Genomic DNA, 62,637 nt, shown 5'->3' with positions numbered 1-62,637 from the left:
CGACGAATTGTATGCGACTGTCACAAATCGCAGCGTTATGTCCCAGTCGCGGTGGTCATCAGAAAGGTACATAGACAGCATGTCAGTTAATGTCCGGTTAAGGCGTTCAGTAAGCCCCTTCGTCTGTGGATGGTAGGCAGCCGTGAAAGAATGACGAACGTTGCACAATCGTAGGATCTCGTCGACTATACGCGCAAGAAAGCAACGGCCACGGTCTGTGAGCAGTTGGCGGGGAGCTCCGTGGACAAGTATAACGTCGTTGAGGAGGACAGCAGCGACATCAGTTGCACAACTGGTTGGTATTGCTCGTGTGACCGCGTAGCGTGCGGTGTAATCAGTGGCCAGTTCAGTTCAGGCGTTCAGTCGTGTCCGACTCTTCGTGACCCTATGGACCATGTCACGCCACGCTTTCCGGTCTCTCACTATCTTCTTAACATCACATAGCTTCATTTGCAATGCCTCGAGAATGCCATCTAACCATCGCGTTCGCTGCCTACCCCTTCTCCGGCGACCCTCAACCTTTCCCAACATCAAATCTTTCTCCAGCGACTCCTCTCTTCTCATCAGATGACCAAAGTAGCTGAGCTTTAACTTTAGAATTTGACCCTCCAATGAGCAGTCAGGGTTTATGGTCGACAATATCGACTGATTAGATCTTCTGGCAGTCCAAGGAACTCTTAAGAGTCTTCGCCAGCACCACAATTCAAACGCGTCAATTCTTCGGCGGTCAGCCTTTTTCACAGTCCAACTCTCGCATCCATACATCACAACTGGAAAGACCATAGCACGGGTTATACGGATCTTGGTTGGCAGACTAATGTCTCTGCTCTTTACTAGGCGGTCAAGGCTAACCATTGCTCTCTTTCCCAGAAGCAGGCGTCTCCTAATTTCATGGCTGCAGTCTCCTTCCGAGGTAATCTTGGCGCCCAAGAACAGAAAATCTGTCACAGCTTCCACTTCTTGTCCATTGATGCTCCAGGACTTGATAGGGCAAGACGCCATGATCTTCGTCTTTTTAATGTTCAGTTTAAGCCCAAACTTCTCACTCTCTTCTTGTACGCGCATCAGAAGTCTCTTGAGATCCACTTCACTTTCTGCCATTAAAGTGGTATCATCCGCATATCTAAGGTTGTTGATGCGTTTTCCAGCGATCTTCACTCCAGCTGAAGACTCGTCCAGACCGGCCTTCCTCATGATGCACTCTGCATATAGATTAAATAGGCAGGGCGACAGTATGCAGCCTTGCCTCACCCCTTTCTCAATCGGAAACCAATCAGTAAGACCATGCCCAGTTCTGACTGTGGCCTCTTGCCCTCCATAAAGGTTCCTGAGGAGACAGATGAGGTGAATTGGAACTCCCATCTCTTGGAGAGCTTGCCACAATCTGCTGTGATCTACGCAGTCAAACGCTTTCGCATAATCAATAAAGCAGAAGTAAATGGTTTTCTGGAACTCTCTTGCTTCTTCCATGATCCAGCGAAGGTTGGTAATTTGGTCTCTAGTTCCTCTGCCCTTGCGAAACCCAGCTTGCACGTCCGGAAGCTCCCGATCCACATACTGCTGCAGCCTGCCTTGCAGGATTTTTAACATCACCTTGCTAGCATGCGAAATAAGCGCGATCGTGCGGTAGTTGGAACAATCTTTGGCACTGCCTTTCTTTGGAATGGGGATGTAAACTGACCTCCTCCAATCCTGTGGCCACTGCAGGGTTGTCCAAATCTTTTGAAATAATGTATGCAGTGTGTTAACAGCGTCGTGGTTGAGGTTTTGAAGCAACTCAGCTGGAATACCATCAATTCCGCTAGCTTTGTTCTTAGCAAGGCTGGCTAAGGCCCATTCAACTTCACTCTTCAGGATGCCCGGCTCGAGATCAGTAATCACAACCGTCCTATGTTGGGGTTGCACATTCGGGTCCTTCTTGTACAGTTCTTCTGTCTATTCCTGCCACCTCTTCTTTATCTCTGAGGCTTCAGTGAGGTCCTTGCCTCGTTTGTCCTTTATCACGCCCAGCTTAGCACAGAAGCTTCCTTTGATATCTTTGATTGTCTTATACAGAGCTCTTGTGTTCCTTAATTGGCTGTTGTCCTCAACTGCTTGACACTGTATGTTCAAGAAGGCATTCTTATCTCTCCTTGCTATTTTCTGAAAATCTGCATTGAGAACCTTGCATCTTTCTCTTTCCCCCATACCTTTTGCCATCCTCCTTTCCTCAGCTATTTGCAAAGCCTCTTCAGATAACCAGTTTGCTTTTTTGCATTTCTTTTGCTTTGGAACTACCTTAGTAGCAACTTCTTGTATTATATTGTCGCGTAAACAGCGACCTTTACAGTTGCGTCCGAGGTCCAAGGCGTGGCAAAGGTTCTACGAACAGCGTCAGAGTTCAGGCTCGAGGTTAACACACTTCTTCCTCTCACACTTCTGCGCTTCTTTGTCGTCAACGCATGCTACATTAGCCCCCCCGTGCGAAAAGCATCGTCCCGATGCTATATTGAAAGAGGGACAGAGTAAAAGGGGCCGCTATCTGGCATGAAAAGGCTTCAAGTGGACCACGTGGACCACTTCAGAACGCTTGGGACGCCGGGGCTCTGGTTCCTCGTGCGGAACGACTTCATAGTCCAGTTCACTGACGCGTCGAAGAACGCGGTAGGGGCCGAAATAACGGCGCAAGAGTTTTTCGCTAAGTCCGACTTCCAGGTGGCCGGATGTGGGTTCGTCGTGGCAGGCTTGAAAAATCTCATCCCTTAAGCTTGCTGGTACAACGAGGAGGTATTGGCGACTGTTGGCTGTACAATACTTCTTGACGAGAACGCCATCACGGAGACACAGAGAAGACAAAGTACGACGGAAAGGGCTAGGGACCATGCTGCCGGCACCTTGAAGAAAGTCGATTACCTGGCGAAGTTCGGGATCATTCCGTTGGGCATCGGCAAAATTGTCTGAACTAATTGCACTCAGAAATGCGTCGTCGTCACCTGAGGCGTCCGAAGCTGGTTGTACAGGAGCACGAGACAGGCAGTCAGCGTCTAAATGCTTACGACCTGACTTGTAGGTTACAGTGATGTCGTATTCTTGAAGTTGTAGGCTCCACCTGGCGAGACGTGCAGAAGGATCTTTAAGGCTTGTCAGCCAACAAAGCGCGTGATGGTCGGTCACCACTTTGAAGGGTCTGCCGTACAGGTGTGGTCGAAACTTCGAAATAGACCACACGACGGCCAGGCATTCCTTTTCAGTGGCAGAGTAGTTTGTCTCAGCCCTAGACAAAGCCCGACTAGCGTAGGCGATCACACGTTGTTCACTGTTCCGTATCTGTACTAGGACAGCGCCCAAACCGACATTGCTTGCATCCGTGTGGAGTTCGGTGTCTGCGGTTTCATCGAAATGTGCTAGAACTGGAGGTGACTGCAGGCGACGTTGAAGCTCCTGAAATGCGTCCATTTGCTGGTCGCCCCGTGTGAACGGCATATCAGCCTTAGTAAGAAGTGTAAGGGGGGCGGCTATTTTAGAAAAGTTTTTCACGAAACGTCGATAATATGCACATAGTCCAAGAAAGCGTCGCACCTCTTTCTGGTCCCGCGGCGTCGGAAAATTGGCGATGGCAACTGTTTTATCAGGATCCGGCAGAACGCCCGCTTGGTTCACGACATGGCCCAAAAACTTCAGCTCTTCATAAGCAAAATGGCATTTTTCGGCTTTCAGAGTGAGGCCCGACGTTTGGATGGCGTCTAGTACTGCGTCTAGGCGACGGAGGTGCTCCTCGAAATTCGGGGCAAACACAATTACGTCGTCCAAGTATACAAGACATGTCGTCCACTTCAGATCTCCAAGAACGCTGTCCATGAGTCTCTGAAAGGTTGCGGGCGCGGAGCAAAGGCCGAAGGGCATGACTTGGAATTCGTATAGCCCGTCAGGTGTAATGAAAGCAGTCTTTTCGCGGTCCCTTTCATCGACCTCTATCTGCCAGTATCGAGACTTGAGATCCATGGAGGAGAAGTATCTTGTGTTGCACAGACGATCTAAGGCGTCATCTATTCTGGGCAAAGGGTAAACATCTTTTTTCGTAACGTTGTTCAGTCGGCGATAGTCTACGCAGAAACGAAGTGTGCCATCTTTTTTCTTCACAAGTACCAAAGGTGCAGCCCAGGGGCTGCGGGAAGGGCGAATGACATCGTTATCGAGCATTTCCTTCACTTGGTCTCGGATGGCAGTACGTTCTTTAGGGGAAACTCGATAAGGCGACTGGCGGAGTGGTCGAACAGTTTCGTCTGTAATGACGCGGTGCTTTGCAAGGTGGGTTCGACCGACGCGTGATGATTTGGCAAATGCATTAGAGTAGCGACGGAGGAGATGCCGTAGTTTCTCTCGATACTTTCGAGGTAAGGCCGGGTTTATATCGTACAGAGGTTCAGTGTTGTCGGAGGGTTCTGTTGCTGAAGCGCTGGTGAAATTGCATTCATAACTAGAGTCAGTTATGGCGTCGAGATATGCGACAGTTGTCCCTCTGTTCAGATGTTGATGTTCATTGCTGAAGTTCGTGAGAAGAACATCAACTTTGCCATTTTCAACAAAAACAACTGCCCTGGCAACGGCGATGCCTCTTTCAATAAGCAGTTTCTGTTTTGTCTCGACGACGCCTTCTGTATCTTGGATTGGGAGGGAACCCACGGAGACCATAATGCTTGAACGTGGGGGCACACTAACATGGTCATCAATAATGTGGAGTGCAGCGGGGAGCAGGCTGTTGGATTCGATAGCATTCTCAACTGAAAATCTCACGGACTTATTCTGCAGATCGATAATGGCGCCATTTTCGGTTAAAAAGTCCATACCGAGGATGACGTCACGGGAACACTGAGCCAATACGATGAACGTCGCCAGAAAAGTTTGCCCTTGTACAGTGATCCTCGACGTGCACACTCCCGTGGGCATAATTAAATGTCCGCCAGCTGTGCGTATTTGCGGGCCACCCCATGATGTTGTGACCTTTCTGAGAGCTTTGGCGAAGTGTGCACTTAGAATTGAATAATCAGCGCCAGTGTCGACTAGAGCAGTGACGTCTACGCCATCAACGGAGATCTGCAGGTCGGCAGTTTGTTGTGTCGGGCGGCGACAGCTTCGTGGGGTTCGGTCTCGACATCGATGCTCTGAAGGAGTGGTGGGGCGACTGTCGGCGTCGTGGTTACGTTGAGGATCAGCGGAATTTCGTAGCGGCGTCGATTCTGCTGGTGGCCGTATGTAACGAACTGTAGTTTGCAGTGAAGAACTGTCGTGGGTCTGTGGAGGATCTTGAAATTTTCGCACTGTAGCAGCCGCACCTCCAGAGGCTGCTGCATCTAGTTTCCCCTATGGGGACTTTGGAGTTGCTCCTGGCGTCCAGGAGAGCTGTAACGGCGAGGCGACGGCGATCGGAGGCGGCTTGGGCCTGTGTTGGAACGCGAAATGTATTCTGCGATTTCGCGTGGCTGCTGACCAGGCAACGGACGACGGGCATCAAAAGAAAACCCACGGAGGCCGAGTTCCCTGTAGGGGCAGCGGCGACACAGGTGTCCAGCTTCGCCGCAATGGTAGCACAACGGTTGGTGATCGGGCGTTCGCCAGATATCGGTCCTTCGGCGGCGTACGCTCGGCCGTGAAGACACATGGGCGACCGGTGCGCGAGGCTCGTAGGATGCTGTCGAAGGCGGCAGGTAGCGGCTGGTGACCGCGGCGTAGCTCAGGGTCTGGGGCAGCGGTGTAGCTACGACGGGTTCAGGCGCGGCGACGGGTGCGGGCCCGGTGACGGGTGCGTGCACGGTGACGGGTGCGGGAACACCCAGCGCCTGTTGTACTTCCTCACGGATGATATCGGAAACTGTGGCAACCTCTGGCTGTGGAGGAATCCGCAGGTATTTGGCCACCTCTTCCCGGACTATCGCCCGGATCGTATCACGCAGCGATTCTGACAAAAACTGTCCGGCTTCACCTGCACTCGCGGCGTTCATAGACACTGTAGTGCGCTGGTATTGCCGGGCGCGCATGTCAAGTGCCTTCTCGATGGTAGACGCCTCACTTATGAATTCGGCGGCAGTTGTTGGTGGACTTCGCACCAGGCCTGCAAATAACTGCTCTTTAACACCTTGCATCAAAAAGCGCACTTTTTTCTCTTCCGACATGGTTGGGTCCGCGCGTCGAAAGAGTCGCTTCATCTTTTCGGCGTAGGCCGTAACAGTTTCATTCGGATGTTGTATACGGCTATTTAAAAGCAATTGCGCTTTTTCCTTGCGAAGCGTGTTGGTAAACATACGCAAGAATTCTGCCTTGAATGTATCCCACGTTCGGAGTCCGGCTTCTTGATTTTCGAACCATGTCCTCGCAGAATCCTCCAGTGCGAAGTAGACATGGCGAAGCTTCGAGTCAGCGTTCCAGGCGTTGAAGGCAGCCACCCGGTCGAACTGCTCCAGTCAGTCTTCAGCATCCTCATGTGGCAGGCCGTGGAAATGTGGTGGATCCCGCTGGTGGTTGAGCAGGACAGGAGTTGTCAATACCGGGGGATTCATAGCGCTGAGAGAAACGCTCCTTGTTGGTCTGTGGTCAGGGAGAGGACCACACTCGGGAGGCAGACCTTGCAGTCGGCGGCTGCTCTGGTGTACTGGGGTCTCCACCTTAGGGGTGCGTCCTGGGCTTGTAGGGGGCGTCCGGCTCATGAAAATCGGACCCGGCACCTCCACCAGATGTCGCGTAAACAGCGACCTTTACAGTTGCGTCCGAGGTCCAAGGCGTGGCAAAGGTTCTACGAACAGCGTCAGAGTTCAGGCTCGAGGTTAACACACTTCTCCCTCTCACACTTCTGCGCTTCTTTGTCGTCAACGCATGCTACAATATCACGAACATCAGTCCACATCTCTTCGGGTTCTTTGTCTTCTAGATCTAATTCTTGAAATCGATTGCTCACTTCCACAGCATACTCTAATGGAATCTGATCCAGATCATACCTGAAAGGCCTTCTAGTTTTCTGCGTTTTCCTCAATCGAAGCTTAATTTTGGCAACAAGAAGCTGATGATCGGTGCCACAATCGGCCCCAGGCCTTGTTTTTACTGCTTGTATAGCGCTTCTCCATCTCTGCCGGCAAATAATATAATCGATCTGATTCCTGTACAGACCGTCCGGTGAAATCCATGTGTACAGGCGCCTCTTGTGCTGTTGAAAATGAGTATTCGCTATGGTCTGGTTGTTTTCTTGACAGAACTCTACTAGCCTCTGCCCAGCTTCATTTGGCTCACCAAGACCGAACTTGCCTGTAATTCCGGATATTTCTTCACTCTCGACCTTAGCATTCCAGTCTCCTATGAGAAAAACGACGTCTGATGATGGGGTGCGGTCTAAAAGGCATTGTAGGTCCGCATAAAATCTCTCAACGTCAGCTTCTTCAGCAGCAGTGGTCGGTGCAATCAGTGGCCACCGCAATCTATTTCTGCCCCGATGCGGACAGTGGAAAAGGCCCTAGAAGATCCAGACCCACTCGAGAAAATGGATCTATGGGGATGTCGATCGGCTGCAGGAGTCCAGCTGGTAAAACTGGTTGCTTTTTCCGGCGTTGTCAGCGGTCACAAGCAGCCACGTAGCGGCGGACAGCGCGGCTTAGGCCTGGCCAAAAGAACCGACGGCGCACACTGTCGTATGTGCGAGGGACTCCTAGATGATCTGCTGTGGAAACGTCGTGCAGCTGTTCAAGGACGGCTGTGCGTAAGTGCTGAGGGACTACTAGTTGAAGGCCGGGGCCACCAGGTCGGATATTGTGCCAGTATAGGGTGCCGTCGTGGAGCACGAACAAACGAAGGGAAGGGTCATGGCGATCGGTGCTGAGGCGATTGATAATTTCGCGAAGCTGAGGGTCCTGGCGTTGCTCCCGGCGAATGTCGGAAAAGTCAGAAATAGAGCATGCAAGCGTCATTGTCACATTCAAGTTGGCTTGGCGGGTCGATTGGATGACGGGACAGACAATCGGCGTTTCGATGCAACTGGCCAGACTTACAAACTACTGAAAAATTGTACTCCTGAAGGCGCAAGGCCCAACGTCCAAGGCGGCCAGTAGGGTCTTTGAGTGTGGAAAGCCAACACAATGCGTGGTGGTCAGTGACTACTGGGAATGGCCGCCCATACAAGTAAGGGCGGAACTTCGTAATGGCCCAAACTAGGGCTAAGCACTCACGTTCAGTGATGGAATAATTCTGTTCGGCAGCAGAGAGGAGTCGGCTGGCATAGTCGATGACGCGAGGGGAACCGAGCTGACGTAGTGCGAGAACGGCACTAATTCCATGACCACTTGAGTCGGTGCGTACTTCTGTAGGCGCTGACGGATTGAAGTGAGCCAACACTGGCGAACCGGTGAGGTGGGCAATAAGAGCGGCGAAGGCGGCCGATTATTCGTGGCCCCAGGAAAAGGAGACCCCTTTTTACAGAAGCTGCGTGAGTGGACGGGCGATTTCCGGGAATTTTGGTACAAATCGCCGGAGATATGAGCAAAGTCCGAGGAAGCTACGCACGTCACTACTAGATTTTGGTATACGAAAATCACTTACAGCGCGAATTTTGTCGGGGTCCGCTGGATGCCATGGGTGTTGACCAAGTGTACTAGGACCTTGCGTTATCGGCGACCAAAGCTACACTTCTTGGAGTTTAACTGAAGGCCAGCTCGTAGGAAGACGCCAAGAATAGCCGAAACGTAATCGAGGTGGCCCTCAAAGGTTGATGAAAATACGATGACGTCATCTACGTAGAACAGACATGTGGTCCATTTGAACCCGCGTAGTAAAGAGTCCATCATGCGTTCGAAGGTCGCAGGGGCATTACATAAGCCGAAAGGCATCACCTTGAATTGGTAAAGGCCATCTGGGGTGACAAAAGCCGTCTTTTCACGATCTCTTTCATCAACAGAGATCTGCCAATATCCAGAACGGAGGTCGATGGAAGAGACGTAGTTGGCACCGTGCAGACAGTCGAGGGCGTCATCGATCTTTGGATGAGGGTACACGTCTTTCTTGGTTATCTTATTGAGGTGTCAATAATCTACAAAAAAACCTCCAGGTGTTGTTTTTCTTTTTAACGAGTACTACCGGAGACGCCCGGGGGCTACTCGACGGCTGAGTAATGTTGCTGGCCAACATTTTCTCCACTTCTTCCTGAATGACCCGGCGTTCGGAAAGAGCAACTCTGTAAGGCCGTCTGTGAGTAGGGCGGGCATCTCCAGTATCGATGCAATGTGTGACAACGGAAGTTTGGCCCAGGGATCCGAGACCGAAATCAAAAATGTCGCTGTATGACCGCAAAAGGCCGGCAAGGGCGCTTGCATATTTGGGACGCAGGTGAGAGGCAACCATGGATGAGATACGGTCCTCCGGACTATATGACGGGACAGGTTGTGCAGGTACATCGGCGTGACGGTCGGACAGCACTGCAGAAATAGTAAAGCTGGACAAAGGAGACAGCTCGGCAAGGAAAATGCCCTCCGGGAGAACTTGCGAAGACATGCTGAAGTTGAGTATGGGAATGTAGGTGAGGTTATTCTCGACGTGTACAATGTTATGAGGTAGGACGATGTTGCGCTGTAGAGTGACGTCGGTGATGGGGTTGACAACGAAGTCGCCGTCAGAAAGGGATCCCTTCCTTACTGACGGCGACTACGTTGATATGGGCACGTATACTGCCTCCTCGGGAGGTAGGCGAGTAAATGTACTGGAGCGGAGGCGAGGCTGGGATTGGTCAGCACTAGGGTCATGAACACAATGGGGCAGGGCTAGGCGCAGAAGTCCGGAGGCACAGTCAATGAGAGCGGAATGGGCTGTTAAAAAGTCTAGGCCTAAAATCCCGTCTTGAGGACAAGTAGCAAGGACGGCGAAAAGCACAGGGATGTGATGGCCGGCGATGCTGACGCACGCAGTGCACATTCCGATGATGGTAGCAGTGTTTCCATCGGCAGCACAAACTGTAGAGGTGTTAGCGGGCGTAAGAACCTTTTTGAGGCGCTGGCGGAACGACGAACTAAGGACCGAAATATGGGCTCCAGTGTCAATAAGGGCAGAAACGGAGACTCTGTCCATAAGAATGTCAATGAGGTTACGTATGGGTGTGGGGGTCAGTTCCGAGTTGGCAGTCCGGGTCGGTAATGCAGCGTCACCCCCGGCCTCTGCACTCGCTAGTTTCCCGAGTCGGTGCCGGCGTATGATGGGGAGGAGCTGCGAGGAGGGACCGGTGAGAGGGATGGACGAGCCAGTGGGGATGGAGATCGGCTGGCGCGATGGGCAGTGGGGACGGTTACGTTGCGAGGCTGATCTGTTTGAGGAAGATAATGTCCAAGTCCATCATAGGCGGGGCGGGGCTCCTCTGGTTGGGTAGGGAAGCGTCGAGGTCCATTGTAGATTTCACGGTCGGCGTTGTAATAAGAGCGAGGGGCGAAGAAGGTACGGCTACGGCAATAACGAGATGTACGACCGGCGTGACAGCAAATGAAGCAAATTGGCCAGTCGTCTGAGGTGCGCCACTCTGCAGGATTGCGGCTAAGGTAGCGACGGGGGGAAGCCTGGCTCGCGGTAGCAGCAGCCACTACAGGAACAAGGTGCATTGGTGACTGAGGCGGCACGGTGCTGGGGGAGATTCCGACGTTGGTGAGTTCTTAGCGAACAACGGCCTGTATCATGGCCAGTATCGGACGTGAGTGGCGCAGGAGCCAAGGCCTCGAGTTCTCTCCGGATGATCCGAGTGATGTTCGCTGGATGAGAAGGCTGTTCTAAAGGCAGCAGGTCAGCGCAGGATGATGTAGCCGCCGTGTTTGGAAGGCGGTCAAAGCGATGTACGATACGGCGTTGTTTAGCCTGCTCGAATTTTCGACAGACTTGAAGTACCGAGTCGACGGTAGCGCAATCCGTACAGAAGAGGATGTTGAACGCATCATCCGCTATACCCTTGAGGATATGCTCTATCTTGTCACTTTCTGGCATGGAGCTGTTCACCTTGCGGCACAGCGAAATGATGTCTTGAATATAGGCAAGGTAAGACTCCGTGAGGGATTGGGTGCGAGTGGAAAGTTCGGTTTTTGCTGCGCGAGCCCGCCCAATCAGCTATCCGAACAAGTCCTGTAGCTTTTGTTTACAGATTTCCCAGTCATTAGCTCTTGCTCGTGATTTTGAAACCACGTCTGAGCTGTTCCCGCCAAATAGAAGATTACGTTCGCCAGCATAATGGTCGCGTCCCAGTGGCTGTTTCTGCTGCAGCGCTCGTACTCATCTAGCCAGTCGTCAACGTCAGGCTTGTCTTCGCCATTAAAGATGGGAGGGTGGCGGACCTTTGTGAGTGCCACTGGCTGAGCAGATGTTGCTGCGACGGTAGGGGCTGCCTCGGAAGTCATAGTGATCGTTGCTGACGTCGTTGTGAGCCCAGGTAGATGGCGGCCACTGCGCAAATCCAGGTTTTCTGTACTAGAACAGAGCGCACGCGGATCTTGAGTGACTTCCACCGAGATGATACGTGGAAAGGTAAGGCCAAGAGATTAGTCCAAGATGACTCCGCACACCGCACACAGGAACACAGCAACGTTAAAGGTCCACTGAAAGGGATCACAAAGAAGGGTAAACAACGCCATAACACTGATAGTTATCGAACCACCCATCATTCTTCCGCAAAAATTTTCGATCTAGCTTCTGCAACACCAGATATATCGGCGATTAAAAATGACCCTTCCAATTTTCCCTCTCAACTCGTACGCCGAAGGGAGCCATAAAAAAAAAACAAAGAATACAAGCAAGTTCAAAGCTCCGCCCAGACATACGTCACTTCGACGAACTTCCGGTTGCCGCGCGTTCGCTCGCTGGCGTACTCGCGCCAACCCGTCCTCGCTTGCACACGCCTGAGGAGTTCGCCAGTTCGCGCAGCGACGGTTAGTGTAACCGCGAACCCGTGGTTATACTATGTTTCACGGCGGACCAAACCATGGTTGCACCACTAACCGCGGTTACCGCAAACCGAGCTTGACGACCTCGGTTTGCGTCGTTAACCGAGGTTATGATGGCGTCTGTTGATGGAAGCTACTCGTCGGCGCCCGAGTGCGCGAAACGTACGAGCGAGTCTGCTTCACAAAGTTATTCATTTGCCCACTGCGTCACGTTTAAAGATCGATGTATAGATTATGGTGCCGCCCGACGTCTTCGATTACGGCCGACAGCGCAGCAACTGCGTACTGAAGCCTTGTCTTGCCTACACTATCATTTGAACGGCTTGTTGCTGAGCAGAACGCCAAAAAATACGCGGCCTTAGCTATGAAAGTACACGAGTTTGCAACGCTTGCAGCACGGGATGCCGCGAGCAGGCTGAGGTACGTTACACAATTACCACGGGGGTGGAACGTGCGAGCGCGGCGAACGTCGGCGCCGTGCGTGACCGTCCCTAGTAGTCGCTAGGCCTATTGTTTCGCTTCGAAGCCGCGGCGGTCGACGCTTTGGAACATGATCAACGCTGTCGTAAATCGTCTACTTATGAAACTGCCTTATAGTGATTCCTCTCCTGCCATAGTAAAATAATTATAGGATTAACTCTGCCGACGCATTAATCGCAGAGCTAGTACGAGCAGATAGGATCAGCCGAAATGCACCAGCGGCAGCTGGCTTGAGCAGAAACTAGCTTGTATCACGGCTATCGCTCTTACCAGCAATTTGCTGCTGGTCAGCGATCCTCACGAGGGCTTCATAATTGATATTCGGCTCAATATTCCAGACGCCAACAAATTTTAGCACTCTTTATTTCGGACATCGGTGCTAACGATCCGCCGTGTGGTTCGCGAACGGTATGCGGGAGGAGGGGCCACAGCGGCGATGTTTACGGCGGTCAAGGAGGTGCTGCCATCGTGCGGTGCTTGACCGTGCTGTCGACGCCTCGTCGGACGACACTCCGATACTCCTGAAACCACGTTATATAAATAACATATTTGTAAATGCAGCTTCGCTCTGCCGATCCCTGCGTCGCTTCGGTTGTTGCACTTAATGGGCAATGGCCACCTAACCGATAAGGGCGGCGAGCTGTAACAGCCCGCACAGAGTTCGAGCAGCGCACGAGCAGACGACTTTCGCAGCTACCGGAAGTGTGTTCGTGACGTCATGGTTGCAGTCACCGCAGCGAATGGCTGCTTCTAGCAAGCCTTGCCAGTCAACCGACCCGTGACGTCACGGGATTAGGAAATAGTTCCATGCGACACCGCCAAGCGACATTCCCTCTGCCCGCGAATTTCAAAAAACGCTGTTTTTAAAAATTAATAATAAATCGCTGGCTTTGTTCCAAGGAGTTATACTTTGCGTTAATGCTCAAAAGGATGTGTTCTACACACTGAACACGTTTATCAGTGGTTTCTTGGGGGCCGTTTCCGTGGACCTTTAAACGGGCACCAACCGGCACTGCTCGCACGTCGTTTTCACCAAAACTCACGAGCATTTTCTTCTTCCATCTTTATGCAGATAACAGTGCGTGCACCGCCTAATGTAGAAATATCATAAATTACAAGTTGTATTAAAGCACTTTCGGTGCACATCTTGCACGCTAAGATATGTTTGTAAAGTACCGTAAAGCGCTGAAACCACGCGTTAATATATTTCTCCAGCAAAATACCTCCACAGGCATTCTTTACCTTGCTTTCCTTGAAACTGAAAACAAGATAAAGAATACATCAAAGATGTGCCCTAAAGCCGCTAAACGGCGCCTAAGTGACTTTAGACAAACCATTGTTTTGATATTTCATGTGTTGACAGCATTAGCTTATTATTTGAAGGCGTCGCCATAGCTCGGAGAAATGCCGAGTTTAGTCCAACTCGAGGCATCCTGCATAGCGCCTCGGCTCGAAAAATGGGGTCCAACATCTCAAAATACAATTTTATTTGCGTTGGCGAAACGCTTAAGGGTATGATAGAGCAGATAATTAAAATTAAATACCAAATCGGCTGCGATGAAGGCAAATCGGAATAGGTGAGATTTCATACTGTGGATAGATATTAAGAGTACCCTCGAGATAACGGCAATTTATCTTTTTTAATAGAGAGGACGATTAAATTTTATGGCTCTTTACCCTGTAGGAGCATCGCTAATTTTTATTAGGGGTGTAGGAGTGATAAAAAAATAAAAGCAAAATAAACGAAACATACGGATGATAAGTGCATGATCGCTCTCAAAAAATTTCAGTTTCGAGCGTTGCGCAGAAGGCCTAAGTAAGTGTTCTAAGGTTTCGAAATTGCGACCGTTATTCGCAACTCTAATGAATGACAGGGGGCGCTGCAACGTCTAACCACACTGGGCAAGATGGCGGAAATTTGTGGGGTCCCGCCTAACTCGTCCCTTTTAAATGTATTGCTGTTTCGTGTTTGTGACGAAATTTGTAGTGTTTTGTGAAAAGTGTTCGCATTTGTCACGGTTCACGCTGCATTCTGACATGATCCAAGTGTACCAGGGACTATCAGACCGAAGTTCAGGCGCCGGCGTCGCTGAAGATCCTCAAAAAATTGTGATCAGCTGACGAACGTGTTTACGAAATCTACCGTGAAGAAAAGCGAGGTTTGTCGCCGATGCTTCTGAGAGACGAAAGCACGTCGGCACTGCAGTGTGTGTACATATTGCTACAGGCAAGGACTCTAACGATTTCGCCATTATTCAGCGTTAATGCAAAGGCGCCGTGCTCATCGTGCGAGCCTCCGGTCTTCGCGCTTGTTGCCGCTGGTTGATAGCGCTCAGCTGTAAAACCTCTTTTTTTTTTTTCAGTATACATTTTTTTTTTAGTTTTCGTGGATAATATAAAAGCTATTCGTGGCGAGAAGGGTCATCACGAATATTTAAAAAAAGTCTTTTTTTTGATTAGATTTGGCTTGTGTGCGATAGTGCGTTTAAATTAACAGCGCATTTCAAAGAACTAGTAAAAAATTATTTCATGTTTGATGGTGCCGCTTGCATTGCTCGGTGTCAATTTCCATACGCGGATGTCTTGCGTTTACGTGTTATGTCGCTACGACGTGTGTCTGTGTCGTGCAAGTATGCATTTGCTTTCTTCGAGAGTGCAAGCGTGATTAGTGATGCCTTCGAAAAGCCTGCGCTCTGCGTCGCCTCTTTCGCGTGTGTATCTATGTCTACGCTATCGGATACCATAAACTTGTTCTCTAGCGAGGTCCTCGGGAATTTTCGCTCCCGCAGCCAGTCTGTGGCCGAGAAGCTTGTTAGTATAAATAACGTATTGTGTCGTATTCACACGCTGCTCGCCCGTCTGGCTGCTCGCCCGTCTGGCTGCTCGCCCGTCTGGCTTGTGTCTACCTTTCGACGAAGTACTTTCAACCCAGTTACAGGGTTAAAAAAAAAAACGGAAAAAAGGCGCTAAGAAAATTGATGAAAAGGCAGACAGGCAAGTAAATGGCATCTCCCCCATTACTTTTTAATTGGCCACGTTTCAAGGGAGCACGGCACCGCTGTTGTAGGATGGGTGGCAAGAGAGTTCTTTATTTTTATTTTTCATTTTTTTGGCACCAGCCTCTGAGTTTGAAACTTTTCTGGTTACATGATATATATCCTTTTCTCTATAGACTGAAAAGTACCACTAGGAAGATATTTCAAAAGATAAACAAATTCTGTTTGAGGAAGAATATGCTTTGCATATTTTCGGGGCTAATAACGCGAGCATGGTACAAGAAGAGCCACTTGCCCTTTTTTTAGGGTCGTTGACCTTTTTTACTAGACTATGGAACAGCATATGATTGTTATTTTTATTGTGTTGTTTTAAACACGTTTCTTAAGATGTTACATATCTTAAGAATTGTATCATTTTGTTTCTTAAATTTCAGTTGCTAACTTCCTTGTGAATTAACTATTCTATTTGTACGTTGTTTACAGAGGCTTTCTTTACCATACTTTTATCTTTATCCAATTTCTATGAACCACAGTGCTCTTTTATTTACTGCTAGTACTTTTCATTCTTCCGATTGTGTTTTTTAACAATGCAGCTGAAAAGGCCTGCCGTCCACATCAACTTACTTCGCTGAAGCCTCCAAGGCTAAAGAGCTTCTGCAGAAAGCTGCGAGAGGACCGGCGGATGCGTGTGTGTGGAACATGCGGTACAGAGGGCGACAGGAAAACAGTCGAGTCTATGACACTGAGCATTCTCTTGAGTGCTACAAAAATATCAAAAGGATTGCTTCACTGCATTTATTGCACATACCATCTTTACCAGACAACAAGGCTTGCTTCTCAGCCTCCTAGTGTATACAAATAACACCCCTAAAGACTAGAACATCTTATAATTTCAGGAAAAGGGTGCTTGGAGGTAGCATGGTGCTGTATTGAATGACTAAGAAATAAATTTCAATGCTTTATCTACTTTGCAAACTATGCATCTGTAGTATGTGCAAACACAATTCTTTCAATATTCTCATCAGACATCCATTGCTTACCCGAATCTTAAAAGTAAACCTATCTGTAATCTAGCCAGGATTGCTTGAACACCCAAAAAATTTTTGTATTATTTTCATGCAAAGATGGCTACAGATAAGAACACTGAGTTGATATACGCGACATAGGCATCAGGTTACTTCAGTTTCCTATCTCTGGGTGCTGTGCACATGAACTGGTAAATTAAATATAATTATGGAGCACTTGAATGGTAGGTAGGTGACACAACTCACCTTAACGCCATCTAAAAGAGTCAGCTTTGTATTTTGCAGTGATGATTATTGCATCTTGTGCGCATATATCGTATGACAGTGCTGCGTTCGAAGTACCTAAAGACGCGTTTGTAAAAGTGTACTAAGCACAAATCATCACAGTTCCTTTACAAAAGCTGTCGGACATTCTTAGTCGACACTGGGAGAAGGTAAAAATATTTATTCGGGCATCGGATCTTCAGTAAAGTAGTTCACTAACTGCTAAACTGCCAAACTAGCCTCTCTAAAGCTCAATATTGTGCTTATCTGTGATTGTAAATACTTCACAATTTTATACATTAAAGCCCCACTGCACATAAAGTTTAAATCTGTAGGACATACAGTGACTATGTTTCAGTTAAACACTTTCTAGTACCTCATGTACCCCACACATTGTAGCTGATGGTTTTAAGCTTGGGTTCTTAACTTAAAAATGATTTGTAGTGACGAGCAGGCCTCATGTGTCTTTATACAAGCCCATCAGTTTGTTGCCAACCTCTTCCACATTTCATATATCGTTCAGATAATTAGCTCAATTCCTTCAATCGTTTTGCTTCTGGTTTTGTTAAGCCCAGCGAAAGTTCGCTTGATAGAAATTCTTGCACTGTATTTCATTCTCTTGAGATTTCTTTCTGCTTGGAATTTCACGAGTGTCACGTGGCTACAGTTGATGGAGATTGGTGTTCATTTGTAAAACAATACTTCGATAAGTGCAGTAATAGTTTGTCAGTTAATATGTATGTTATTGTTGTGCAGCAGGGATTCTGTAGGTCTGCCGCTCACAAACAGATGCACGCCTCTAGCACCTGCCTAAGCTACTTCTTCTATGACTTCTTCCTCCATTCCTTCCTCTTCCTGTATTCTTCTATAAATGAGGACATCACCACTTTATTTGTTGGTTATAGCTGTTAAAATATTAGGACACAGAAGTACAGTGCGAAGCTGTTAGGGAGAAAACTGGTGTATCATTCACTGATATTTAATAAATATAATTCATGTATAGTGTCTGACTGGGCGTTCTCATGAGAAAACAACACAGTTTATGCTCACGGCAAGCTGATCCCAGCAATGCTGAAGTTGTAGGAGGAAAACACTGCTGTAAAAATTAAACATTGATAGATGATACTCATGTGTCAACCCTGAGTGAAAGCATAAAGTTTGGCCTCAGCGACTGCGGAAACACTATGCTCCAGGCGAAGGCTGTGATGATTACCTTGTCTGTATGTGGTAATTAGTTTCGCGTTTCATGCAAGCTGCACTGCAGAGCAGCTAATACTGCGTACTTATGCTTTAGGGTACATGGCTGCCATATCTTATGTTCTTTCTTTACCTGATACCCATTTATAGTTCCACTTAACTCGAACAATGCCACACTTGTTGCTGTTGCCTATTTAGCTTCAGAAGGTGTAAACTGGAAAAGTGAGAAAGGTGCAGAAAGCAATACTTTTCAAGAGAACTTTATATGTCGAGCGCAGGCACGTATTCAGGTACAGCATGTCGCTACTATTTAGACATTGATGCATTAGTGCTTGTTAACACAAGCGTGCAGTTTACTGAAAACAGTTTGTGACACCTTCCTGAGTTAACTTGTTGCCTAGACTGAGCGGCTTATTTAACGTTTAGGAGGATGCAAGAGCATGTGCGGCTGGGTGTAAATGTTTGAAATGCTCCGCTGCAAAGAGAACAATAAATCTGATATCAAGTGCAGGAGGCACACGGCAATTGATGCTTGTGCCAGATGATGTGCCTTTAACCTTGTATGCAGCAGTGTGAAAATAGAGCAATGGAAAAGTGAAAAATGGAAGTCTTGGAGATCTAGTATCAAAGAAAAACAAACAAGGGTTGAGGGGCAGCCTAGTTCGGAAGCAAACATTTCAACAAGACTTCTCTTCAGCCCAGGTGAAGACATATCGTCTTGTTGAAATGTTTGCTTGCGAAATGAGGCCGAGTCAACTGCAAACTGAGTCAAGCTTGCTGCAGAGCATCTTTTTGTCCCCGCTTCCTGCATTTTTCTGCAAATATGCTGAATAAAGTTTGAATTGAATGCTAATTGCAACTTCTTCCCTGGTTTTCTTTGATTCTGTGCGTACATGTTCCCCTTATTCTAACCCGGTTATGTAGTGAGTGCTTATGCACATCTACAATACGCTCGTGCACTGCATATGTAGAAAAATATTCTCAAGAAGCTGTGGAAATAAATAAATATTAGCTGCTATGCAGAAAGCCATTACCTTTAATAGTGTGTCATCAAACACGAAAAGCTGATTATTATGTTGACTTTCTCGTACAGCTGATGGGCCTCATCCTATCAAGCTCCACTTGACAGCTGTCGTATGAGTCTCGGCCTTTAGAGCAGCCGCAAATAATTTCTTGCAATTAATCGCCAGGTGTCCAAGAAAGCACACTTTGCTCATGTGCAAGGAAGGTTGTGTAGATCAGTTCTGTACGGCCAATCTGTATTCACTCACTTATTCACGGGAGTCATTTATTTTTCACTTGACAAGTTGACCCACTCCAGTATTTTCTGCCAAGAAAACCACATGGCCAGTCACAATGTATGGATGCGAGAGTTGGACTGTGAAGAAGGCTGACCGCCGAAGAATTGACGCGTTTGAATTGTGGTGCTTGCGGAGACTCTTGAGAGTTCCTTGGACTGCCAGAAGATCAAATCAATCGATATTGTCGACCATAAACCCTGGCACGTTGGAGGGTCATATTCTAAAGTTAAAGCTCAGCTAATTTGGTCATCTGATGAGAAGAGAGGAGTCGCCGGAGAAAGTTTTGATGTTGGGAAAGGTTGAGGGTTTCCGGAGAAGGGGTAGATCGCGAACACGATGGTTAGATCGCATCCTCGAGGAGCTGCAGATGTAGTTATGTGATGTTAGGAAGATAGTGACAGACCGGAAAGCGTGGCGTGATATGGTCCATAGGGTCACGAAGAGTCGGACACGACTCAACTGAACTGCACCGACAAGGTGATGCTTAGATATATCTGTAAAATCATTCATTTGTTTTACTGATATCCTTTTCTTACTGCGAAATGTGTACTCCAATTTTACTTCAGCCTATATCACATGTTTGAAATATTCTAGAGCTAAACTTGACTGGGACAAGATGGATAAGAGGCACGTGTGTATACGTATAGGGCCATCAAGAACTTGAGTTCAAAAGACCGTGCGAGCTCATCTAAGTTTCGTTTTGAGCACTGGCATAAATAAGCTTTGATTTCAGCACATTCTTGAGGTAATTGAATGGCACCTAATTCTTTGAATAATATATTATTAATTCAGCTAATTTTGGATTTGACGTGTTATGTACAGTCGTGGTCAGAAGTCCTGAAGCGAAATGATTTTTGTCTCAGCCGCAAAATGAAGCCGTACGGTGTCATTAAAGAATGAAATGCCATGAAATGCTATCAGACCGTTTCTGGCTGTGGTAATAAATCATTTCGAGGCATTTTAAATGTCTTTAGGCCTTGATGGCGTGAGGGTTCATTTTGCGGCTGAGACTATAATCCTTAGGCTTCAGGACTTTTGATCACTTCATGCTGCTCTGATAACAGGCGAGGTGTGATACGCATTCAAGCCCTTCACCAAATGAGCGTCCTGCAAGTGAGCTTTGTCGCCAGAAAATTACAGCTTTATTTGAGAATATATCAAAAAGAAAGGTGCCGGCTTGATCAGTTAACCGCGCAGTTGTCAGAGATCTGTCGCCGACGAAACTATACCGATTCTGTGACATTATTCAAGGGTGACAAGCGGCAACGCTAAAGTGAGCGGCCGCATAGGCGAGCGTGATCACACAACGGACCCAATTTCCGTAACACGTGCTGTACAAGATCGGGGGCAGTCACGCGCTGCGCAGATCTCGAGACGCCTGCCTGACGCGGCGAAGAATTAAGCCGATCGTTGTAGAGTGCTCCCTTACGCGCATTTGAGGAGTACGTTCTTAGCAGAACTAGCTTAAAAAGCGCTATGATCAAGCTGTCACAAACTAGGAGTTGTTTATACGTGCGTCGGTCGAATTCTGTACGTGACGCGAGACGTCGAGCTCCGTACGCATTGTTGTTCACTCGTACTTATCCGTAGGTGTTCCGTCCCTTAAGAAGGTAAGTAGAAGGCAGTTGATACCTGGAAAGCAATCGTACGACAAAAACTGACGAGACTACATGTAGACGGCACTTTCAATGAGTTCCGCGGAGATTGAAAGTGCATCGATTATCTGGCGCCGATCGCTGGATCACGAAGTAAATACATGAAGCAATGTGCCACTCTGCTGCGGAACGGCTGCAGAATCGGTTTGCCGTTGTTTTTTTTTTTTTTTTTTTCGCGGTGCTACGAGCGCTTTGCTAGCGGGTAGGGGCGTCTGCTACTGAACTTCTTTGGCGCGGTTGCATGGTTTTGCCGCCAGGTGCCGCATGGGTTGCTGGCATCGCGAATATGTATTGTGGTTCATGAAACAAAGAATTGCCTGATGATTCGAACAAAATATACAATCTCTTAAAATTGGAGCTGTGAAGATGGAGTCTACATTATACCGACGCCGTTAACCGAAGAAGCTGCAGATTTCCGCCGCAGTCTTATTAGCAGCATATTTGTATCCTATCTGTGTAAGTGACAAGAAATGACACAATAACAATCGCGTTCAATATACATTGAGTTAGACATAGAGCGATGCGCTTTTACGCATTATACGGAGCTGTATAGACCACGTTATTTCGTCTAATTATTATTCTTTGACGTTGCCTAAACACAGTACATCACCAGACAAAGGCAAATGCTGACCAATACACCATTTAAATGCACGCGCTATTCTTGAATGTTGTTTGTGTAAGTGGCCTGAAATGATAAAATAATTGTAAGGTATCCTAATCTACGCAAGAAGATCGAGGTCTTGTCATTTTTACAGAATGCAATGCACCGCAAGGTAACATCCATTGTAAAAACATTAATTGTGGCAAAATAAGGGCATAGCAGTGAAGAAACAAACCACATGTCAACGGAAAGCAGCGATAGTAGATCCCCGTTAGCAAATTAGTTCTTCGTTCAGTAGATGTCTGGACAACTCAATGTCAAGCAGACTGATGTAACATAAGCAATAACAATAGCGAAAGGCCTCTCTTCAGTAGTAGTAATATTAAAGAAAAAAACGAGCACGCAGTGGTATCTCTCAAGGCTGCTGGCAAAATCAGTGAAGGCGTGAAACATTTTCACGCATGTTGAGGTGACTCACGCGCGGCATGTGTGCTCAAAGAGTTACGCGTAAAAGACCGCCCACGCAATAGCGCGACTGTGGAAGGATCTTTCAAAATGAGAAAACAGGGAGAGCAGCACTGAAGAGAGTGAACTCGTATTCATTTATTTATATTTTCTGATGCTTATGTCACCGACACGCGTCAAATGCCTCAGCTCGGCAGTATAAAAGTTCGCGGACGAAGTGAAGACGCCACCACAAGACATTTGTCTCTGCCTTGCTCTCAACCCCTGGAACTGCAGCTCCGCTTGGCGTCTTTTGCAGCCGCTATGATTTCAAAGGTGAGGAATGGCAACTCAACCAGAGTTTGAAAACAGATGTGAACCAAACAAGCCTTATCACGTATCCAAGCTTATATTATCCTGTGCGGTCAATATCGTAGGCACCCTAACACCTTCATGTAATTAACAAGTACGAGAGTAAGCGCCGACCCACAAGGAAAATGCGCAGATGGATTCAAAAGAAGACCGCTCTTTCTAGAGCAGGTTAGAAAAGGGTTGCTTTAGATTGTGGTAAAGTAATTACTACAAAACGTACAGAAGAAATTCTAAACATGAGGTAATTCCGTAAAAAAGGAAAGATTTGTTTGGTTTGGTTTGTAGGATTTAATGTCCCAAAGGAACTCAGGCTATTACAAACGCCGTAGTTTGTCTAATTCCTTTTGAGCTAACGGTTACCTGCGCAGACAAGAAGTCAGAGGTGAATATTGTTTTCTAGCTTCTATATTTTTGAAGCGGTATTTGTCGGCTCCAGAGGTTCAGAACAGAACTAACTTAACTAAAGTCTCGTTTACCTTTTTACCGGCAAAATGCTCACTTCTGAAGTGCTGTTATGATGTCATGGTATGATAACTCGCATGATCGACCTAGTTCCGACATTAGCAGCTTCGGGCATTGAGACAAGAAGCGCGATATAACAGGAGCGGATGCACTACCCGGTGTCGGCTACGCGACTCAACCAGAGTTTGAAAACAGATGTGAACCAAACAAGCCCTCTCACGTATCCAAGCTTATACTATCCTGCGCGGTCAATATCGCAGGCAACATTGACACTTTCTTGTGATGAACAAGTAGGAGAGTAAGCGCCGACCCACAAGGAAAATGCGCTGATGGAATCAAAAGAGGAGCACTCTTTTTAGAGCAGGTCATGAAAAGTGGTGCTTTAGATTGTGGTAAAGCAATTACTACAAAGAGTACAGAAGAAATTCTAAACATGAGGTAATTTCGTAAAAAATGAAATGATTTGTTTGGTTTGGTTTGTCGGATTTAATGCCCCAAAGCAACTCAGGCTACCACAACGCTGTATTTTGTCTAATTCTTTTTGAGCTAACGGTTGCCTGCGCAGACAAGAGGTAGGAAGCGAATATTGTTTCCTAGCTTCTATATTTCTGAAGCTGTATTTGTCGGCTCCAAAGCTTCGGAACTGAACTAACCTGACTAAAGTCTCTATTGACTTTTTACCGGAAACATGCTCACTTCTGATGTGCTTTTGTGTCATGGTACGTTAGCTTTCTCATTAATTTGTTTTGATTCTCAGGGCAAATTAGAATTCAAGCGATAACTCACAGGATAGGCCTAGTTCCGACATTTATTGTGCCAGTTTAAACCTACGGTTGTGGATCTCTAATAGGAGCAGCCTCGGGCATTGAGAAAAGAAGCGCAATATAACAGGAGCGGAAGCCCTACCGGAACGCAAGTATATATAACAAAAATCTAGCACATGATGCCCTCAGAACTGTCCTTGCGGGCCTTGCCTGCGCAGTTCGGTGCTTATGATTGAAATGTGCTGGGGCGGAGTATAACGTAAAATGTTGGTATTAAGAGGCTCTCATGCGCAGGAACAAAAGCTCCTTGAACAGACCGTAAATTTGACGTGGGTTAGGAAAATAGCTCGGCTCGTGCAGAAAGCTCAATCTAATATAGCATACGTTACTGAGCAGTCTCACGATAATGTAGCACATAGCATTACCAATCAATTTCATAGTGTTCTGAGAAACTTGACGCCATCCGTCTAATAAGCCTCCTTGCCCGGAGTTGATAAACTTCCAATTATCGGGACTTTTTTCAGGTACAACTCCTGGTCGCCTTCCTGGCGGCGAAAGCGTACGGGCTTCATGATCACCACACAGCGGTCGGGTACCCTGGAGCGGGCTACGGCGGCTATGCAGCTCCGGTAGCGGCTACTCCTTATCGGGGATACGCAGACGTATCCTCTGTAAGTGAATTATACTTGTGCAAGATTACTAAATTTATTGATTTTGACCATCACTTAGATCGCTTTCGATTTATTGCTTTATCGATTGAGAATGATTTGTTCCTGTTGTGGGCGTGAACTAGAAGCTCTAATTATAATACCAGTTCAAATAATCAGGAGAAATTAGAAACATATTCTGCATTCTTTCTTATGGTCTGGGTAACTGCTCAATAGTTTTTTTTTTCCCAATTATTATTTTTTGGCTGTATGACAATACGGACACTGCCGACCTGCTTTATTTCATTCTGAAGGTAGCTACTATGGGTCAAAATTAAATTTCTTCAAGCCGTTTAGGACTGAAATTCTTTCCAAAAACCTGTCCGCCTCAGTGTATGATGGAAAAAGGCCAATCATCCATTCTTACATGATATGTTGGCCTGCAAATTATTCCCACCGGGTGGATGAGAGGAATAAACACAAAACTCTGAATTCACAGCAGAATAAGCCATTCGCTGCGCTCTAAAGCATCAAGTGAAATACTCGAGGCCCAATAATTGCCACTTTCTAACATTATCACCTGTCTTTTGCAGCCACCTCAGCCGTACAGCTTCGGCTATGACACGGTGGACGAGTACGGAAATCGCCAGTTCCGCAGTGAGCAGGGAGACTCCAACAATATGAAGACTGGATCGTACGGCTACCGTGACGTGAACGGCCTCTACCGGAGAGTGAACTACATCGCCGACGCCAACGGTTTCCGGGCCGCGGTGGACACGAACGAGCCAGGCACCGCACCGGGTGCCAGCGCCGACGTAGTCTTCAACGCCGCCCCGGTCGTCCCACCAGTTCCCGCTAGCGCAGCAGCCTCAAGGCCCGGGGTTGCTCCGATAGCGTACGGTGCCAGGGGTGTAGCAGGTGGTTACAGCGGTGCATACAGCGGGAACAGTAGATACGGATACGCACCGTACGGTGGCGCTGCAGCAGGCTACAGCCGCGTTCCCTACGCAGGCGTCGGCTACGCTTCAGGAGGCGGCGCCCTTGGTGGCTATGGCTACGGAGGGTACTCTCCCTACGGCTATGGTGGTGCTGGATATCAAGCTGGGCTCTACGCCGCAGCTGGATATGGGGGATCCGGGGGTTGGGCTGGTGGTCACCACGGGTACCGAAGGCGATAACATAAGGCCAGCGCCTGCTTGAAAGCTGTATGTTAGGAGATCAAAATATAGAAACCATGAAACATCGTAGCCTTACCACGAAACCTCTTCAGTGATCGTTAGAGCGTGGGCTACAGAAAATAAATGTGTGAATTTTCTACTGGACTGGTCTTGCGAGTCTCCGTGCATTTATTGGCCAACACGTGGTAGTAAAAATGATTTTTCTATACACAATCTATGCTTTTTTACAGATTTTTGCTGAATGTAACTCCCGTACAATGGACATCATAGGAAAATATGAGCCTATTGCGCAGTCGTGAGCTTTCTCCCACAAAAAAAAAATAAAATATAAATGGTTTTGCCTAGCAGTTGAGCAACAAACAGACCTCGAGAAAGCAACACCTTTATTTGCTGTTAGCAATAGAAATGCGCTATAGCAGCAGACATAACACAAACCTCGATAAGAGACAATTGCGGCACCAGCCATCTTAACTGAGTCTGACCGCGAAGCTGGAGCAGCGTAGAAGCTGCCTGAGAACACATTTCGGTGCATTGTTCCGAACAGCAACTCATTCGTATACTCATCTTAGTATCACCGAATCAGATCTGTCACTTTATGGCCTGCTCAGAGTATACACAACTCTGCAACGATGTAACAGCCTTGGTTGTGCAAAAAAAGAAAAAAGAAAAACACGCTCTCATCATGGCAGGCTGTGCAGTTAGCTTGCTCTTACCATCTACACTATATATTGTTAGGTTTGGGGTCGCGAGTGCCTGGGGTAGCGTACCGCTGCCAGCAGTTATTACGTGCGGCGCGCGACCCCTCGGTAGCGTTGGCCTGGCGGCTCCGTGGACGGCGGACGGCATCAAAGGTGCCAGCAAAGACGAGGCGTCTTTTAACGAAACAACCTTTACTGCAACATCATGAAGAAACGGGCAGTGAAGCTGACCCGGAGAGATTACAGACACTCTCACACTGCTGGTGTCTAGCGTCGTGCCAACGGCGCGTCAAAGTAGTCTCTATCTCAGCGGAGTCTGCCGCTGCTTTATATAGGCATGCCAGTTCACAGGGAAAGGGTAAACCCTCACAGGAAATGGAGCGCCCAACGTGTCTGGGCAAGATGGGATGACTCAATCGCGGGTGGTCCGAACGCATCTCCTCCACCTCCTGCAGACGGGGGAGGGCGGCGCACTCTCCCACGAGCTCCAAGCTTGGCCGACGTTTGCACACACACGCACGCACACACATTTGGCGCGTGGCAGGATCACGTTGAGACACGCCACGGGAGGAAGCGTTGCGCGGCCGATAAACTGCGCCGAAATGGCCGATCCGCTCGCGGTTCTGCCTGTTGCTGTGCGGTGGCCGCATCAGCTGTCCCACTTCTCGGTGGAGAAACGTAACAATATTGAAAAATGATTCCGCGAACCCTGGCATGAAAGAAGTAACAGCGTATTTCTCCTTCTTGCTGACCAATTTCAAATAATTTATTCGTAGCTGTAATAAATTAATACGTATGGGAAATGTATGTCGCTGATTGCACCCCATGAGCTTTAAGGGGTAGTTTTTCTTCTATTATTTAAAGTCCATTATTTCACGATTATACTACTGTTTCACATTTATCAAAACAGATTAACCCCTATGCTTTCTTTGATGTCACTAGCAGTTGCTTCCCTTTGCATTTCATAGTGCACTCATCCTTTTCCATACGTTTGTGTGTCATCTATACAGTGTATACTATATACTTTGTTTTAATGGATATAGGCAACTCGCTATAGCTTATTCGAGTAGGTACGCGACAAAATAATGAACGGTGAACAACACCACAGCGTCTGATGAAGTATAGATGCTTTGGGTACGTTTTTTGATTGTCGTGCTTGTACTGGAACCTGAACGATAGTTAATGCAGAGGATTGCTGCTCACGCTCCGGAAATGTGGAAAAAATATTTCTTTCGCCTCGAAATTAATTGCCGCTCAGAGTGCAATGTAATATATTGAGCTCGTTGGTTTTGGACTTGCTTATTAACTCGCGTGAAGACGGCGCAGAGATGAAAGGACAAAACAGCGCTGTTTTGCGCATTAAGAAGCAGCTGTTACAAGGTTCTTTAGTGGATAGAAATGAAGGGTTTCTTTTGAGTTGTCGCGGCGAATCCCGCTGCGAAAGAGTCAGACTTAGTGTGTGTGTGTGTGTGTGTGTGTGTGTGTGTGTGTGTGTGTGTGTGTGTGTGTGTGTGTGTGTGTGTGTGTGTGTGTGTGTGTGTGTGTGTGTGTGTGTGTGTGTGTGTGTGTGTGTGTGTGTGTGTGTGTGTGTGTGTGTGTGTGTGTGTGTGTGTGTGTGTGTGTGTGTGTGTGTGTCTGTGTGTGTGTGTGTGTGTGTGTGTGTGTGTGTGTGTGTGTGTGTGTGTGTGTGTGTGTGTGTGTGTGTGTGTGTGTGTGTGTGTGTGTGTGTGTGTGTGTGTGTGTGTGCGCGTGACCGATAGAGAGCGAGAGAGAGATGAGAACTTTTTATTTAATTCAGGAAATGAAGGAGCTCCCGGGTCTCCATCGCTTTGGACGAAATACTCAAGCTGCGATCCTGTATGATTCTTTTAAAGGAAGCAAACGCCTCCTTTGTGTGCCTCGACTGTTGCTTCAACTTGGCGCAAGAATGTAACGGTGTTTGTTTTTCCCGCCCACTGGCATCTTGCGGAGGAAGGGATCAGTATTTGTTCTGAGGAATTTAGCAGTGGTGTTTTCTTCGTCATAGAAATTTTGCTAAATATGGTGCAACCTTACAGCGAAGGTTTCCAGGAAGCCACCTAATACACTTCTGCATTCGAACATCATAACTTTTTTAATTCATCCTCCAAAGGCACATTCTTTTTGAAATAAAGTTTTCTCTCTCTCTCCAAAGGCACCTTGTAGTGGCTCATTCTTTCCCATTAGGGAGAGAGAGTTTCAGTGCTTGTGATAACGGTTACGCGATCACGACTTAGAGTGTGTCCCGAACAGTGTAGAGAAAAGAATCTTCAATTGCATTGAAGAAACGGGTGTGGAAACACCAGAGTTTACATCCGAATAGGCTATGCTACTTCTCCCAGGCAACAAAAAGAAGCTGACAGGATTTGTCAGCAAAACATAACGCTTATTTGGGCATTGAAAGTTTCGGGTGTTTTAAAGTAAATATTGGATTAGGTTGCATATCTGGCAGCTGCATAGGGAATTCCCCTCCTATAATGACGAAATGAAACGTTAAACTTGAAATCAAGATGGTACGTGTAGCGAGTCAGTAGTTGAATTGCGAAAATACGTTCTCCTAAAATCGGAATTTATACATATACTAGCTATAAAGAGTAAACACTGTCAGCAGGTATCACATAAATAAAAATATTACGATTCACGCAGCCATATAAGAATAGAGAATCAATAGAAAATATGGGAATCAACTTGCTAATGCGACAAATGTAAGAAACGCGAGAAATTACACCCAAGTTTCGGAGTAGAAGACGCTTCTCACTGATTTAACTGCTACCGGTTTCCACAGAGCTTATGAATCCCAAAAAAAAAAAAAGATTTTTTTTTCGGAGGGTTTCATTGGGTATGTCAGCACATTTGTTTTGCAAATCGTTGACGTCGGTAGTAATCAGAGCCGAGGCATGCCCAGCGAATCTTCGGATTGCTAACGAAGTCGCGCCTAAAAATAACTTATTTATCTCCAGCCCACAAAGACTGATTCACATTTCGTGATATATAACAATTCCACTTAGGGAACTTGGGGTAGCTAGCTAGTACACACTTCTTGGGATCGTGCTCTCCTTTGTCAGCGCAACTTCGGCACTCACAAAGAACTGCTGAGGTAAGCGATGAAAGTGCATTTCAACCGCGTTCTTCTAAAATAAAAGTCGTGTAATTCGTATAAGGGAGCAATCTATGGCTGCAATTTGTTTGGTACTGCCTTTTTTTAAGGACAAACGTGGAAAATATCAATTCTATAAACATATCCATCCTATAACAGCATCCACCACAGTGACAATTTTTTTAACTAACGGGATACCGTTTAAGACCCCGTTCATCGAAAACCTGTCGTCGGCGGCCGTACGCCGGCATTGGCGTTGTAAGCGAAAACTCACGAGCATGGCACTTAATAGGCGGTGGCTGGTAGCTGACATGGCCGCCTACTAACTGGTCGTAGCGTTGCCTCATAATAAATTTGGGGGGAGCTGCCAAGTCCGGCCCATCCTTTCATATCGGAGTTTGATATCAGAATCAGCCTTCCAGGAGCGTTGCATTCCCGCCATCAGACACGTTCACGCGACTTGGCTAGAGCGGGGCTTTTGTACTGTCACGTGGTATAGTGAGAATACCGCAGGCGAAAAAAAGGCGAATAGCGTCGCCTTGAAAATTTTTTTTTATTCGGCTGCCTTGCGCCCACAATTAAAAAAAAAAACAGCGCGTTTGCGTTGAAAGCAGCAATCCTGCTCGTCGGTAGTCCAACTAAGAATGCCTGCTTAGCTTCTCAGGGCTCGATTTAAAGTCCAGAAAATAAACATCTAGATAAAGCCGCAAATGTGACCGGAACCAACTGGAACATTATGGAAACCAATGCGAGAGAAGAATGATAAAGCCGCTTCTCGTAACAACCAGCATGAACAAACAAATTGTTCTGTGCGCTATATTCACAGTGATAAGGAATTACCCCCAACTCTGCCCCCCCCTCCCCCCATCAGCAAAAAAAAAAAAAGAAACACCAGTATAAATCTTTGTTGTTTTGTATTGTACATGCACAAATAAGTGTCTCACCACGTTTGGCTGGCACCTGCGCAGTTGAAAAATTAATTATAATTTTTTATGACATGGAGCCGATTTGTCACCGAAAGCGCCTATACACTCCAATTTGAAGACGAAGCAGCATAGCGTGCAGGAAACTGAGCATGGAGTGTATCCTCAAGTAAGAACGCTTGTTTTAGAGCTGTCTATTCAAAAAGGAATAGCTATCGAAAGTACGGCTGACCATTAAAAATAAAAATAGAAATAAAAACCAAATTGGTCCGTGACAACAGAGCATTGGCTGGTAAACCAAATTTGTCCTCGTATGTGGCGTGCGTAAGCATTGCGTCGATCGGGATCGCTATGCAACACCGATACTTGTACGTATATATAACGAGGGCCGTGACGACATACAAGGCGCGAAAGACTGTCTTTTATGGGGTCAGTTTTGCGCATCCGACCCTTTCCGAAGTCGCATTGTTTATTTCGCGCTTGCAACCAAATAAAAACATCTCGCTTTATTAAGAGTTTGACAATCGACATATTCGTTGAAAACTGAGTTTTATATACTGGTATGAACGTCCACCATAAGTGCAACAATAGCATGTTGTGCTATCTGAACAAGGGAGCACGGCAGAGTGCAACCTCAAAAGCCGCAGGAAACGACCGGTCAGTAAACGAAGCTCTCTCGTATCAGTGAGAGTGTGATTGAGGTAATACAACGAGTCGTTTACTAATCAATACAGTGTGGCTTGCATCAGAACCTGAGGGACGAGATCGGCAGGAACTCCTGCCCTGTCTAGAAAGCGTAGACAAACATTCGCGCATGTTCAGTACATCCCATTACATGTAAACACTCGTCCGCTCATTGGAGCCGATTCAATACACGTTCATTTTGTCTGTTAGCGTTCTGCACAAGAGAGATACACATTTTTCGAACCAAGATATCACATCCTGCAGCACAATCGCAGCGAGCTCAAACGATGTGGCCGTAACAACGGCAAACCAGACGAGCTGTATGACCAGATACACTTTTGAGCCCTGATTTTCTGTACGTATGCTGCGTCGTTTGATCAATTACTTTAACAGAACGATCGCTGTTATTTTTCTTTTTCATTTAAACTGCCTTTGTTTTCCAATCTCTTGTAATAAGTTCTCATGGCGAGCGCCTCGATCCAATATATGAGACATTGTGCGCCACCGGTCTTTACACCGTGCCAGCGCCAGTCTCTAACAGGTATATCGCTTCATCGGGCGAATTAATAAGACCTTTATGTAAAGTCGCTAACGGTCCCGTATCGCAGAACATTCGGCGTCGTAGTCGTTAGCAGCGAACGAAAACTCTGTATGGAAAATTCAGGAGTAGTTTGAAAAGTTCAGAATAACGCTAAAGTTTTCAAGGAAGTTCCTTAACTGGAGGAAGGTGATTGAGCGGAATGAAAACTGAGTCAATTTTGAGTGGAGGTGTAAGTCCAACCCAGGACTTCTGTGTTGCGAGACAGATACACGCTCATAGGGCACGAAAGCTCGCTGGTTCCAGCTGAATATAGCTAGACCTACTGAATTCGCCATGAGAACGGGGTTTGACGACGCAATCGCGTTCTGATATTCTTTAACTAGAGTACGCAGACTTCCGCTAAGGGATAGCGATTGCTGTAGAATAGCGTGTTTCATTGTGCGCATGCGCCAAGCGCTATTTCAGCCCGAGCGTTCACGTACGACCGCGTCACGTAATAGTGCCCACAAAATAAAAAGGAGCACACGAACGAAGAAAATTTCATTTCGCAGTGCGCCGTGCAAGCGGTTACGCATGCGTATAGCTTGAGTGCATGTCGGACACAGGGAGGTTCTGCTTGACACCATTGGAGTTCGCCTCATCACAAACCCGGACGAAGGAGAGCATGGTTTGCACAAGCCCATGCTCCGTTTTATTTTGGGGGCCCTAAATGTGTGTCGAATTTGGTGCAAGTACTCTTGCTGGATGCGAGGATAAATAGCGGCCTCAACATGACGGCGCCCAAAGTCACCTGCCTCGGAGAGGATTCGTCAATGTTATTTTTTTTTCATATTCATTGCCTTTAAATTATTTAAATGACATTCGCTTTACTTCCTATCGCCGACACGCAGAACGAATGAGGGATAAACTTGCCTTATTTTCGATTCTGTGCGACGACTCCGCCGTTCCTAACCCTAGCAACGTGCATCATTTTGTTGACATGGCTTGGATTGCATTGAACTGGCTACTGTCCTAGAGCGACTTGGCTGGATTTGGCTTCCGATTAAAAAACAGAAAGCCTCAATGTGTTTCTTTATTTAGATTCTAGATGTAACCACTCCAGTTTACGTTCGTGTTTTCGTACGGTCAACTAAAAGCGCCGATGCGACACACGGAGTGACGTATTCCAAATTGCTGGCCTTTCTCGTACGTAAGCGTCCACACGCTATACTAAATATCTTTATTAATAGGCGATGCCTAAATTAGTGCTCCTATGTTTCAAGCATCCCTCATGGGAGCCAGGTTGCATATAGGCACCATCCATATTTCTATGATAGGAGTAGAGCTTTTCTTTACTCCTGTTTTACTCCTTTTTTACTTCCTTTTTGCCTTTTATGCTCCTGCTGCCAGGCCTGTCCGATATAGTGGCGCAGTAGTTTTGTTTTAGGCATGTTATTCTAGCATTTCTCTTACCGAGCCTTTTCGGAATTAATATAACCTGCTGTAGCAACAGACATCTTTTGCATCAGTCTTTGTTCTCTAGAAAATTTCTCTTTCTTTTGTTTCGTCTAGGCTATCATTTTTATTGACTTCCTCTCTCCCTGGTGTTGAGTTTATCAGCACTTTCTCTGATTTTTGTTTCATTCTTCCGCCCCTTACTAGAGAATTGTTCTCTTTTTTTCCACCCCATTTTATTCCTATTTAATTTCTATTTGCTGCTGACTAACGAAGCGAAAAAACATTCCCCACGTAAGCTACCATGAATTTTCTCTACAGACACCTAGGAAGAATGGCTAGTCTAAGGCCTCCTTTTTCGTAACCTCTGTTGAAAAGAAGTTCCTTTCACGAGAGATCTGTGGGAATTTTGCTTAAGGGAATTCGGAAAGACGACCACGCCCGAATCGAGAAAATGTCGTGTGGGAGCAATACCTCTCGCTTGCCCACCTCAAATATCCCTGCCAAGCAAGCCTGTCCCGTTTCACGACTTTTCAAGGCCCGCTTTTTTAATAGTGCAGGACGTCGCTTTGTTCCTCGCAGCTAGAGCTAGATTATTTAAACGACGGCATAGAATTTGCGTAACTCTTCAAGCCCCTGAATTTCGTGATGCATGTTAATTACTTTCAACAGCGTTTTCTGATTGTGCATGGATGAGAAAAACGTTTCGCTGGTGAAATATTTCCCTATGAAAGCTCATCGCAGAGTTAGCGTCGTCTTACATGCACGTGCTAGCTGCTGCCCTATATGCAGACAGCACATTTCCAGATATTCATACTTAAGTCACTTTTGCAAGAGTCACTTATTTCTCTTTGTACATAAATTCAAGTGCACTCTTTCGTCTAATCCTTGAGCCTCATTTATGGAACAACCATGCAGCAAACATCTGTCGATTTTTCTACAGCTACATTTCCGTTCGATTTTGCAAATCCGCATATGCTCCTCACCTATCTAGACGAAGTGACACATTTTGGGCCCGATATTAACATTACTCGTCGTCCAGAATCAGATTCATTGGCGTTAGCGCAGATATAACTGTTGGTTGTCCTCCAAGTGTTGTTCGAAAACGTTCCCGGCTTTTTGCTTGTTAATTTTGTCCCGTATGTAATCCTTTGTTTTTAATAATGCACTGCATGATAGGCGTCGCGTACGCTGGTGAATTGTTTTTTGTTTGCTCTTTCCGTCTTTATTATTCGTGTGGACGTGCGCAAAGTAAGCGTTTGTGTAAATACTCATTGCAACCATTGGATTGAGAGGTTTGGTGCAATGGTGTCACCAAACGCGGGCCGAGCGCTCTGGTTTCTGCGTGCTAGCGGAACGTTCAAATTGTCTATACTTAAAGGGTACTTAGCGTTGCTTCTACGTTCTTTTCAACCCTCTGTTGCGGCCGCTGCTCGTCCTACCAGTGAAGCAGTGCTATTTACCTTATACATAATCAGACAGATATGAAGGACCGGGAGACCTGGTACCGAATTGCTAGACAAACTTACACCAGACAACGGTCAAGCATCGAACCAGCAAGCTCAAGACAAGGCAGTTTCATTACAATGTATGGTATGTCGTGGTGCATAGGTGCACACAACAACCATTCTATTGTCACAGATGATGAGCAGTTAAATGCCCGCAAAATGTCCTCACATAAAATGCAGAAAACGAAAGCTTAAAAGGTTTTTCTTTCATTTCAGGGAACGAAGAGCGCTCATGGGCGGGCGTGTTGTTCATGACATCACACCCTTAAGTTCCCCGGAGAAATCGCGATTACGATGAAAGATATAAGAAAGCATACCTGGCGTGAGGTTTACACAGACTTTCAGAAGACCTTGAAGATGCTTAAACACAAAGTGAAAGTTTTAGTAAAATAAGGAGAGGTGAAACTCCGGTTTTGCCTGTTTAGCCATGAACGAATTCAGAGCGACTTGACCTGTAGCAAAACTTGCCACTCCTATCCGTTCTGATAGATACAATCGGGAGAACAGAATATAACATTTTCGCGCTTTCTCGGCTCTGTTGACAACGCGATCTACAGAGAGACCGGTAATTATTGTCAAGCTAACGGTGCGAAGAATGACAGAGGTTTCAGCGAGGCACCAAATATATTATGTCTGCGAGGGTGAAGGATTTGCCGATTCAGCCAGAATAAGCAGTCAGATGGCAAGGCGGCGTTATAAAGCATGCGTTCGCTCATATTTCACGCGGCGTGTTTTTAAGCTTATCAAATCTAAACTGAATCATTTTATTGTTTCAGGAGCTCTGTGCCCGTACCAACTCAACGATTGCAACGCTGCTTAATACAAATTACGATGTAAAGACGCCAGAACAAAGGCTAGCCGATAAATGTTTCACCTTTCCAGGGAGCCTAAATAGGGGGCCTGAATAGGAGGCCTGGGCTCCGAAAAATCAAAGATGGAAGAATACTTGACCAGTAAGGCCTCCAAAGCGTCGCCCTGGTTCCTGGTTAGAGAGCGGCTGATCATCTGATGCAGTTGTGAGTCAGGGGCTGGAGCGGCAGCACTGTCGCCAGGTGCATCAGTAACCAAAGCCACCGACGGAGAGTCGTCTTGGCTGCACGTCGCAATCTTCATATTGACAGGCAAAACTACTGGTTGCGAAGAACAATTAATGGCCCACAGCCGTGAGCAGCCCTTGACCACCGACAGTAGGCAATGAGGAACCAGAATGTATTTCTTTGCACAGTTAGAATAAAGCTGTGCCACTGTAGCGTCGAAGGTGTCGGAAGCACGACTGTGACACAAAACTGGGACGCACACCATAGACAGGGCTGGCACATTGGTATCCTCTGTTACGCAGAACACATTCTAATGCATTTGTGGCTTCCCTAAGAGTCCAGAAGGAAGGGAACCATCAACGCAGAGTTCCCCAGAGCGGCAGTCGACCGTAGCGCCACACATTCTCAAAAAGTCATTACCTAGAATTATGTCATGCGTGCATCGCAAAAGCACTGCAAACTCCGCTGAGAATACCGTTTCACCCAGGGACACCGAAGCACTACACATTCCCAGGGGACACAACACCTCACCACCCGCGCCATGAAAATTCAAATTTCTGTCCCAAACAAACAACTTTGCATCCTAACCGTTTTTTAAACGACAAACTCATTATTGAAATGGTTACCCCGGTATCCACTAAAGCCACTGTCGCCACACCATCCACAAGCACATTGACCGTGTTCTTTAACATAACAACAGAAGGAGGAATTGCTTCAGGCAGCGCACAGTCTCCAGCGACCCAACCTCCAGCGGCCGCCCTGACTAGTTTTCCGGCAAAGGCGATGCCGACGGCCGCCGTGGCCGTGGTGACGGAAAGCGGCGCGCAGAAGAGGCAGGTGGTGGTGAGAAACTTCGGTCGCAAGCAGGAGCGTGGCTGCACGGTCCATTGGTCTGGGGATATTCATACGAAGATGGGGGCCATTGCCAATTAGAGTCGTAGAAACTGTTACGTGGCGGAGCATGTTGGACGATCGCACCGGGTGAGTGGGCGGCTGCGGCAGTATCGAGCTATGTGCCCCCCTCAATGACGCAGTGGCGGCACACGGGGGTTGTGCGACGAAAACCTTGACGAGGCGGATGACCAGGGCTATCGAACCTTGGCGTCGGGCTGTTGGAGCAAGCGTCCGCGTGTGCCGTATTGATAGAATTCACAACGGGCATCGAGGGGAGCAAGGAGGGAGACCCTCGAGAGCCAACAACGTCAGAGGGCAAAGATGATGGAGACCGTACAGGGGGCTCAAACCGCTGCAGTTCCTCGCGAACTATTTGCCGGATCGTCGACGACAAGTCCATGAAGTTGTCTTCAATGCTCGCCACAGATGGAACGTTGGCGAGCCGCCCAAATTTTGGCGTTATGCGACGAGTCTTCAATGTCTCGAATGTGCGAACATGCCGAATTACATCACAGAAGGCGTTCAGGTAACCTTTGGCAATTAGAAAATTATAAACATCATCTGCGATGTCATTCAGAAGATGTCCTACTTTATCTTCCTCGGTCATATTAGCGCTTGCTGTTTTGCATAGCTTCAGGACCTCCTCTATGTAAGTTGTACATGTTTCCCCAGGTAGCTGAGCTCTGTGCGTAAGCGTGTGTTCAGCTCGCTTCCTTCGTGCAAGGCAGTCGCCGAAGCACTGCCGCAATTCGGTAGCGAAACGGTCCCAGGTGGTAAGAGAGTCTTCGTGGTTTTCGAACCAAACAAGAGCGGTATGTGTTAGTAAGAAAACTACGTTTGCGAGCTGAGCGGCGGCGTCCCATCGATTGTAGCGGCCCACCCGTTGGTAGTGGGTCAACCACTCGTCAACGTTCTCGCCTGCCGCTCCCGCGAAAGTCCGAGCCTCCCGATAGTGATGCGAGGAACTGTTCGCTGCGCCGGCAGGCCCGTCTTCAGCCTGGATCACCGCGTCACCACGGGCTGCTTGCGGGTCATTGGCCGATTGCATGCCGCTGGTTTGCGGTTCGAGGCCCGCAAGGCGACGACTCCGGCGAGGCTCCAGTTGTATCGGTGCTGTGTGTAGCGCCAGAGATCGTTACCCGGCTTCTCCACCACAATGTTACGCCCTTAGCGTCGCGACCGAGACGTTCTAGTCGGTTTAGTACGCTAGGTACACACGGCCAGCGGGAACGACACAGGTGCCAGAAAACAAAGGTCGAACGGGCGCGCACGCTTCTTCTTCTTCCTCTTCCTTCTTTCTTCCTCCGTGCTTTGTTTGAGAACAAGTCCGTAACAATATTATACAGAGTACGAACTGTGGGATCAATCTGCTTCAAGTAATCACTCAAGACTTCCGCCACCGGCCTTGACAAGCGTCAGAGCAAATATTCGTCTTTTGTGCCGTTTAGGCATCCACTGTGAAGCTATCAGATACGGAACTCCGAAGTATATATAATCGTTGACAAGGCGCGAAAGTCTTCGTGCACCATGTTGGTATCCAAGTGATAGCACGCTGGCGACAAAAACTAAATCAGTAACCTTTCTTGGTACCAAAGCTCTTTTCTGCCTCGTGTACGAACGGTTAACTGAAACACGCGGAGAGCGGCGACGTCTAAGCAGAGCGGCGAAAGATACGCCCCTATACGACAATAATATAGCATTTGCTTGTAGGTCAAAAGTTGTTCGAGGCTTCATCCCTATCTTGCAAGTAAAGTTACTCTATTTGCTTTGTTTCTTAAATCTGTACGCTATCAATAAACGCTAATAACACAAAACAAAAGCTTTGCACTTTTTGACCGTGAATGCATACATGCTCTCAGTCAGCTTCGGAACTTGGTTTTTCACTATTGTGCAACTCAGTTATGTGATAACACTGTTATGTAAAGTGTTAATTAATTGGTAGGTTTTTACCTCACTTGTGTTTACTGTGATAGGCCGCTGCTATTTTGTTACTTATGAGAAGGAGTACTTTAATAACGAGATAAGAATAGTAATGGACGTTGGATTTGTTAAGTGTATATTAGGTGTATTCAAATCAAATATATCAAACGGCATATATTCACTTCCATTATTTCAGTTGTGCATCACAAGTGTGCTTTAGAAACACTATACGTTAGCATTTCACCAATTACATTTCATTGGTACAGACAGCTGCAAAAATACACGTACAGCAATAAAATGTAGCATTGAGAGTCTGCAGCACATGGTCATACACATTCTGCGCCACACCAAAATTTGTAGCTGTAAATAAATACAATTTTTAGTGCCCCGCCGGAATGGTGCAATGATAGGTTCCTCGACTATTCTGCTTACGTATGCGGGATCAAATCCTGGCCACGGCGACCGCTTTTCAATGGAGGCAAAAAGCTAGACGCCCGTATGAGGTGTGATGTCAGAGCATGTTAAACCCCAGGTGGTCGAAATTCCCGGAGCCCTCTCCTACGGTGTCTCTCATAGCCTGAGGCCCTTTAAGACGTTAAACCCCACAAACCAACCAAACAAACCAGCGAAAAGTTTTTAGCAGTGCCTTTATAGGCGCTAACTGCTATGCGTTGCTGTCATCTGAGTAACTCTCGCAATTGTAATTATGAAGCTGTTTCTTGCCTGGCCATCAGCAGGAACACAAGTTATGAAATTAGCTATAGCATTCTAGACAAAGAAGTGCGCCTTTCAGCGTTTCTCCCATTCTCACTGCTGTATAAGAATACGGTGTTGATACGGCCACCTCCGCAAATGCATCCTATGAGGGAAGATTACAGCATTGAGCTTCATGAGCTGCACTGAGCACCACATTGAACACGAAGCTACCGTGTAAACAGTGCACGGCAGTACCTAGAACTGACCCGACCAAAAGCAGACACACACTGGCTAATACAGCCAAAAAGCATGGCAGAGGTGCGCTTCTCATAATAGAACGTAATTAAAATCTGCCAAGTTCTAGTGATTTTTGCAACAGCATGCAAAACCCTGATACCAAAAACATTGCTCGGGATATTGTGCATGACATCTTTAATTTCTTCCAGGAATTAGAACTTTTCCGCCAAAAACATTGTTATCACAACATTGCTCACGTATCTCATGCATAGTCTTAAATAATTCATTACAGAAAATAAATTTGCTCTAGACCTTCTTTTCACATTTTTGTTTTGTCTACACATAAATTCTTTTTTTAGTACGAAGTGTTCCAAAGTGCTAATCAAACACGAGATTTCTGTCGGTAAATTGGTGGCAACTTCCAGGACAGCTTTACATAATGTTTTAATGAGCTGCCTGTATTTATGTGCTTGAAATATTTTCTATGACCACGCACGGGTTCCTTTGTCAGTTTTTACTTCGGCTGACAGTTTTCAAATTATATGGGATCATTGTGGGGGAGCAAATGTGGCTGTCAAGAAAATATGCACGTGTTACTGAAACCTGGTAGTAGAGGCCAAACCTACAGTTTTCAAATTATACGGGATCATTGTGGGGGAGCAAATGTGGCTGTCAAGAAAATATGCACGTGTTACTGAAACCTGGTAGTAGAGGCTAAACCTGTATTGCATTTGTTATATGCTGTCGATAAGGTGCTGAACAAGGCTTGCACACGGTTGTATTCTGGTTTGGTTTCACCAGTTATAACATCCCATAGCGACACAGGTTATGATCAACATCGTAGTGAAGGAATAGAAGGTTTGTTAAGGGGTGGGTACAACGGCATAATTAGCACTACGAGGCCTTTGTGCTACTGCAGGAATGCGCATATCCTTGGGGCTGAGAGAGACTCAGCCGCTATGACGGATATTGTGGCACACAATCAGGCGTAATCAGCGCCAATAAAGAGGGCCACTTCATTTTCGGGGTCAGCATAACGTCGGTATATGCCAGTAGTGAAAATGGCGATGGCTGGTACGCTGCAGTACATGCAGTTTTCACCTTGTGGCACCAGTATTCACAGACACACTGTTAACGTGAACACCATCTCTACACCATACATTGAACGAGGGAGCCTGAGCAACTTTTGAATGGCATGGTGTCGCTGCAATATTTTAATAATTATAGAGCTCGAAAGACCAACATGATGCGCAGGACAAGGGCACCTCATGTTTCATTAAGCAGACGCCACTTCACTGAGTAGATGACTTGCTTTCAACAAAAGAATAGGTGGGTTAGAGGTACCTTGTATATGTGCTAATAAATTGCCTATTTTAAGCTCCGCAGTGCTGCCCTCGGCTCTTCGTTGTCACTCAAGACTAAGAAAAAGCTACAAGATTGGCATACAGCATGGTCTCTACATGATGTTGTCTAAGCAGATACATATGACGAGTTGTAAGTTATAGGGAAAGAAGGAGGCTTTAATTTAGGTTTCCAGGGACCCTTTTTATTTATTGATTTGCAGAAGAAAATGCAGCCATGTAAGAAAAGCTTCAAATTGCCATCGGCACCTGTAGTCTGCGGCTTGGATTAGAAGCTTATCTGCATGCGGACATATTCTACGAACTAACAGAGGGTACCTTGTGTTTGTGGTGCCCGTATTATTTGCCAAGCAAGCACGTCGAAGCATTATCAGTCAATGTGTACTATTACTACCGAACCGGAAAATATTTTGCCGTCAATGTAAGAGCACAGTGCAGGCGTATGCTATAATTTTCATGTCCTGCAATGGCATATGTCGCAACAGCACACTGCGGCACGCTATAACTACTTGTAATATTTGACAAGCTTGACACATCAGGGGAACATGTCACAACTAGGGCACGCAAACTGATGCTGCTCAATCACAGGTGATCAAGTATGTGTATATAAGGCCCTCTTAGTGATCTGGACTATAAACCAATTCTGTGCATTGGTCGTGGCATGGGATGTGGATTATGTGCTGGTGTGTAGCAACCTATTTTGCTTTATCTTTCATACGGATGATTGCTTTTTGGAGTGTTTAGCGCACATTAACGAAGAGCAGGGTGAAAATTGGCTGCAGTTCTGTGCCATTATCCAATATATATCTAGGTTTAATCTCTACATGACCGCCCTAATAGCCTCATCCGTTCAAAAAGAAACTGATTATGGTGCCACGGGTGTGCCATTGACTGTAAATTGTACTGTGCACGAAGGCAAAGTCACACCCAAATGTGTCATAAACCAAAAAAGAAAATAAGCATACAAAACTTAAGGCCTATCTCTCTTACGTCATGCTTAGGTAAACTTATGGAACATGTTATTATAAGTAAGCTTCAGAACTACTCAGAAGAGAACGGCCTACTGCCCAGTTCAATGATTGGCTTGAGAAGTCAACCCTCTCTCCAGGACGTAATGCTTTAGTTACATGCAGAAGTAGTAGATCCCCTTAACAAAAAAACGGAACCAAAGTCCTTCTTGCCTTGGATCTGGAAAACTCGACAATATCTCTCACGAAGTCATTCCTCAAACCCTCTCCAACATCAACGCGGGGAACAAAACCTTTAATTACATTCGTTCCTTTCTCAGGAGGAATTGCGGTGCTAAGTATCGCAGCACTCAGATAGGACAAAATAATAATAGGAGATGGAAGAACTCGGCAAAGATCAGTCCTCTCTTACTTCTTATTCAGTCTAGCACTGATAGGTGTACCTCCTACACTTGAACAGATCAAAAATCTTCAACACTCCCTCTATGCTGACGATGTCACCTTATAGGTAACAAAAGGTTAGGACGCTCGCATAGACGAAGCGCTTCAAAAAGCAGTGAATGTAGTCCAGTCATAACATAACCAGATTGGTCTTAAATGCTAACAACTTAAGTGTGAAATACTTGCAGTCAGAAGGAAAACGCCTACATGGACTATACCCATACCTACAGCTGATATACTATTACAGTACTCGGGCTCTACACCCAGAGCAATAAGAAAATCAATGTCACTATCAACAGGCTGGAAATGACAGTCTAACAAATCACTAGAATCATACATGGAGTAAAAGCATGAAAGACAGGATTGAAAGAGGCTGACATTTGTTGTCTTATCCACGCCTTTGTACTATGTCGATTAACATATTCAGTCCCTTATATCCGCCTCATTCAATCTGACAAGGAGAATTCAGACATACTTATAAGGAGCCCCTACAAGGCTCGGCTAGGTATACCCAGAAACCCTTCAACCGAAAAACGTCTCTTACTTGGGATACACAACACTGTAGAGGAGCTAATCTAACCACATACAACCGCATAGCTACAAAGACTAACGAACTCCAAAGCAGGCAGACAAATTCTCAACCGCATGAGAATTATAGCCGAACCACTAGCCAACCACTCAAACCCACTACCAAGAGGAATGCACGACAAACTTATCTCCAAAGCTTTGCCCCAAAACATGCATCCCTCCTTTCATGGAGGTGGGAGGAAAACTATAGCTAGGGCCCTAAACATAAAACACCTAAATCCCGATGGGGTGGTGTACACCGACTCCTCGGACTACAGTATGGCTGAAGGTGCCGGCGCCATCTGTGTAATTAAGCAGTCCAGTAATTCTAGTAAATGCGTATCAGCCGCTTCGGTCAAAGTCCGCTACTTGGATGAAGCGGAAGAAGCCGCAATCACTTTAGCCATCGCTACAACAGATGCGGGCAAAATTTTCAGCGATTCAAAAACAGCCTTACGTAACTTCTCGCGTGGCAGAATATCAACTACTGCCAGAAATATCCTCGCAGATATCAGACTGGAGAGAGAGATAGAACTCGTATGGACACCCGCCCACTCATGGAAGCAACGCAATCAGGCTGCTCATCAGCATGCTCGAGGTTTTGTCGGCCGAGCGGTCAGACGTAATGCTGAGGAGCATAAAATGAAATGATTGCTCAGATACAGCGACCTTACACAACACTTTAAACTCTCTAGGAGAGTACACCCACAATTACACAAATCACGAACAAAACATCAAGAAATTGTCTGGAGGAAACTACAAACTCCTTTCGCAACCATGCGGTTTACGCACACATATTTCGGGACAGCATAAGCTCATCCTGCACTAGATGCTGAGAGAAAGCCGACCTGAATTATATCTTAAGGGATTTCTTAAAAAAACCCGCATCCCAAGGATTTCATAGAAGCCCCTCAATTGAATCCTGGGAAGAAGTACTGCGCAACGCGAGCCCCGATACACAATCAGGCGCCATAAACCGCGTTGAAGAAGTCTTCACAAGCCACCAGCTAACGGCCACTTGGCTCTTCCACTAAGACCCAGTAACACTCCTCACGACAGTAAAGCTTTCTATCTCCCTCTCTCTCTCTCTCTCTCTCTCTCTCTCTCTCTCTCTCTCTCTATCTATCTATCTATCTATCTATCTATCTATCTATCTATCTATCTATCTATCTATCTATCTATCTATCTATCTATCTATCTATCTATCTATCTATCTATCTATCTATCTATCTATCTATCTATCTATCTATCTATCTATCTATCTATCTATCTATCTATCTATCTATCTATCTATCTATCTATCTATCTATCTATCTATCTATCTATCTATCTATCTATCTATCTATCTATCTATCTATCTATCTATCTATCTATCTATCTATCTATCTATCTATCTATCTATCTATCTATCTATCTATCTATCTATCTATCTATCTATCTATCTATCTATCTATCTATCTATCTATCTATCTATCTATCTATCTATCTATCTATCTATCTATCTATCTATCTATCTATCTATCTATCTATCTATCTATCTATCTATCTATCTATCTATCTATCTATCTATCTATCTATCTATCTATCTATCTATCTATCTATCTATCTATCTATCTATCTATCTATCTATCTATCTATCTATCTATCTATCTATCTATCTATCTATCTATCTATCTATCTATCTATCTATCTATCTATCTATCTATCTATCTATCTATCTATCTATCTATCTATCTATCTATCTATCTATCTATCTATCTATCTATCTATCTATCTATCTATCTTTTTACAAAAGGCATGATTCTCATTTTATGCCGCCTCATTTTCTGTCGCTCCCTGTTACGCTTAACCGCCCCTTAGAATCCAATTGGTTACTCTTAGAGACCATTGGTTATCGTTCTTTCGAACTACATCACTACATGTACGGCCCATGCCCCATTTCTGCTTAATTTCGACTAGAACATACGTAACTTGAGATATTTCTCTAACCCGTGCACTCTTCGCGCTTCCTATTTATTCGCGCTGCAGCTACCATTTTCCGTTCCATGGCCCTCTGCGTTGTCCTTAAATTAGTAGAACCCTTTTCGTTAACTTCAATGTTTCAGCCCCATAGATCAGCCCCGGTAGGATGCCACTGTTATACACTTTCCTCTTGAGTGATACCGCTAAGCTGCTAGTCATAATGCTTGAGTAACTTCCAAATGCGCTCCATCCCAATCTTATTCTCCTTGTTATTTCTGTTTCCAGCTCCAGATCTGCGATCACTACCTGTCCGCAGTAGTCACTATCGCCAACCACTTCCAACGCTTTGCTACCTATTTTCTGCTGTTCCTTGACCAGGCTGTTCGGCATTACCTTAATATTCTGCATATTAATCTTCAGGCCTACATTTCTGTTTCTCCTTCTAGATCATTTATCATTAGTTGCAGTTGGTCCCCTGAGTTAACAAGGCAATGTCATCAGCGAATCGCAGACTACTGAAATATTCTTCATCGAGCCTGATGACTAACTGCTTCAATTGCATGCCTTGAAACTCTTTAAGCAAGTTGTAAATAACAGTGGTCTATCGCCTATTTTATAGTGTGAATATGATCGATGGTAGAGTTCCCTTTCAGAAATCCCGCTTGATCTTTTGGTTGATTAAAGTCTACGATTGTCCTTATTCGATTAACGATTGCCTTGGTAAATACATTGTACAGAACTGATGGTAAGCTGATTGGTCGATAATTTTACAACTTCTCAGCGCCCCCTTGCTTATCAATTAAGATAACCTTAGCGCTCTTCCATGATTCCCGCACTTTCGATGTCGTCAGACTTTGCCTAAGGGCGCCAGTTTTTCTAGCACGATATCCTCTCCATCCTTCAACAAATCTGTAGTTACCTGATCCTCCCGAGCTGCTTTCTTCCACTTAATAGCTTCTGAGACTTTTTTAACCTCGTCCTTCGTTACTAGCTGAACTTACGATTGCTCTTGATTACAGCCAATTTCATTCTTGTTTTGACTGCTATGGCTACTGTAGAGGTTCGTATAGATCTCCACGGCTACCTTGACTATCTTGTCCATGCTAGTAATCACGTTTCCCACCTTGTCCCTCAGTGCAGCGGTGGCGTAGAAATAGCTCATTCACCTTGCATGCAAGAGGACCCTGGTTAGAATCCGGGTGCCGCGCAATTCTGCACCGGACTTTAAAAAAAATACCGCTTGCCGATGGAATTGCATAAGACCTGGTTTCGGGCGCCACATGATGCCGGTAAATACCTCCGACAACGCACTCCCTCACCACAACAGGAGTAGGCCACCCTGGTGCAGTAATTGGCCGCAAAATACCATGATTCATCATAAATATTCCGGCTCCCAGTCACTAGCGGCTGCGGAGAAACTGAGCATTGCGGCGGTCAGACCTGTTGCGCAATGGGGGCTGCTAAGAATTTCAGGCTCCGAGGACAGGCCGCCATTGGAAAACTCTCGTGCGGTTAGCTTAGCATTGCTGTTAGAGGAACTAGAGGGTATAAAATGGGATATCGTAGGGCCTAGTGAGGTGAGGAGGCCAATTGAGCCATAGATTGTACTGAAGAGAGGGAATATACCGTGTCACCTAGGTTTACCGGAATGACGAGAACTAGGAGTAGGGTACCTTGTCAATAAGGATATAGCTGGTAATATATAAGAATTCTATAGTATTAATGAGAGGGTGGCAGACACCTTAATTAGGCTTAACAAGCCGTATAAACTGAAGGTTCTACAGGCCTGTGCGCCTTCATGTAATCCTGGTGACCAGACAGTATAAAGCTTTTATGAAGATGTAGAATTGGTAATGAGAAAATAAAGACGCAGTATTGTGTAGTAATGGGTGACTTCTATACTAAGGTAGGGGAAAAGGAGGCTGGAGACCAGGCTGTAGGTGTCTATGGCATTTGTTCTAGGAATAGAAGGGGAAGTTACTTAACTGTTGAGTTTGCAGAGCGCAATAACTTAAGGGTCACGAATACTCTCAGCAGTAAACGAAGAAGGTGGGGGTGGACATGGAAAAGCCCTGACGGGGAGACTAAAATTAAATTAACTTCATACTGTGTTCAAACCACGGCATTATGAAGGATGTAGGAGTAATCGGGAAGGTGCGATGCAATGACCACAGGATGGTAACGTATCGAATTAGTCCAGATCTGAAGAAGGAAAAAATATTAGTAAGATAGAAGTGCATCAAAGAATTAGCGGCGAGAGCAGAAGAATTCAAGCTTTCGCTACATAATAGATACCCAATGCTAACAGAGAAAGCCTACCTTAGTGTAGAAGCAATGAACAATAATTTCAGGGATATAATTACTGAGTGTGCGATAGAAGTAGGCGGCACAATTATTACAGTTGACACTGGTAAATTATCTAAGGAGACAAAATATTTATTAAAAAACGACAAAGTATGAAAGCCTCCAACCCAACCAACTTATCCAGTCGGTTGGGCAGAGGTATCAAAGCAAATCATTAGGCGCAAGGTGGCCGACGTAAGGAAGTATAACATGAGGAAAATTGAGCATGCTCTAAAGAACGGTCGTTGCCTAAAAGCTGTAAAGAGGAAATTAGCATAGCAAAAATCAAATGCATGCACTCATAATAAGCACGTCTTTTTTGTTTTTCTGCAGCTCAAAAATGTAACTTTTCTGCTGTTCTACCTCGGTAGCTCGATGATCGCGGGGTTTTTGCAGAAGTAATAGTTTTGGGCTCAAGTGATGTAGGTAACACTTCTTCACGCGTAACTATCGGTCATCTCATTTAGATCCCAGAATGCACGAGGTATCGAACTAAAATTGGGGCCTTGTCGACAGTGGCAGGTTCTACATTGACGCAGTGCATTGCTAACGCATTCCAATATTGCTCCGATGTGTTGCCTGGTGATGACAGGATTGGTAATGACAAATCACGAAGCCCTGAAGCATTGTTTGAAATGAACACTTGGGGAACTTGGAATGCACCTCGGCTATGTTTAGGTGCTAGGCCGTGCTAACTCGAAAATTCTTGTCATTGTAGCCACAAGGTACGAATAGATGGTCGGTGTGCAACAAACACGCTAAACATTAAAGAAAAAGATTTCTATTGGATTTAGAAACAATTGAAGCGAAATTACAGCCGCAAACACAAATGTTCTCGCTTCATCTCATGTAAGCAGCCTTAAATGTGTCTACCAATATATTTTTTTTTCTTGTTAGCTTAGCCTCGCGCCAGATCGCTTCGAGAATATTTGTTCTTTTCTAAATCTATGAACTACAACTGGCTGAGGTTTAGTCCTGTTAAACCTTGTTGAGGGAAGCGAAAGCATCGTTTTTCTTGGTTTTGCTATGATTAGGCGGAGGTTTTGCAGCGATCAATTTGGCGAGACTAACAACTCAAGGATGCCGTCAACTACGAAGGTAACACACGATGCTGTATCTGCCGTCAAATGGCAGAGGTCAAATTCAAAGGTTAAGTGGTGGTACACCATAGGTGATACCATGGTTAAGCTATACAGTCACATTGTGACCTCTGTCTTGTTGAAGGTCAACTGCGCCCCTAGGTTTTACCTTGGCTGATATATGGCGTAGGGAAGGTTTCGCTTAAAAAAAACACAGACAATATGCAATTTTGTGTGGCGCTGCATTTTACTAATCTCTGTATATTCTTGTTCTTTTATTATTAGTAGAATGACCGGGCTCGTTGTACGCATCTCCTTTTATCGTTCGCAACTTGGCACTCGTGTCTTGTCATGTATCACTAACCCGTTCCGTTTTGTGTTCAAATTCTGTCTTTTCCTCTCACCAACTTATTTATGCAGCCAAAGCTCTTATGCAACGTGGTCTGGAAGCCATGGGATTAACAAAACTGACTGCGATCGAGGTGTGTTGTCCTGCGGATTATGATGATGCAAAAAGAAACATTGTGCCATATCATTTCCGTTGCTGCACAGAATGCCGAAGATATAGACTATATTGTCCTATATCTTTCTGCATTCACTGGCAAAGGCCCGGCAAAAAGAATCCGCGATGAGGGAGTAGGCGGACAGAGGCTGGATTAAAATTAAGGGTTTTTCGAGCACGCAACATACGGAGGAACCCAAGTGCAGAACTGCGACAAATTAAGAAAACCCGGACTCACTTACTTGTTATTTACCCACAAGGCCCATTGGCGTTACAGAAGGGGCGGTAAATCGGACCAATAAAACATGAACATGGAAGCATTCAACAATGAAGGACCTGCGTAAAAAGAATAAAAATGAGCGTGGGTCGGTCTTAAAGTGGGCAAGACAAATTTCTAAATTAGGCTCAGCGTTGTAGAGCAACCGATGTACTTAGATTGTAACTGACGAGGTTCCGTCAACCAGACACGCGAAACCTCTCAACGACTGTGTATAGCTGAACATGATGCTTGGGTAGGAAGACAAATGCCCTACTCTCATTTTCTGCCTTCACTGGGCACCCTTCCCTGGTAATCGAAGGCAGCTGTGGCCGGGCTATTTTCAGAACGTATGGCAAGGCCACTATATATGTAGGGATTCTTGTCAGCCCCAAAGTGAAGATTCACTGGCATTTTCGTGCGACAATCACCAGGAAGTAGTGGTCGCACTATTTTACCTCCCCATCACTAGTGAGATTGTGTCGCCTTAATTGCTACTTACTATCTTGAAGTGGTAGAGCTCGGTGATGCAGCTTGGATAGATAGCTCACGTTATTACACATATCCGGGAAGTAATATTTTGGTTGGAGGTGGTTATATAGCCCCGCTACAGTGAACTATAATACACAGTTGAGCGGACGGGAGGAATTTCCCATGGCCCAGCTGTCCTGCAAAATGAGGCAAAAAGCGGCGCGCTGCTGTCTGTCACTCTTGAACTCGTTTACAAGCATTGCTATGGAGTTTGTCTCCAAGCAGAATCTGTGACTTGTGTTGTGCTGCTTGCCCACAGCGCATAAAACAACAAGATATTTGCTTTTGGCTAGGCATTAAGTACCCCGAGAGTGTTCTGAGAGCCAAGCAGCAACTGCTCAAGCGGCATTGCAATCCATAGGTTTCTGGTGACGCTCGGGTTGCACTCTCTTGAAATTGGCCCGGAAGGGGCTTTGTTTTTGCGGAAAAACTGAGGCTCTGTCCGCTGCAATATGTATTCGAGTTCACTATAGGCCTGCATCAGATTTATACATTCTCGAATGCGTAGAAAAATGTAGCGCTGCACAAATTCATTCCGTTGGGTTGCGGTTGTCAACTTCCCAGACACTGCAATCTACCGGTTAGATTATCCTCGTTCTTCTCGGGACCTTACACACTAAACAAAAATTCTCCCAAACCGGAGTCCTTGTCCTCTAACGTCCTCCCTAAACGAGGTTCGATTTAGAACGCTGAATTTGGGATTAAATGTTACACCAAGGAAAACAGAGCACTTGCGGGTGGCCGCGCAAGTTAATTTGGGTTAGATTTTCGCTCTCCAAAAAAAAAACGGAGCAGTTACGGCATGCGCTGAAGCTAATATGGGGCCGATTCGCAGTCTAAAATATGCGGAGCACTGACGTTTGGTATAGGGAGCAGATGCTCACTGCGAAAGGTACGTTAATTTGCGGCTAATATGAGACGTTTTTATTGCGGCCCTTACAAATGCTATTAGGTTCGATTCAAGTTCGCAATTACCGAGCGCTCACCACCGTCACATGTAACGTTTCTGTCCACTAAGGGATACGCTGTGCAGGACGGCTTCGTGTATGTGCACAGCGCCACGATCTCGCCCCGCCGACGTCCTCAAACAGGTAAAGGCGATATTCTCAGCCTGACCGTAAATTATAGGTGAGGTGCGCTATTTGTTAAGAGTGTGTAAGCGCAAAAGGACCTAGAAGGTGGATGTAACAAATTGATATATTCTGCCACTTTCTTTAGGAAGGTAGCAGAAATTGGGAGCTTCATTCGCAGACTCGCCTATCTAAGTTACGTTTGCCCACAGTTGGAATTTGTCTCATCTGCATGGTCTCTTCTTCAAACATGCCTCATGGATATTCTTGATTCTATATACAACAGAGCTGCCCGGTACATCTGTTGTGTTTAGAGTCCCCCCCCCCCCCCCTCCCCAGTACATCCCAGCTTAATAACCTTAAGGATATTCAGATGCTCGAAATCAGTCGTTCAGTTTCCCCTATGTGTTTAGTTCATAAATGTGTTTACACCAGCCCTTCGTATTTGCCTATGGAATCACTACCCCGCTCTTCACAGTGCTTACGTAATCATCTAAGCTTCAACCGAATATATGGCAAAACTTGGTCATTTATTTCACCTGCTTTACCTTCATCAATTACGCTCTGGATCGATCTTCCTGACAACAGAATAGCTAAGCGGGCGAGTTGATGGTACATGGTTAAAAATAAAACAATGCGAAGCACGCAGACGAAATAATAGAAACGCACACCACAAGGGCTGACTCTCAAATGACCTTTAATAATGGGAAACAAGATATATAGGGGAGCACATTATTTCTATTCTTTCGTCTGTGTGTTTCGCTCTGTTTTATTTTTCCCGACCACATAATTTCTATATCTCACCCTTGAGAAGTGAAAAAGCACTTGCGTATGCATTTATCAGTATAGTATTGTTCAAAATATTGCATCATTTTAAGTTGTTCCTAATGGTGTTTTCGCATGTACCCTTGTTTCAGTTACACCTGTTCTTTTTTTTCATGCTCGCATTTCGTTCTTTGCATTTTCTGTTATCGTGCTCGGTTTCATTCGTACCCTGTTTTGGATCTACACTATGCTCCTTTCATGTACTTGCTTTGTACCGTATCCGAAGTACTGTTGTACTGGATTATTATTTCTGTATGTTCAATTTTTGATATCCCCCCCCCCCCCTCCCTCCCCCCTCACCCGATGCTCTTCGAGGCCTGTGAGGAACAAATAAATAACTGCATGATAGCTGTCAAAAAATTTGTTTCGAGCGTTGCACTGAAGGCCTTAAGCAAGTGGTCGGAGGTTTCAAGATTGCGACCCTAATATATTGCAGCAAAACATTGCCTGATGATTTGAAAAAAATCTGAAACCCCTGTGAAGACACAGTGCCCCTTATGCGAACGGCGTTAACAGAAGCAGCTGCACCCTTCCGCCGCTGATTAGCAACATGTTTGTATACTATATGCTTAACTAAGAAAATTGACATAATAACAATCGCATTTAAGATACATTGACAGACATGGAGTGGTGCACTTTTCTGCTTTATACGGGGTTATGCAGTCCACGTTCTTTCGTTTAAATATTATCCTTTGACGTTGAATAAAAACGGTACATCACCAAGAAGAATAAATGATTGTTCAACAAAACACCAATGGAATACACGCAATATTTTTTAATGTTGTTTGTATAAGTAACCTGAAATGATACAAATGACGTATAATTAAGGTATCCTAATCAACGCGAGCAGATCCAGATTTTAGCTCTTATCCTTTTTACAGAATGCAATGCGCCGCAAGGTAACATCCATTGGTAAAATTTAATTCTGTGAAAATTAGAGCATAACAGTGAGGAAACAAACCATGTGTCAACGCAGCGAAACGATAATAGACCTCTGTTAGCAAATAGTTACTTCTTCGTTCGGTACGCTTCTGCCCAGTCTACTACACAATGTCAAGAAGACTGATGTAACATCAGCAACTGCAATAGTGCAACGTCTCGCTTAAATAACAACAACAACAAAACGCACTAGCGCGCACTGGTGTCTCCGAAAGCCTGTGGCGAAAGCAGTGAAGGCGTGAAAGCTTTCCACGCATGTTTATGTGACCGACGCGTGGCATGTTTGCTCAAAGGGTTACGCGTGAAGCGCCAGCCACGCATTAGAGCCACGGGGGAAGGAACTTTCAAAATGAGAAAACCGGGAGAGGAGCACTAAAATGAAGAGTGAACTTGCATTTCTTTGTTTATATTTTCTCTTGCTTACGTCACCGACACGCGTCGCATGCTTTAGCTCGGCAGTATAAAAGACCATGACTATGAAGAGACGCCACCACAAGACATTTGTCTCAGCCTTGTTCTCACTCCCTGGAACTCTAGCTCCGCCTGGCACCACTTGGAAAGGCAAAACGAGCCGCTATGCTTTCAAAGGTGAGGGATAGCATTTCAACTAGAGTTTTGAACACAGGTGTGAACCAAACAAGTCTTATCACGTATCGAAGCTTATGCTATCCTATGCGGTCAATATTGTAGGCGACCTTGACACCTTCTTGTGATGAACAAGTGGGAGAGATAAGCGTCGATCCACATTAAACAAGAGCTGATGGAAGCAAAAGAGGAGCACCCTTATTAGAGCAGGTCATGAAAAGAGTTGCATTACATTAGGGTAAAGTACATGCTACAAAATGTACAGGAGAAGTTCTCAACATGAGGTAATTTCGTAAAAATGGATTAATTGGTTTCGTTTGGTTTGGTTTGTAGGGTTTTAAGTCCGAAAGCAAGTCAGCCTATGAGAGACGTTGTAGTTGGACTTGTTAATTTTGAGCTAGCGATTTTCTGCATAAACAAGAGGTAGGAAGCAAATATTGCTTTCTAGCTGCTTTGTTTTCGAGATTGTATTTATCGGTTCCAAAGGTTCTGAACTGAAATACTCAGACTAGAGATTCGATTCAGTTTTTACCGGCGAAATTCTCAATTCTGATGTGGTTTTATGATGTCATTGTACGTTTGCTTTCTCATTTTTAATTATGGTTTTCAGCATCAAATAAGATTCGAGCAAAAACTCGCAGGATTGTCCTAGTTCCGACGTTTATTAGGCCAATTTAAACTTACTATTGTGGACCTATAAAAGGACCAGCCTCGGGCATTGAAGAAATAAGGGCAAAATAACAGTAGCGAGATCACTAACAAAACGAAAGTAAATATAACAAGAATCTAGCATAAGATGCCATCAAAAGTGTTCTTACGGGCCTTGCTGGTGCAGTTCGGTGCTTATGTTTGAAATTTGCTGGGGCGGATTATAGCGTAAAAGGCTGGTATTAAGAGGCTCTCATGTGCAGGAAGAAGCGTGTCTTGCACAGAGCCTAAATTTGACGTTGCTTAGGAAAATGGTTTGGCTTCCGCAGAAAGCCTAATCTACTATACCACACATTACTGAGCAGCCCCACGAGAAAATATTAGAGGGTCTCTTAGATGTCTCTTAAGGGGAGAATGGCGAAAACCTACTCTTCCTCTCCTATCATTTGCCTCTCTTCGTTTGCCTCTTATCGGCGTTCGTTGCACTGCTACATAGAGATATAATTGCTTTCATGGAAAGAAATTGGCAGTATCTGTAACACCCTCTGCGGCTTGGACGGCTCACCATTGCTTCTGTCGAGTGGCATTCCTTGGCGCGAGCTCAAGTGTGGGATTCCAGATGGCATGAGCGCTAGACAAGAATACATCTCGAGGAATATGACAGATCTCGCGCAGAGATCTGGCGCACAAATCTAGCCCACGGGATTTCGTTCCATGAGCCTAGAAAGGTTTTCGCCTTAAATAGCACATAAAACAACCAATCGCTTTCACAGGGTTCTGAGGAACTTGAGGGCATCCTCTTAATACGGCTCCTAGCCCGGAATTAAATACTCCCAATCTTTGGAACTGTTTTCAGGTACAACTCCTGGTCGCCTTCCTGGCGGCGAAAGCTTACGGGCTGCATCATCACCACACACCGGCCGGGTACCCTGGAACGGGCGGCTATGCGGCTCCTGTAGCGGCTCTTGTAGCGGCTATTCCTTATCGGGGATACGCAGACTTTGCCTCTGTAAGTGAATTATAACGATGAAAGAGTCTTAAGTATTTGCTTTCGGTTGTCGTTTCGATTGCTTTCGATTTATTGCTTTATCGATAGGCATAAAACAATGTCACAAAAGGAGTAAAAATCTGGAGCTGTGAACTGAATGGGTAACAATGTAATGAACCGGACTGCCAGTGCATTAAATAAATAAGCAGTGCGAACGTTCCCTTTCACACACTGACCAAGTTCACAGACGCAGAGCTCTTCAAGAACCTCAAATTCTACAGACCGTTCATTTAACATCGAGATATTGTTGTCATATCGCAACCAAACCATATAAGCACTCAAGTTTGATTTAGGATGATGCACTGAATTGCACTGCCGATAATATTCTGCACGCGATAAATGGCGTTTACTTAATTTGTCAATATTTCTTGTTACCTCAAATATGTCTGTTATTAACGAAAATACTATTTGAATTTGATTGTGTAGTGTAATACCCGGACGAATCTGTGGTGGTGGGTGCACGATGAAAAAGTTGGGTTTCGGCAAATTACTGATACTTGCTTGAAATTTCAAAATTGGTACCTTATTAAGGCGAGAAATGGTAGGAAATGAGAGGCTCGTCTAATAGACTCATAACAGTCAGCAAGGCCAAGAGTGGCGCACAAGGGTGTTTGTTTCGTGCTATTCACACGGACTACTTCTGACGGCCTAATTACAATACCAGTTCAAACCAGCAGGAGAAATTAGGAAAAACCTCGACAATCCTTATCTTGGCCTCACGTACCTCTCGACATTTTTTTGCAATTGTCATTTGTTACCTGTATAACAATGCGACAATGTCTACCTGCTTCATTTCACGCTGAAAGTAGCTACCAAGGGTTAAAATTTGTTTAATAGGCCATTTAAGACTGAAATCGAATAAAAAAACTGACCACCTCTGTGTAATATTGGAACAGGACAATTCGCATTTTTACATCGTATGTTGGCTCGTAGATCCCACTGTGCGGAAGAGAGGAATAAATAAAGCTCGGAATTCACAATTAAAAGAAGCCATTTACTGCGCTCTAAATCATAAAGTCAAATATTCGAAGTACAATAGTTTCCACTTTCTAACATTATCACCTGTCTTTTGCAGCCACCTCTGCCGTACAACTTCGGCTATGACACGGTGGACGAGTACGGAAATCGCCAGTTCCGCAGTGAGCAGGGAGACTCCAACAATATGAAGACTGGATCGTACGGCTACCGCGATGTGAACGGCCTCTTCAGGAGAGTGAACTACATCGCCGACGCCAACGGTTTCCGGGCCACGGTTAACACGAACGAGCCAGGCACCGCACCGGGTGCCAGCGCTGACGTAGTCTTCAACGCCGCGCCGGTCGTCCCACCGATTCCCGCTGGCACAGCAGCCGCAAGGCCCGGGGTTGCTCCGATAGCGTACGGTGCCAGGGGTGTGGCCGGCGGTTACAGCGGTGCATACAGCGGGAACAGTGGATACGGATACGCACCGTACGGTGGCGCTGCAGCAGGCTACAGCCGCGTTCCCTACGCTGGCGTCGGCTACGCTCCAGGAGGTGGCGTCCTTGGTGGCTATGGCTACGGAGGGTACTCTCCCTATAGTTACGGCGGTGCTGGATATCGAGCTGGGCGATACACCCCAGCGGGATATGGGAGGTCTGGCGGTTGGGCTGCCGGTCACCATGGATACCGGAGGCGATAATGAAAGGCCAGTGTCTCCTGATAGCTGGATGCAAGGAGATCAAAATTCAGAAACAACGAAATACTGTAACACTTATTACCACGAAAACTCTTTAGTGCAGTTGCGTAAGCGTGGGTTACAGAAAATAAACGCGTGAATTTTCTACGGAACTAGTCTTGACACTCCCCGTGTATTTATTTCGCAACACGCTGTAGTATAAGTCATTTCCTTATGCACAATCTATGTTTTGAACACATTTTTTGCTCAGTGAAACTCCTGTCCAACGGGTATCAGAAAAAAAAAAAAAACATGAGCCGATTGCGCAGTCATCAGCTTGTTCCCAAGAACAATAGACTTGTTAAGTAACTGATCAACAAACTGACCTTGAGAAGTTAATATTTCTACACCTTTACTGCTGTCTACAATCACAATGCATTTTAGCAGCGGACGTGATGTGGGCCGTGGCAATGGCGTCATCTGCCGTCTTGACATTAGGCTGACCGCGACGCTGAAGCAGCGTAGAGGCTGCCTGAGAACAAAGTATGTGGCGTTCTTCCGAACAGCAACTCATTCGTGCGCTCATCTTAGTATCACCGAATCAGATCCGTCACTTTATGACCTACTCACAGTATACACACTTCTGCAACGACGTAACAGCCTTTTTTGTGCAAACAAATGATTGCACAAGGCATGCCATGACGAAGGCCGGGCCCCGTCTGAAACGTCGGAAATAAACCATTGTTTTTGTTTGCATGCCCCTAGCTCATCTTACACATATTTCTGGATTCTGGAAGACGTTATTGAAACACAGTATATATATATATATATATATATATATATATATATATATATATATATATATATATATATATATATATATATATATATATATATATATATATATATTGTGAAATAAGGCCAGGTCGGGACACCAAAGTCGTGACAGCAAGGCAAGGTACGCCGTGTCAGCGTTTTAATCTGATGGTGATGGCGCGTGCTGGAGCCGGCGCCGCTCGATGACGATGGTATGTACAAAAGAAAAAAGAAGATTGTGGTATCGACAAATGAAAGAAGATCCGTGGAAGGCTCACATCACCTTCCCGGGGGGTTGAAAGGGGGCAAACCTGGCCGCTCCTAACCAACCGATGCACCGCGGCGCACAAACGGCTTCAAGAGAGATACATGAACCATTTCAGTTCCACGGTGGCGTCGATCGGCTGGGGGATCAACAGGTGTGACGTGGTAGTTCACAGGGGAAGTTTGGTTGATGGCCTTGTAGGGACCAATATAGCGGCGCTAAAACTTATTCTTAAAGCCAGGGGTGCGCAGTGGTGTGTAATGTAGGACTTGTCACCAGGACGAAAAGAGACCCACGCAGTGTGTAGAATCATAGCGACTCTTGTGATCTTCTTGCCACGCTTCTGTGTTCAGGAGGGCAATATTACGGCATCTGGCCGTACGGTATAAGAACTGGGCTGGTAATTATGACGAGTAGTCGGGCGTCGAGAAGAGGGAAGTGTCGAGCATTGTAGTGGAAGGACGGCCAAAAACGAGAAAAAAATGGAGAGTAACCGAGTAACGAGAGCGAACGCGATGGTTAGATGGCATCCTCGAGGCACTGCAGATGAAGTTATGTGATGTTAGGAAGATGGTGAGAGACCGGAAAGCGTGGCGTGACATGGTCCATAGGGTCACGAAGAGTCGGACGCGACTGAACGACTGAACTTAACTGAACCGGTAGTCTGCTGTACTGCTGTACTATAGGAGAATCTGACGAATGGTAGAATAGTGTCAAAATTTCGGTGGTCTGGTGTGATGTACATAGATATATCGGATACTGTGTGATGAAATCGCTCAGTCAGACCGTTAGTCTGGGGATAGTAGCTTGAGGTTTTCTTATGAAGGGTGGATGACGCATGAAGAACTTCGGTAACAACTGTCGATACGAAGGCCGTCCCGCGGTCACTTATAAGCACCCGAGGAGCGCCATGTCACAGGACAATTGATCACTAAAAAATAAATTAGCTATCTCTTCAGCGGAACCAGTCGGTACAGGGGCTGTCTCAGCGTAGCGTGTAAGGTGGTCGACAGCTGTTATAATCCAATGGTTATACCCATATATAGGCTCACAATGTATATATATACCCAAAAATGCGCCAGCAAACCCAGGCATGAAGGAAATCTGAGCGGAGTGTTTCTTGATGTTGATCAATTTCAAATAACTTAATCATGAAAATAATCGATTAAAACGTATGGGAGACACCATGCCGCTGATTGCATCCGATAAGCTTTATGAGCAAGTTTTTCTTCCACTTTCTAATCCTCATTATCTCCACAACTATATCATTGTTTCACATTATTTATGCTTTATTTCATGCCACTAGCAGTTGCCTCCCTTTGTACGTATTTCATACTGCACTCCTCATTTTCCATACGTTTGTTTGCCATATATACAATGTAATACAATACAATCTATACAATGTATCCAGCTGCAAGGCCACATGATAATGTTTCAATGGATCCCTGCCCACTGCGGCCTCCATGGGAATGAGCAGGCCGATGTTGAAGCGAAAAGCGCACTCATCAATGGCTTCCCAACAGCAGTGCCTTTTTCAAGAGCGGATACGACGTGTCTTCTAAAGAGTTGTATGAATATTGCTACAGCAGCTTACTGGGCTCAACCAGACGCCCGACACATCCTTCTAAGAAGGCTCGATCGAACATTTAAATTTAACGTTCCGCGTGATATTCCGCGTCATCAGGCATGCTTGATACATAGACTTCGTTTAAACGTGGCGTTCACGCGCAAGTACTTACATTTAATTGGACAGATGGACTCACCGGAATGTTCAACTTGTGGCATCCCAGAGACTGTGGACCATGTATTATTGGTGTGCCCAGAGTATGCGAACGAAAGAAATATGCTAGCTGCTTCCTTGAAGCGTTTAGACAAGAGGCCTCTGTCGGAGGAACTGCTGCTGGGCGCTTGGCAGGACAAGGGGAAGAGCGTCCAGGCAGTGCGTGCTCTTTGCCGTTATTTGAACGCCAGCGGACTTGATTCGCGCTTGTAAAGCAAGCTGCTGTGTCTGTATATATATTTCATATGCCTTCTCCCACATCGTCACCCATCATGACCTTCTTTCTTCTCTCATTCCCCTTCCCCAGTGCAGAGTAGCAGGCCAGATTTGAATTATTCGGGCCAACCTCTCTGTCTTTTCCTTTCAAAAAATCCATCTATCTGTCTATCTATACAATGTATACTAAACTTTGTTTAAATCTATGTAGGCAACTCACTATAGGTTACTCGAAAAGATATGCGACAAAACATTGATCGATGAACGATTGCGCAGCGTCTGCCGATGAATATACGCTTTGGGTATGTTCTTACATTGTCTTGATTTTACCTGAGCTTGAAGACTCACTGTAGCTTACTCGAAAAGGTATGCGACAAAACATTGACCGATGAACGATTGCGCAGCGTCTGCCATGAATATACGCTTTGGGTATGTTCTTACATTGTCTTGATTTTACCTAAACTTGAAGAACAGGTAATGCAGAGGATAGTAGCTCACGTTCCGGAACTGTGCAAAAAATAATTCCTTTGCCTCAGAAATAATTTATGTTCAGAGGGCAGTGCAATACGTTAAGCGAGTTGGTTTTGAACTTGCTTGCAACAGCGCGCGAAGACGGCGCAAAGAAGAAAGGAGCCCCAAGAGCTCTATTTCGCATTCAGGAGCTGCTGTTTTAGGCTTCATTATGGGAGATGGATGGGCGGTTTCATCTGATCTGTAGCGGCTAACCTGTAACGAAACTGTTCTAGAGAGAGAGAGTAGAACTTTTGATTTAAACCAGAGGATAAAGGAGCTCCGGTTCTTTTTCGCTTGGGACGGAATACTCAAGCTGTGATCCTGTGTGATGGTTGTAAAGGAAGCAAACGCCCCTGTGTGTGTGTGTGTCGACTGTTGTTTCAGCTTGGACAAGAAAATATGGTTATTTTTTTCGCTCTCTGACATCTAGCGCAGAAAGGGATCAGTATTTGTACACAAGAATTTAGCAGTGGTGCTTTCTTCCTCCATTTGTTAAATGTGGTGCAACCTTGCAGCGAAGGTTTCCGGGAAGCTACCTAATACACTTCAGCATTGGAACATTATACCTCTTTGCGTCATCATCCAAAGGCGCCTTGTAGTGGCTTACTCTTTTCCAGTAGGAAGAAAGAGTTCCAGCGCTCCCGGCTAGCGGTTAAGCGGTCATGATTTCGAGTGTGTGCCAAATACTGCAGAGAGAAAAAATTTCAATAGCATTTTAGAACCGGGCATAGAAACACCATACTCTACATCCGAATAGGTTGTGCCACTTCTCCCAGAGAAGAAAAAGCTGACAGAACGTATCAGCAAAACATAACGTTTATTTGAGCATTGAAAGTTAGTGCGTTATAAAGTAACCATTGGATGAGGTTGCATATTTGGCAGCTACGCGGTTACCTTTCGCTATACTGAGGAAATGAAACATTAAACTGGAAATCAAGATGGTACATGTAGCGAGTCGTTGAATTGCGAGAATATTCTCCTGCAAGAGCTGCATTAATACATATACTAGTTATAAAACGTAAGCGCTGTCAGCAGCTTTGAAATAACAAAAAACGTTACGAATCATGCAGACATATAAAACGAATATTGGAATATTCATATCACAATAAATAAACAACCTAAACAATTCGCGAATCAACACGGCAATGCGAAATATTTACTAAACGCGAGAAACTACATCCGAATTTCGGAGTAAGAGACGCCTCTCGCCAGTCTTCCCCCAGGGCTCATAAATTCACGAAAAAAACGAAGAAAAATATTTTTTAGACGGTTCTATTGGGGCTTGTCAGTACCATTTGTTTTGCAATTCATTGACGTCCAGTAGCAGTCAGAGCCGAGACATCCACCGCGAATCTTCAGATTGCCAACAATGTGGCGCCGATAATAACTGATCAGCCGTCTACATAGACTAATTCACAATTTGTAATATATTACAATCCCTCCTACGGAACTCTGGGTAGATAACTCTTGTAAAGTTTTTTCTGCAGCCTAGATAAACTAATTCACATTTCGTGATATATAACAATTCCTCTTAGGGAACTTGGGGTAGCTAACTCTTACACAGTTCTTGGGATCGTACTCTCCTTTGCAGCGCAACATCGGCACTCACAAACAACTGCTGTGGCAAGCGATGAAAGATCATTTCAACCCTCAATCTTCTAAAATAAAGTAGTCATGTAATTCGCACGAGGGAGCGACCTATGGCTGCAATTCGTTGCGTATTGTGTTTTATTTAAAGGACAACCGAGGACCTATACACACAGTATCCATCAGAGTGAGTTGCTTTAACGGGATACCGTTAAAGGCTCCGTTCACCGAAAACCCGGCGGCGGCGGCCATACGCGTTGCGAGCGAAAAGTCACGAGCATGGCGCTAGCAGGCGGTGGCTGGTAGCTGACATGGCCGCACACCAACTCACATTAAACTCGGTAGTTGCTGCCAAGTCTGGCCTATCCTTTCTTATCAGAGTTTGATATCAGAATCAGCCTTCCAGTACCGTTGCGTTCACGTTGCCCCTATGGTCCACAAAGACATGTTCGTACGACTTGGTTAGATAGGGGCTTTATATTAGAGTTTTAGCTTACCGTGATCCGCGATCCGCTACTGGGATTCGCTACCGCGCGTTTCACTGCACATGTCCAGACATCCCTTGACGCCGATAGATGGCGCCACATACTGGATGTCGGCACACAGACCTGCCAAGGTATATATAGACCTTTTCAAAATTGGCCACAGGGCGCTGCCAAATTGGAGACTGGGCTGTGCTCATAACACAGGAAAAAGCTGCGGATTCTCCCCCCACACCTGGTTCTCAGCCCAGTCAAACCGGTTTCTCCAAGGGTCATGAAAAGGTCTATACACTGCTAGCGAAGGCTCCATAGACGCCCATACGTACAAAACATGGCGGCTCATGGGCTCGAGGGACCAATGAAAATTGGGGGGCCATGAGGTCAAATGACGTCACGCATACGTTCATTTTGGCGCGAAGTATAAACAATTTTTTTTTTTAAACCACCGCGTTGCATTGACGAGCCTGCATCTTTTGAAGGTTGTTGCCTTTCTAAAAGAACCCGAGTTTCTGTTGTTTACGCACTTGTTTATAAGCAGTTGCTCCAGCAAAATGGAACTGATTGGCAAAGGTGGCGGCATAGAAAGGCAGCAACACTTCCAAATAGAGACCACGCATGCAAATTCATAATACAAATACTGCTGCAAGTCATGCAAGTACTTTGGCCATTTACTTTGTCCCTAAGCAGATTAAGGTGCGGTCGAGAAACACTGGTGCAACGAGGCAGTCGTGCCCAGTTCGCAACAGAGCGTACGCGAGTGAATTATGGTTTTCATATTTATGGTTTATTGAATCAGCCAATAAAATACAGCAACAAATCACAACAATAAAAATGCATGTCACAGACAGCACAAACAGTAGCGCTGTTTAAGCGGGCTAATCATCTCAATGATCACAGCCGAGGCATGGAAAAGGCTTGAAGTGCCTGCCACAAAACATGCAGGCACAAAACATCACCAGATAAGAAACATGCATGTACAGAAAACAAAGCTATGACAGCTGCAATTGAAATAAAAATGTCATGAATTAGTAGGTGCATCAAAACATACGTGGAGCATAGAGCACTGGGATCACTCTTCACATTTAAATTCTTCGGCAGAAAGTATACAGCAGTTTTCAAGGCAATTTCAAGGTTACACCAATCCAGACAGCTTTAGAATCAACAAACGTGCTTAATACAGGAGCATTAGAGCATACATTGAGTCTATGTGCAACCTCCAGATC

At 45.7% G+C, this 62,637-nt stretch overlaps 2 protein-coding genes across 2 annotated transcripts; both read left to right on the top strand.

Moving 5' to 3' along the window:
• Positions 1 to 22,208: 22,208 nt before the first annotated feature.
• LOC146200375 (uncharacterized) lies at positions 22,209 to 25,307 on the top strand. The gene is made up of 3 exons (XM_084592338.1): positions 22,209 to 22,220; positions 24,007 to 24,153; positions 24,723 to 25,307. The coding sequence occupies exons 1-3, from the start codon at positions 22,209 to 22,211 to the stop codon at positions 25,305 to 25,307; spliced, it is 744 nt and encodes a 247-aa protein (XP_084448464.1).
• Positions 25,308 to 46,178: 20,871 nt separating this feature from the next.
• Positions 46,179 to 55,779, top strand: LOC146200374 (uncharacterized). Its single transcript, XM_084592337.1, has 3 exons — positions 46,179 to 46,229; positions 53,928 to 54,080; positions 55,195 to 55,779. The coding sequence occupies exons 1-3, from the start codon at positions 46,179 to 46,181 to the stop codon at positions 55,777 to 55,779; spliced, it is 789 nt and encodes a 262-aa protein (XP_084448463.1).
• The last annotated feature ends 6,858 nt before the right edge of the window (positions 55,780 to 62,637 follow it).

The sequence above is a fragment of the Amblyomma maculatum genome, chromosome 2 (genome assembly GCF_055883805.1).
Source record: "Amblyomma maculatum isolate TAMU_Amacu chromosome 2, ASM5588380v1, whole genome shotgun sequence".
In the NCBI taxonomy this organism is placed as follows: domain Eukaryota; kingdom Metazoa; phylum Arthropoda; class Arachnida; order Ixodida; family Ixodidae; genus Amblyomma; species Amblyomma maculatum.
Note: the sequence above shows the minus strand (reverse complement) of the source record. Positions and strands in the feature narration are given on the sequence as shown.

Coding starts and splice junctions, on each gene's coding strand:
- LOC146200375 (XM_084592338.1), top strand. Junction 24,154..24,722: donor GATACGCAGACGTATCCTCT/GTAAGTGAATTA, acceptor TGTCTTTTGCAG/CCACCTCAGCCGTACAGCTT.
- LOC146200374 (XM_084592337.1), top strand. CDS start 46,179: ATGGGTGACTTCTATACTAAGGTAGGGGAAAAGGAGGCTGGAGACCAG. Junction 46,230..53,927: donor AGGAGGCTGGAGACCAGGCT/GTAGGTGTCTAT, acceptor AACTGTTTTCAG/GTACAACTCCTGGTCGCCTT. Junction 54,081..55,194: donor GATACGCAGACTTTGCCTCT/GTAAGTGAATTA, acceptor TGTCTTTTGCAG/CCACCTCTGCCGTACAACTT.